Genomic DNA, 72089 nt, shown 5'->3' with positions numbered 1-72089 from the left:
TTTTATTATCACGCTATTTATTTATCAGCAATACAAAGGCAAATCATGATCAAAACACCAGGGGGCCAAGATAACACGTTTACCAACTTTTTTAATCTGGAAAGATTCCAAATGTTTGTGAGGAAGATCAGTTTTAATATTAAGAGGACAATCAAACATAACGTGTTTCAGGAAACCGTTTATCTGGGCGCAATTTTGCAAAATCTTATATCTTATGACACTTTGTAAAATCCACAGATACCGAGCCCGACTCTCACTTCACCAGCTCCGTCCACAAAAATAATTTGACATCTTTTTTATATCGTCAGAAAGCATCGTGTGTGAAAATAAGAACTGTCTGGCTATCACTATTCCTGAGAAACAGCCAGGTGACAGACAGACAAACGGTCACCGGGGCCTCAGTAATATGGTTCTGGTTTACCTCTTTGGTGACAGTACTATAATAATTTTATGATACCTCATAATCACTGTCATAATCCGTCTAGCAATTTCAGGTGTAGGCCGTCCCAAGAAGTGCTCGAAAATCATAACCCACCCAATTAGTAAATGGAAAATTTCGAAAGTAAAACATTTTTAGCAGAAGTGCTAAGACTGAGTTATACCTTCTGTAATTTTTTCCTACTTGCACCCCCCCCTCCCCCATTTTTAAGCGGCTCGATTTGTCGAACATGTCTAAACGAAAACTCGCACATAATTCACGTTTAAATTAAAATAGTTCAATTCGTACGGAAGCTATGATGTCACAGACAGACAGGCAGGCAGATATGTCAAAGTTATAAACCCCTCTTTTTGGGATTAAATAAGAAAAGTCATTAAAACAGCTGTGAAATATTTAGCACCAGGATAGTATCGTAAACGTTGAAATGTGTTATACGACATACGTTATTTAGATTCAAACATTTGATAGTTTTTGGGCGGCTCAAGATTCATTATAATTTAGAAATAAAAAAGGAAGCTTAAAATATAAAAAAAGTGTTTCATTTTCAATATTGCATTACATTTTTGCTATGATCGTTATTATTAAACTTCATAGTTTTTCACATCTTGAGAATCACGCAGACAAAGTCGCGGGCAACAGCTAGTAGAAAATAATTAGAGTAATGTTTGAGTAATTAATAAGTCCGTAGCAATTACCACCTGTTTGCTGGACCCTTGTTTGAAATGCCGAGTGAAAACTTCAGCTATGGAATAATGTTATTTTGTATGTGTAATTTTATATATAAAAAAAAACATATGTATTCTTAAATTCTATAAATAAATAAATAAATGCGGACAACATCACATACATTGTTCTAACCCAAAGTAAGTTGCTATAGCACTTGTGTTATGGAATTCAGAGACAACGAAGGTACCACAAACACCCAGACCCGAGACAATGTAGACATGTGAATTTTTACATTGACCCGGCCGGGGATCGAACCCGGGACCTCAGAGCTAGCGACACCTTGAAACCGGTGCGTGCGCCACTCGACCACGGAGGTTCTGCAATATTATTAAATCCTTATAACACTGTTCCTTAGTTTCAACTATCCCGTTGCCTATCTGTCTGTTAGTCTGTATTCATAGCATATCTTACAACTAGCTGTTGCCCGCGACTTCGTCCCCGTGGGTAAAAGATATAAGTTATGATTTATACCTGCCCTGCTTTTTTCACAGTTTCCATTGTATCTTTGCTCCTATTAGTCGCAGCGTGATGGTTTATAGCCTAAAGCCTTCCTCGATGAATGGACTATTAAAAAAAAATGAAAGTATTTTTTTAAGTTATTCTTAGGTATGAGTGACCGACATGAAGGAAGTAGTGTGAGTCTTAAGACCCGGATTCGGTCGCCGCATGAGAGACAACGAACCACAATTTTTCGTTCTAAGCATTAGTTTTAATGATTAATAATGATGGTCAAATACTCAGTTGTTGAAATATAAAAGAAAATACTAGCTTGAATATCTCGTCTATAAAGCGGTATCTCGCGATTGCTGATGGAACTTACTGAAATCAGATTTAGGCTTTCTATCCAACGGTTCTTGATACAGTCTTATTTTACGACCTCCCACTAGATGGCGCTGTTCTTTGTTATATTAATACCCTTGATGTAGCGGTCGAGGCAAACTGGAACCAACCTTACACATTCATCGTGTAGACTAGATAGCACGACAGATGGCGTTAGTTGTCTGAGAGTGGGCGGAGACCAGAGGCTTAGATTATTAAAAAAAAAAATTGTTAGAGAGTACTTAGAAGTATTAAATAAAATAGAAAAAACATATTACAGTACATAGTAACATAAATCCCACACTACCATCTGGAATCATTTAAAAATATTTATAACTATGTTTAGTTTTTATACTAATTCAGATAGAGAATCTTAAATCAGATTCTATACCTACATTTTCATTTAGCCATTGATATCCCATTATAAATAAAAAATATATTGCTTAAATACTAAAATTATTCAACAAAATGTCAAATTTTTCATCAATGTTTAAAACAATCTATATCAACTATAAGATATGAAACAGTACTAAGAGTATTTCAACTTTGATTAAGTGGCCCAGCCTATTACGTATGCTTGCATAGCGATGGCTCCTGCTAGCCACAATTGGATCCTTGATAGGATTACCGCTTGCTCTTTGCTTAATCAAGTGCTTGGACGCATATGGAGTCTAGTGTGATGCGTCTTACGAGCTCATTGATAATTTAGATCTTGAGACTTGGCGAGTAGTTACCTGTATAAACTAGTATTGAAAACTATTGACGGCATAAAACATCCAAAATGCAATGATAATGTTGAGATTTCAGTTTTTCTTTATTTTGACGTATTTAGTTTTTATCTTTTTATCTATGCATGGAATAACATGGTGTATGGCCAACAATTTATATAATTATACTTTGGTACTAATTTATTCCTACCACTTACCAAATGAATATAAAGGACAGTCAAAACAGAATGGCCGAACACTGACGAACAGTCTGTGTTGCAACATTTTATATTTGTTGTTCCATGTTTATTTATTATAAACTAGCTGTTGCCCGCGACTTCGTTCCCGTGGGTAGAAGATATAAGTTATGATTTTTACCTGCCCTGGTTTTTTCACATTTTCCATTATATCTTCGCTCCTATTAGTCGCAGCGTGATGATTTATAGCCTAAAGCCTTCCTCGATGAATGGTCTATTCAACTCAAAAAGAATTTTTCAATTTGGACCAGTAGTTCCAGAGATTAGCGCGTTCAAACAAACAAACAAACAAACAAACAAACTCTTCAGCTTTATATATTAGTATAGATTATAGCCTAAAGCCTTCCTCGATGAATGGTCTATTCAACTCAAAAAGAATTTTTCAATTTGGACCAGTAGTTCCAGAGATTAGCGCGTTCAAACAAACAAACAAACAAACAAACAAACTCTTCAGCTTTATATATTAGTATAGAAGTATAGATTAGACCAGACCCGACAGGATCCGCTTGTAATTTAACGTGCTTTTTTACCATCCCTATATAACATGGTTTGCAGTAAAAAAAAACTTTAATTTACACATTACAATTAAAAAACGTCTGTAATGACGTACAAAATACGCGATGAAAAGTTTTTTGAACCACATTTGACTTCTCAACTTAAATTCAAACAATGCAACCCCACGTAAATAGTTCGTAGTTTTCTTAATTGAAAAGTACCCGTCGTTTTAATCCGGAATATATTCTACCTTCTATTACGTTATCTCTATCCGATCGGGCATTAAGGGGAGATGCGGGAACAAAGGCCCGAATATCATTTATTTTTAAGTAGATGTTTATATACGTACTTTTAATGCATATACTATATGCTATTAAACGCATGTGAAAAGTAAAATAAATAAAAAAAACATAATTCCTAAATATTCTAACACCACTGACAAACGCTGAAGGAAAAGATCGTGTGGAAATGTGTAAGCTACTAGTATTTTATATAATGAAGAGACATTAGTTGTCCGTGTATATTCAATTAATGCAGTTATTTTTTGTAAATATACTCCTGTTAATAAAATCCTTTTTTACTTTTATTGATTACTTGGCCTAATAAAACTAAAAAAAATCTAGGTGTAGTTTGTATGCAAACACATAACTAATAAAAAAACAAATTATTTTCAAGTTGCTCACTATAATTCTATTCTATCCAATCTATGTTTTATTTTGTTTTTTAATCGAGTTACCTATTTTTTATTATGTTTACCCTCTTTTTAGTATCTAACCAAGAGAAGCATAAGTATTGCCCAATAATACGCTATGCACGTACATTCACCTCATACCAAAAAGATACAAAAAAAAGAAGTCCCTGGAAATTAACCGGAAAAGAAGCTTCATCACAGACTACGTATTTTTCACACCCATAATTTGTATTGAAGCTAAGTTACAGTAACATTGCGGAACACTTGCAGCAAAAAAATTGTATTTTTGTAGCAGTAGATTGTTCTCGAAGTTTCCTTTGCTTATTTTTAGCAGTAAAAACTCTATATCCATAACCACAGCTGGACAGTGAACTACTTCAGCTCCCTAGAGAAGCCAGTGAGGGTCAGGTTCGTTTTAAAAAGCGCTTTGTGAATTTTTACGTACTACTTAATTTTGGAGGATTTTCACTTTGAGCAAGCGAAGACTGAATTTATGAAAAAAGTAGCATTTTAGATGCAGCCTAGAAAATGTTTCTTTAGATAGATTTATTTACATTAGAACTATGTAATTTACGTTTTTTAATGCAATGGCTGTTTATACATTCTACTATTTTGTATCAAAAAAACAAAACGGTTATTTTTTTATCATTTGTTCACCACCTTTTCAATTATAATTTACCTGACACGATTCATGGGGTGTCACGAGTCTGGAGAAAGGCGGATAGACAGTTGAGTCTTAATTCGGCTGTAGTTTATGTATAACATAATCTTCACAGCTATTTAACAAATTTATGTTAATATCTATTTAGATAACAACAATTTACTGTAGTAAAGCCATATTTTGAAAGACTAAGTCTGATTCTTTAAAAACATCATTTCCGTGTACATAAAACTCCTTACACACAAAAATTTGACCGACATTCAAAAAAACCTGAACAACCTTATTTGTTCATCGTCATTATAATGCAAATTCTACGCTAAGCAAAAAAAAAATACAAAACTTAATAAATGGAAGCTGTGCTCAGCCACCGTTTCCTTGGATATTGAGTGCCCCGAGATCTCCCGTTTCCAGTTAATTGGCTCTTAGTAGTTACAATAACAGTAATTGTTATCGGAACAGAACACAAGACAAAGGCTAGCTAGGGAAATATCGTGATTTTCTCTTTTAAGAAAATGTTGTGAAAACTAGTGCAGAATTGAACGGTGCTTAAGCTTAGTATTCATTTTAGGATTCAAAATTAACAGGGGACTTCTTGATAACCATCATCATTATCATTGATAGTTAACTATTTTACTGACCCGCTATTTTTAATCACCCCCGTCACTCCGTTTGTCACCTAGCTGTATATCATAATCCGTGATAGCGTAGTGTTCACTGGAAGATTAAAACAGAAAAAACAGGTAAACTGTATAATAAAACTATACTTCAATAGATCAAGATCATAAAAAAAATGTTTTTTAAATTACAATTCATTGTTATGATTAATACCCATTGTGCGTGCAAACGAATCAAGATAATTTTAATCTAATATTACGGGTGCAGGTAGACGCCCCTAGATACCTATCACATACATTTTAAATAAGTATACTGGCTTGGTAAGCAACCTCAATATAATTACCGTTGACTGGCATTATCAAGTTAAAAATTAAGAGTAAATAATACGATACACCTTTTAACATTCGCGACAAAACATAGATTACTAATTAACGGTTAACTCACCCATATTTTTCGGGACTACCTGACTATAAGTTTTTAATATTGAGCTGACTCAGTGCCGGGGTCGCAATTCATATTATGAATCCGCCTCACGAAAGCTAATACAATGAATAAGCTCTGTTAAAAAAAAAACGGTTATAAAATTTGATTGGGAATTTATTTTGTAATAACCGGCCAGGTGCGAGTCGGACTCGCGACATTGAGGGTCCTGTACCAACTGGCTAAAAAAAAATATGGTTTTGTGATAACTCATCTCTGAAATTTTCCACTGTCTTACCATCACAGCATACGGCCTGTCGGCCGGACAGGCAGCGGGGCCTCAACTGTAGGGTTCCGTTTTTACCCTTTGGCTTCGGTACCTTATAAAGTACCTGAATTCCCCGAATAAAACAGAAAGACTGAAAAGATTATATATATTTATTAGATTCTGATTGGCTGTTGTGAATATTTAGGTAGGTACAACCGTCATAACTTTATGTACCAACATTGTAATATAGTTACCATATTTGTAATAAATCACTCATTCTGGTTTCTACAAGATTCGTTTTATTTACCTACCTCCAAACACTAAAGTGGTTTCTTCTTGACAGCTTCAACATCAATTCTTAATATCTAAGACAAGTTCAACATCAACTTTCAAGTTACGTACACTTTAAGATTTTCATAACTGCTTCTGTATTAAATTTTGGTTTACTGTGTGTAAGCATCGTCTCAGATCCAATGTAAACATGTCCGAACCCTGCCCGAAGGCAAACATAACAATAGGGTACAAGTTGTTATAAAAGATTATTGCTTTATGACTGAGATTATTTTGTAATAAAATAATCAATTAAATAAAAATGTTTTGGTGTTAAAGCATTCGTCCCTGGTAATTATATTCTAACTTAAGGTTTCAGAACTGAAGCCAACGACTTACGGTTAGGTAATTAAAAAATACGAGTATAATAAGCTTAATTGCATAATAAAAATTAAACAAGACTAACTATTATTTTTCTCTATGAATATGCTACAAAATAAGCATTGTAAATGCAGCGTTTAGTAACACTGACAAAGTAGCAAATCATTCTAAAATTCATGCAGGAAAATTCATCACCCAACTTGCCAGACTCAACTGAGAACACAATGTAAACGTTATCGTACACGAACGTTTTGTGTTTCACTTCCCTTAGTAAACGTTAGACGGAGCATTCGAGTATACCAAAACGTAAACCGGTAAGTACACCCGGCTAAACCGAAAATGTGCTCAGGGTCCTACGCAAACACATTGCAATGTATGTAAACATCGGCGATAGTGCCCCGAGCTCGCCATTCCATAACGATTTTCGTCAATCGCCCGAAACAAAGAACCGGGGTGAATATTAAAGGGATGCGACACTTGAGCCGGTTTTTCATCACCGACGAGACACCAGTGTACCTCTTTCAAACCCTCCTTTTGAGATCCCGCGCAAGATTAGGCACTAGTTCTTATGGTGTGACCGTAGGGATGTGAGGTTCAGATTAATGACTTAGGTTTATCGATGTGAGGTATGACCTTATCGGTAATTAGATTTTGTTTTGCCACTATTATTAATGTAGCCCCAATTTAAATTGTAAATACAAAAGTATGTATTTTATTCGAAAAATCACCAACATATCACAAAATAATATTAATCTAAATTCTACCATATCAGTATTACAGCGCATCTTAGACACGATACCTTTTTCCCGCTTTATCATTTTGCACGTATTTTCATTCAAATAATTATAACAAATTTCATTACAATAAACATGTGATGTTAACATTATCTACAAGCTTCACAGCTAGCGATGTATAACATTTCAGTCGTAGTTACATCGATATTATATACCATCCCTACCTCGTTATTGCACGTCATCACTACAGCGGCGCGACGCCCGCCACTCGACACCGCGATGATTCAGCATTCTCAATCCAAAAGCCTTTTACGAATCCACTCTTTCATTTTCACCGAGTGAATTCGACTCCGTTCCCACGCAGTTTGAACGCGATGTCACAGGATATGCCATAGTTGTTCATTTATACAAGGCTTGCTTTTTCGTACCTTTATCATAGTTTGTTTTTTTTTGTCAGATCTATGCAGTTAACCCGACCTCAAGCTTTTACTGTTTCGCCGGTCTATTTTGCCAAAACTATTCCCCAATGCCCCCATCCCCCTTCGATTAAGACCTATCTAGAAGTTAACCATAAACTTTCGATTTTTTTACTTTTTGAGCCTACTCAATATTGTCAAAAAAGATCTACATTTTAAAGTTAAATGAAGCAAGAATTTTATAAACACGAAAAAATTAAAGTATTTCTGTTTAAATTGCAGCGAAACGCCACTAAAAAACTTAGCTCAACAAACTACATAGTTTTAAAAACCATTGTATTTCTCGGAAAACAACAACACCATTGACTACAAAACTATCATAGCAAATCGAGTTGGCAACTCAGATAAAGATAAAACAACAACCAAATATAGAGATAGGTGTAACTAGTTTTATGAAAGAGCATCCGAAACGTGACGAAACATTTCCGTATAAAAGTTAACAACCAAAAGTAGTTTAGCAAAAACTGTGTGCACCCAAAGAATAGCAGCGGTTTTGTTCAAACTAAAGCAAATTGCCTGAATTGGGAGCATTGTGCAGTGTTAACCGAACTTTGTTACATTACCAAAGTTTCACACTGACCGAGCAATTTAAGTTGGTGACTTACTATTGGCCGGATTCTCTCCTTAACTAGAGCATAAAGCGTTTTAACGGCTTATTTAACGTATACTTTGTAATGTTGCAAGCGCAACCACGCAAGGAGAAATTATGGAGAGGCCTACGTCCAGCAGTGGACTGCTATGGGCTGAGATGATGATGATGATGAAGCGCAACCCAAAACATAACAGCGAAGGAAACCTTTTTCCTACTATAAGTTCACTAGTTGCAGAACTGCACGAGTTTACCGATCACAGGTTTAGCTACGCTTGATACTATCGGTCCTTGTATTGATGATCATCTACGTCATAACGAGTTACTCCGTGTTTTGGAAGACACGTTAAATTATAGGTAAGGGCTGTTATTTATACAACTTTGACTGTCGTTACAGGTATTTGGACAGATTGACAATCAAACTTGCTAAGGAATATCATATAAAGTATCCAGTAAAACTAGAACCACTAGCTAACCCCAACTGTGGTGGCCAAAAATGGCTCTTGCTACGAAAGGCTGTATAGTAATAATTGTTTGTGTTTACAATATTAATCAAATAAATAATAAAATACTTTTTAATTGTGCCTCTGCGGCTGTAAACGCGTTGATTTTACTTCTCTAGACAAAGTGTATTTTCTTTTATTGGGATCCAAGCTCACAAATTACCAAACTTATTAAAATCACAACCTTGATTGAGGCAATAATTACAATAAACAGAGAGAAAACCAGCCAACCTGTTCCGATTATATCTTTGTCTTATAATGCCACATCGGAAATAACAATCATAATATAAAAATCTCGGATCAAAAGTATCATTATAATACACTTCATCCAGCTCATGACGTAAATAAATAAATCCCATATCAAAAAAAAATCTTAATAAATATAAACATCAATCAAGGGAGCGTTATGAGGCCAATGAAAAATGGTGATTGCCATTAAAATGTAAACGCACAATGGTAGCACGCGACGCTTCGTAATTACTGAGTTTAACTTGCATCAATCATCTGAAGGATTTCTGTTCGGTTTTTATTACATTCTGTATCCTGGTTTTTGTTTTGATAGAATATTATTCAGTTGATACGTGTTGATTAAGTTTCAATACTTCAATACAACTGGATGCCTGCTAGGATGGTGGGAATGATCGCAAAGGTTACCAGGGCCCCGGTGCGTAAAAGGGCCAAGGAGCCAAGGCGAGGTTGTTAAGTTTATATAATAATATGTATAATTTAAGTTTATTTATAAGTTTATATACTTTTGATCTCGCAGACAAACATTGTGTACTGTTTAGTGAGACACTGTACTATGTCATAAGTATAACGTGTACCTGTAATAATTGAATAAATAAATAAATAAAAAAGGAGCTCGGGAGGATTTTAGTCAGAAAAACTCTGACACAACTTTTCGCTCAAATCGGGAGGAGGATTTGATAAATTCCCATCCGAAATAAAATGTATCACAATGGCATCATATAAGTACATATATGATCAGTTTAACCCTACCTTTAAAGTCAGTACTATTTTAAATTTCGTTTTAATTAAACACTTTAACATTGTTTCGTTTCCATAAAAGAAAAAACAAAACGTAATTTAATCAGACCAATTTAGTTTCTTTTTTTTTATCGTTGTTCTGCTATCCTGCGGCAGCAGTATCGAAACGCCAATCTGTTGGTTGTTCATGTACGCACCAAACCAATCAAATTCGACGGCATGACTCGCGCGAAGTTCGTTAGAGTCGCCAACGCCTCCTAGCGTCAGTTTTCAAAAAAGGAAGCGCGCGCGCGGCACGGTACGATATCGCGGCTCAACTAAAACCGAAAACCGATTACACCTCCTATTAAAACCGTGTGAAATCATCAGCCAGTAGCCTTCATCATCTCAGGATCACCAACGGAGTGGAAGCTCAACGAATAGTGCAGGTCGCAGCCCAGGATTCACAAGGTACGTGCGTGCATTGTATCTTTACTGTAGCCTGTCTAGGATCTCGCAGAACAACAAATAATTAACGTATTTTTTATCGTAAGACCACCTCCTGGTCTCCCCAGAGTGGCATCCGCATCACAATTTCATTTCGGCTGGTGCGAGTTGCTACATCTTTTTGGTGCCGAAACCCGGGAGCTTCCATTTAATTCTTATCGAATCGCCATATTGGTTTTCTGGTTAAAGGTAACTTAAAATAATCTCAATCGATCTATTGTTTTAATCATATCGCATTTTAAGTTGTCCCATCGGAACTATCAAACCATTCCATAATTTCGTAATTATTCATAACTAAACACGTCACGTAAACGAGCTAAGTAGGTACTTATCCTAAATTCGCCATCGAACAAAAAACTATAACAATAAAACTTCCGATTAGCTTGTGAGGGTACCTATGCCGATCTAACTACAAATACCGTCCTGCATGGGTATTCTCGCTTGTTACTTAACAATTATTGTGGTGAAGTCAAATTGTGCAATCACTTTTATCAATTTATCGGTGCACACTTTAACAACCCGCAATAAGTAACTCATCGGCTCATTAAAATGCAAGTGACCTACCAAAACAAATAACGTAATACTAAGTGGATTATCCGTTTTTTATTAAAGTGGTTTTCGTAGTAACATTTTGTTCATTAAATACTTTCATTCGTAAAAAACGTACGTCGTTTAAACGTACCTACGAGTATTATTATTCACTGTAGGTAGGTAGATTGAAATATCGTAAACCGTTTCTATCAAAATAACGTATCAGTTACCTAGGTACCTACAAATAAAACTTCTCGACGAGTCGGTGATTAAATTTACCGTTTATTTTCACGAATTGAACACAGAGGTAATCAGCTGTTGCAGTACATTGTGTCTATAGTTCTATACAGTCATCAATCGACCCTGTCATATTATCTGTGTATGCTTATAATATAATATCCGAGTAGCTAGATTTGCTAGTTGGTAACAATAGAGATACCTACACCGTACACGCGTCTTGTAACGTACCTATTATACGCGCCGAAGTTCGGGGCGCGTTTGGGTAGGATACACTGTCTTAGCGACCACTACCTACTTATTGCGGATGATACTTGCACATAAGTAAGTACATTTATTTAGTGCTTAATTATAATCCGTAAGCTTAACTCTGTATCGAAATTCTTCGCACATTACAAGAAATAATATCTCATAGCTTTGTTTTGTACCTGCTTAATAAACTTTTTTTTTAAATGCCGCTTCTCGGAAAACCTACCCGCAGGGGTACATTAAAGAAATCAAAATGTAATGAAGTCGAATATTCGACTCAAGATTTACCGTCTTTGCGTAGGAAACGAACCATTTCTTATAACCGTTTAAATAAAGCGCTGGAGATAGGTATTTTAGCCGAAAACGATTCTTCTCAACTAAATTTGTTTTTGTCATATTTTCAAGACATTAAGCAACATGCCGCTAGTTTTGAGGATGCGCATTTTACGATCCAGGAGATTCTCGATGACCCTGAAAATGAGGACAATGACCTTCAAGAAAGGTTTGATGCAATGTATTACAGATTGTTGTCAATCCATCGAACGTTATCTAAAACTGAATCAACTCGGTCTTGCGACACTGTTTCGTCGAATATTCGATTACCGAAAATCGTGCTTCCTAACTTTAGCGGCGACATTAAAAAATGGCCTGAGTATTATGATACGTTTAACACCTTAATACATAACTCAACATCGTTAACCGACACTGAGAAGCTTCATTATCTCGTATCGTCTCTGAGCGGCGATGCGCTGCTTGTTATCAAGCCTTTCCCTCTGACACACGAACACTACCGCGACGCATACGAAGCACTCACCGCGCGCTATAAGAATAAGCGGGATCTTGCGTTTACGTGTTGGCGGGATATTTTGAAAATTGAATTTAAGGTTTCCGACGCGCACGCATTTCGAAGGTCACTCGATTTATTCGAGGAAAACTTAAGCATTTTAAGGACTATTAATTTGCCGGTTAACCATTGGGATTTCATTTTAGTGTATCATATCTTATCGAAGGTCGACCAGAGGCTTCGTCGGGATTTTGAGGAAAAACATTCCGATGTAGAACTTCCTACTTATAACCAATTGCGAAATTTCCTGCAATCCAAGTGTGAGGCTTTATTGCGAGACACACATTTCGTTGAATCGGACAAACCTCAACCGAGGTCTAAATCTGCTCACCCGCAGCCCCAACCGCGCAGTTCTGCGTCACACACACTCGTTGCCGCTAAGCCCGCTACTACACAACAACTGAATGAAGGGGTACCAACGAATGTCCCATACACAAAAAAATGCACGTTTTGTTCAGATTTCCATTCCATTGCCGCATGTCCCGAGTTTCTTAAAAAATCGTTTGATGAACGTTTGCAGATCGCTACTGAGAAACACTGGTGCTTTAACTGTTTGAATCCATCTCATCAGTTAAAAGATTGTAAATCTATATTTTCGTGTCGCATATGCAAGAGAAACCACCACACCTTACTCCATCGCGATAAGTCTAGTGAGTCAAATCAGTCTTCATCGACATTAGTGTCAAGGTCGTTAACACACACCACTGTTCTACTGGCCACAGCAATGATTCAGGTCCGTGATGCCTTTGGCTCAATGCAATCGTTCCGAGCTCTTTTTGATACTGGAAGTCAAAGCAATTTTATCACGGAAAAGGCAGTGAAACGTCTAAGCTTACCACTTAGTCCAACTAACGACAACGTCAGCGGTATCGGAGATGCTTCAGCGCCGATTCTTGGTGACATCACGTGTTTGATAGGCACAAAGGATAAAATCTTATTTAAATTGAACTTGCACGTCATATCAACAATATGTGGCGATCAACCGATAGCAAAACTTAATACATCTGGGTGGACCCACATTGAATCGAAACCCTTAGCAGATCCTGGTTTTGATCTCCCGGGACCTATCGACATATTGCTCGGCGCGGAGGTGTTTGCTGACTCGCTTCTAAATCAACATATCAAAGGCAATGCAAATCAACCGATAGCTCTTAACTCTGTTTTCGGTTGGCTTCTTTTGGGCAAAACTCGTCTAGCTTCAAACACCTTAGTGCACGCATCGGGAAAAAACGACATCGACTTGAATTCGTTAGTTCAACGTTTCTGGGAGTTAGACTGCGTACCCAAGGCGTCTCTTCTGACTCCAGAGGAGGTGTTTTGCGAACAAAAGTTCTTATCCGACCATTGCCGCGATACGTTTGGACGATACACAGTACGCTTACCATTCAAAGATGATAGCGAACCGAAGTTTGAAGGTTCTCGTGACGTTGCACTTAGACGATTTCATGCAATGGAACGTAGGCTGTCTCGTGACCCTGACTTACAAAAGGAATACGCGAATTTTATGACAGATTACTTGGACGCCGGTCATATGTCTTTGGTTCCCGGGAATGAACTCAGTCAGGGGAAATATTATATTCCACATCATTGCGTTTTGCGTCCTGACTCTGCTACCACCCGTCTCCGCGTTGTCTTTGACGCGTCGGCCAAGGATGCCCACTCTCGGTCTTTAAACGACACTCAACTAATCGGTCCCAAGTTACAACCGAACATTCTAGAAATTCTATTGCGATTTAGGGTACATAATATTGTTTTTATGGCTGACGTTCGACAAATGTACCGTCAAATTCTTATTTCCCAAGCCGATCGTGACTACCAGCGCATTTTTTGGAGAACCACTCCTACAGAATGTCTTCAAGAATACCGTTTGAATACTGTAACATATGGCGTTTCATCTTCACCCTTTCTTGCGTGTCGTACTCTGCGACAGCTTGCCGAGGACGAGGGCAATCAGTATCCCATAGCAAAGGGAATCATTCTGTCTGACGTATATATCGACGACGTGGCCAGTGGTTCCGACACGCTAGAACACGCCCAACAGGCAAAGGACCAACTAATCGCCTTGTTCAAATTAGGTGGCTTCCATCTTAGGAAGTGGGTGTCTAACAATGCGCAACTTCTGCTTGACCTCCCTATTCAAGATCGTCTCACTGGTTCTGTCTCTCTCGATAACTATGAAACTCAAATTTTAAAAATTCTCGGCCTAAAATGGGATCCTCACACAGATGCATTTCTTTTCGAAATCCAACCTCTCGACCGGCCTTGTACCAAACGATCGATTCTCAGCGAACTAGCTAGAGTGTTCGACCCTCTAGGATTTTTGTCTCCCATTACAATTCAAATCAAAACCTATATCCAGAAACTTTGGATCCTTGGTATCGGATGGGATCAAACACCGCCTGATGAGGTCATTGGTATGTGGAATACTTACAAGGTTCAATTATCACAGTTATCTCAAGTTCGAATTCCTCGCAGGTTAATTTGTTCTGATGTCAAATCGTTCGAGCTTCACGGGTTTTGTGACAGTTCCGAGGTAGCGTATGGTGCGGTAATATATTTTCGGGTTACTAACGGCAGCGGCAAGATCACAACGTATCTGGTCTGTTCTAAGGCTCGTGTAACACCTCTTAAACGAATTTCATTGCCTCGTCTGGAGCTCTGCGCCGCAGTTCTTCTGTCAGAACTTTATAAATTTGTTCGTGACACTTACCTTGATCGCATTACGATTAACGATGTCTATCTGTGGTCAGACTCGACGGTAGTTCTTTCATGGTTGCGAGCCCATTCTTCCCGCTGGGTAACATTCGTCGCCAACAGAGTCAGTCAAATCCAAGATCTTACTGCAACTGCGTGCTGGCGCCATGTACCTTCAGGAGATAACCCTGCGGACGTTTGCTCTCGTGGTCAATTACCCAGTAAGATCGTAAACAACTCCTTATGGTGGGCGGGCCCTGATTGGCTACGTAGGGATCACTGTTCCTGGCCTTCTATCCCTGATACTGCCTCTCACGAGGATGAAGTACTCGTTAAATCCGAAGAACGCAAGTGTGTAGTCTTATTAACCGATCAACTTGATAAAACCTTACCTGACGGATCCATCATCGAGATGTTATTAAATCGTTTCTCTTCATTGTCTAAGTTGGTAAATGTTCTCACGTACGTATATCGCTTTATCGATAATACTCGACATCCCAATCAGGTGAATCGAAAACGATTTCTTAATAACGTTGAACGTCATCACACTCTTATAAAAATAGTTAAACATGTACAACATACCACTTTTCTCGAAGAAATCTTTCATCTGCAATCAAAAAAACCCTTATCAAAACCTTTTCGCAAGTTAAATCCGTTCCTTGATGATCAGGGAGTACTCAGGGTGGGCGGTAGGATTTCGCGATCAGGTCTCGAATATGAGCAAAAGCACCCCGCCTTCTTACCTTCTAACCATCCTTTTACTTACTTGGTCATTGACTTTATTCATCGCAGTTATTTACACCCAGGTATTAACACTACACATTTTCTACTACTTCAACAATTCTGGATCATAGCTGCAAAACGCGTTATTCGTCGCCACTTGTCCAAGTGTATTCAATGTTTTCGAATAAATCCTCAGCCATTACAACCTTTTATGAGCGATCTTCCCTCTTATCGCGTCAATCAAGTTAAACCATTTTCCGTGGTCGGTGTCGATCTAGGCGGGCCGTTCCGTATTAAACTCGGTTCACATAGAGGCGCGAAAATGGATAAGGCGTATTTGTGCTTGTTTGTTTGCCTGGCGACCAAGGCGGTGCATTTAGAAGTCGTATCGACGTTAACAACTGAAGGGTTTATTGCTGCTTTGCGCCGATTTGTAGGAAGACGCGGTCGGTGCAACGTAATTCACGCGGATTGTGGCACTAATTTTGTTGGTGCAAAAAACCAGCTCTCAACTTTAATGGAACAGGCAACGAATGCAGAAAAAATCGAATTTAAGTTCAACCCTCCCGGCGCACCGCATTTTGGCGGCGTCTGGGAGATTCAGATTAAAGCCGCAAAATCTCATTTGCTTCGGGTCGTGGGTGATCAGGTTTTGACTTTTGAGGAACTAACCACTCTTTTTGTTCAAATAGAAGCCATCTTAAACTCAAGGCCACTTTGCCCTATTAGTTCCGATCCAAACGACCTGACGTGTCTCACTCCGGGTCATTTTCTCACTTTAGAACCTTTGACAGCCGTTCCCGATGAAGATCTTTCTAACGTAAACCTAAATCGGCTTCACCGACGGCAGCTGCTCCAATCTTTTCAACAGAGTTTTTGGTCCAGATGGAAATCAGAATACTTAAATTCTTTAACGCAACGAGCCAAATGGACGAAACACTCTAAACCGTTACAGATAGGTTCTATGGTAATCATTAAGGACGATAATCGTGCACCATTGCATTGGACACTTGCACGAGTTGTAAACCTCCAGGTGGGTGCTGATGGGATAGCTCGGAGTGCATTGGTTCAAAATGCTGACAAACAAATTATAAATCGACCTTTAGTTAAACTGTGTCCCTTGCCTATAGAGGACTCTGCTTAGCTGTTCTAATCATATTAACCGAACTTTCAACCCTTATCCAAAACTTTATTTAATTCTTTATTTAATTCTCTTTAGTTTTAGTATTCAACCTTTCGTCAACTAATTTTTTGTCTTTTAACCAGAAAATACCATAGGCATTTTGGTGGGCGGGATGTTTCGTTTCCATAAAAGAAAAAACAAAACGTAATTTAATCAGACCAATTTAGTTTCTTTTTTTTTATCGTTGTTCTGCTATCCTGCGGCAGCAGTATCGAAACGCCAATCTGTTGGTTGTTCATGTACGCACCAAACCAATCAAATTCGACGGCATGACTCGCGCGAAGTTCGTTAGAGTCGCCAACGCCTCCTAGCGTCAGTTTTCAAAAAAGGAAGCGCGCGCGCGGCACGGTACGATATCGCGGCTCAACTAAAACCGAAAACCGATTACACCTCCTATTAAAACCGTGTGAAATCATCAGCCAGTAGCCTTCATCATCTCAGGATCACCAACGGAGTGGAAGCTCAACGAATAGTGCAGGTCGCAGCCCAGGATTCACAAGGTACGTGCGTGCATTGTATCTTTACTGTAGCCTGTCTAGGATCTCGCAGAACAACAAATAATTAACGTATTTTTTATCGTAAGACCACCTCCTGGTCTCCCCAGAGTGGCATCCGCATCACAATTTCATTTCGGCTGGTGCGAGTTGCTACAAACATGAAAATAACAATTCTTAATTTCTCGTTTTTTATTGTTTTCACCGTAGGGCTCGAAGCAACAAACAACTGAACAAAACGCTCCAAATGAAACTTCCAAGAATTTCAACATTTTCAATCAACGCTAACGATAGTAAAGTGTGACTAAGAGCCTGAAGTCACTCATTTCACTTAACACCTCACCTATTCTTCAAACTGCTTAACTAAAATGTAGGTCAAGCGATCCAACTACGAAAGAACTTCACAGGTGTTAGCAAGAGATCCTTTGAGTTATGCGCCGCCACGTCAAACGGTTCGCACTAACAAGTAATACGACCGGGTGCAGTATTACGTATCTTGTTAATGCATCTATGCGCGAATATTGCTGTCAAAATTCTGTCAAAGTCTTGTTGTATCAGCCTATGATTGAGTGGTAGAGAACGCCTAAGACATTTAGTCCACCTTTGAACTTTCTTTATGTATAAGGCGTGTAAATTTAATACATAAATTACATCCATCAAATTTTCAGTTAAATTTATATAATTTCTGTATTAATTGAATATAGAAATAATATAAATTGCTGTGTATTTATTTGATTCTGCAAGATACGTAATATCGGTTTATTTATATTATACGGACTATATTATGAATGTAGCTAGTATTGTAAAGTGGTATGACTTTTATAATGGTATATATGAAATATACTTGGTACAATACTTTTTTTGGAAATGAAAAATAGTAACTATATCAAAAATATTTTTACTATTAAGGAAATTCCTATTATTTTTCCTAATATTTTTACTGTACCATTGAATTGTCATCTGAATCTAGTTTGAGTTTTGTGTATATATTGCCTACAATGTGGTTACGTTACCACCTATGTATCTGTATACATATAGTCACAAGCACCAGGAATGTGAGATGCCTTGACGAACACAACCAAACTACATCGTCATTTAGTTCATTTAGCTGTAACGTCTATGTGGAAGTTGGGTACACAACAAGCCATTGAACAACTGAATTCAAAGTTAAAAAAAGGCTTGTAGATTTTGTCAGTTATTATCGAATTTGATCAGCACGTTCTGCCGACAATGATCTTTAGTGCCAGGTGAGGTCTTAATAAAAAAAATATCACGTCCTGTAAACTCCGACTAAACGACTATTGTTACGAGTAATGCATTTTTTTTTATTAATTCGATTTTTTTTTTTAAATAAACCTAATAATTAAGAACAAAAAGATTTCCATACAAAATAATAAAGGACGCAAATTGCCTCTTTACCTACGCAACACGTTAATCGTGGTAAGAAAATAGGAGGTATTTTATAGCATGCTTGTTAGGTAATGATAGCTGTCGCTTTATCGCTCCATTACTGAACATGCATCAGTAATTAAGCATGCCAGTGTCATTATACGAAATATATAAACAAATCGGTCCAGTGCGAAATTTATATAAAACAAACAATTCTGTTGGGACATTTCTGGGTCATTAACGAGCATTACATACCTAGATATCTATGTATAAGAAATGTTTAACGAGATCTAACAGACAAACTATGTCGATAGTTTTGTTGGACATTGCATTAGATTTAATGTTCTTATCATGTTCCTGTTTAATAAATAAATAATTAATACGTTGCCTTACAATCTCAATTTTGAATTTCTGGTTTATTTTTGTTTCAGCGGCAAAAGGATTTTCTTAGTATATAGGGAAAATATGCGTTTGAAATGAGGAAACCTTTTATTTTGATACACCTCTTTGGTTATTGAAAATTCATATTTTCGTGTTTAGCTAACAATATTCAGGGAAAAGGGCAAGTGAATGAAATGGTTGTAAACAGTTTTGCTCACTTTGCATATTGTATAAAGATAGACAGATAGACCTTCAATATCACTAGAATCACTTATACGTATCACTTACTAGCTATTGCGGGCGACTTCATCGGCGTGGCTTTGGAGAATCGTTGTATATTCTAACAAAGCTTTCGGAGGCGTATTCATAAACATTTTTTTAATCGGTTTAATCGGGATTGCTCATGTAATCGAGTCGAACTAGAGGCGTCGTCAGCTCATGATTCAAAAGTCCTCTTGGTGAGTAAACCATAATTAAATAAAAAAATATCGATTTTGTTTCGGAAGGTACGTTTAATTGTGAATCTCTTACTCGACTTTGAGCGTCGTTACGGGGAATCAGAAGCTAGAAAGTCTGACGAACCAGACTGATTAAAGGATGCCGTGTTTCCAAGGTAACTGGGTTGAGGAGGTCATATGGACAGTCGCTTCTTGTAAAACTGACAAGCACTTGCTAAGCTGCATTCCGTTAGACTGGAAGCCGACCATAACATAAAGAGTTGGTAACAGCCTAGATGATGATATTCAGAAAAACATGTAGATATACATTAGAATACTAGCTATATTGCAGTCCAAGCATATCACGATTCCTGCAACCAAACAAGTTTCATACGTGATATTAATGTACCGTAAAGCAGTGAAACTTAGTTGTAAGTTATTCAGCAGTTGGTTGCGAGACGTGTCTAGAGTTCGACTACTCTAGGGACGAAACGAAACTAGAACTGTTATAGACATGTTGACGTATATACGGTTACAATCTTGTCTGTTAAGTGACAATACGAGTATGTATATTATTATATATCTGAACATTGTTTTTGTTTATCAAATTACAAACATAAATTCAAAATTGAGCCGCTGACAAAAAAACTCATTATTTTTTTTCATTCCCAAACACGAAATGCTTGTAACCGGCTTTGATTCAAGATGTCGTATAAATTGAATATTTTTAAAATTAATTACAAATTAAAAATATTAAAAATTAAGTTGGTAGCAATCCTGAAAACAATCAAGCAGTTAACTTTTAAATCATTTTTTTCAAGAAAATTTTACATTACACATATTCTATTTTGCACTTTACAATATTTTTGAACCCTAACACAAAAAGATGGACGTCATAACTTTGACCGGTATCGTCGAACTTAAACGCGATTAGGATGCTGCTTTTTTGTGCAGTAAATTTAACAGAATATGCTGCTTAAATTCAATAAACATTTCATAAATTCATTTTAGCATCATACCCAATACCACATGACTGCAGTTTCTCTGCGGCTCAAAATAGTTTCCCGAAACAATGTCTAATGTTATGTAAATTCCCTACTGGAATGTATGCAATAATACTCACTCATTTTTGGTCTGAATGTTGCTAAATATGTGTATGTATATAAATACTTGTTTCTCAACTAAATATATAAAATAACATGACATTCATTTAAACTATTTTTTTTTTTTAATACAGCTGTTGTAAACAACATTTAGTCGCCGTTAATTATCATTCTGTCCGTGTCACTTATTGAATTATTGAATAGACAATCCAGCATTTTTTGCTGAGAAAAACCCTCCATTCGCCTCCAAACTAGTCTTCTTCAGCCTAAACCCTTTTGAAATTTAAATAAAGTTCTCAATGTATGACAAATTTAATTTAATAATCACGTGCCATATACCTCTTAATACTTATCATCCTCAATTTTTTACAATACCTTTGGTACAGCAGATTCCGTGCAATTCAGCCTCCTAACTGCATAGATCGTTTTCGAACTCAATCCTCATTGAACATGTCTATGGCATGCAGTATTGGTGCAGAGAGTATTGAAACGTAACGCCTCTGTCAGACGATTTGTTAACAAAGGGACCTGACGGCAACGCGGGCTCTTTTCAAATATTCCTCCATTACACGATACACAGTGGCTTGGAGTTTCAAGAGCTCTTTTTATGGGTATTTTTAATGATAAGACACAGTTTTATTATTGGAAAACGTTGGTCGCTACATCTTTGATAAGAGCATAGATTCAGAGGCAAAGTGTCGGAAACATCATCTTCATACTTAATCAGATTCAAAGCGACTTTTTCTTAATGCTTAATTTTTGCTTTGTGATCGTAGTGCCCGAAGAAACAAAACAGATGATAGATTATTCTTTGTAAGTACTATAGTTATGAGAATTTATTATCTGCCCTAATATTAATAGTTTTAAACCAGTTTTCCGTCTATTAATGTCAAATTGGATTTAACTGGACTGGATAAAAACATCACAGCACCAAACCTTTTTTTTTAACTTTCTATATCTAATCAAAATACAAAATGACGTTTCAAGTTAACACAAACTGAACATAATATCACCAGTAAAACTCTACAAATGCAAATGGATTCCCAGTAATCACCAGCTTAACAGGAAATCAAGGCAACAATTTAATTATTCTTATTATCCGTTAAGCTCTGGGGCTGTATGTGATGCACACTGGCCGAGCGTCCGCTCAAACTTCACCGCCAATTTGTTTGCACCTTACAAAGCAACCTCTTTTAATATTATTCAACAAGGCAGGCCAAGAGCCCTCTCAAATTAAACGCTACAATATAATATTTGTGGCATTATGAAAAGCTTGCAAACTGGATGCTATTTCTGAGTATTCCTCTCGAGTTTTTTGTGAGCTTTTAAGAACGTTGTTACGAAATCTACGTTTGTTTATTCAGTGTACGGTTTCAAATTTTAATATTTTAATAAATTTGGGAAATGTAATATGTTCTCTTGTTTACAAGAAAAAATAACTATTAATTGTGCTTTATATCAATATTGTTAAATCTAAACATATTTCTATATTTAATTGATTTAGCTTACATTTCAGAGGAACTTTTTGACCTGAATAAATTAAATTTTTAATTTTTTAATATTTTTTGAGTTCTATGAAACTGACTTGTCATCCACAACGAAATGTATTTATTTGTTGTTATAGCGAATAGACAACGGACCTCGTTTGGGATAAAGTAATAATAATTACCCATTAAAATAAATTTATGGTATCATATTTATTCAGACTTAATATTGCTAAAAATAGAAATAGAATGAAATGTATCATAAACAATTTTACATAACAGGGTATCGTTTCAATAACGTCCCAAATTAATTGCATACGAAGAACAAAATACTCACGGCAATGGCCAGCCGTAAAATAGCTTTTTATACAGGGTGAGCTGTTAATACAAATAATGATATATTTTTTCGTCACTTATGCTGAGTTTTTTTCGATATTTCTTCTCATCGTAGTCCGATAAGAAATGTTTTTTTGAGAACGTTCTACGTTCTCAAAAAAAGATACGTAAAGTGATGATACATCTACTTGCAGAATAAATAATCACATTTCATTTCATATTTTTTTTAAACGTGAAATTAAATGTGGGAGACTTGGCCCATAAGTAGAATGAAGTATGATGCACAGTAAAAAAATAGAATAATCACACAAACTAGATGACTAGAATTTACTGTTTACTTTTAACTGCATTGATGTAAAAAAAAAAATCCAATTTCACTGTTTCTATTTTTTATTTTTGCCTGTAGATAGCATATGTAAAAAACTAGTAAGCCAATAAACTTCGCATTGCAAAATTCTCCTGATGCGGAAAACATTCAAACAACAAGGGCCTTCAATTATGAACTTCTTGCAAAAAAACTTCCTATGCATTTTCTCTCAAGTTCTCAGGTACAAAAATACATCCTATATTTCTCACCTTTTGTTCGCGTAACAAGTGTCTTCCGAAGTAGCTATTAACTACTCCAGAGACTGAAGAGTCGACGAGTTCTCGTTTCTAGAATCCAAAGGGTCGAGAGTCCGTCTTTTGTGTTTCCCTAAGCTTTCAACATTCATTTTCTCAGAAATTACCCCACTACAAGATGCAGGTATATCGAGGTTGAATAAACGGATTTATATCCAAGGTTCAGCCTTAAATCCTATACAGGCTAAATGACAATGAGACTTTTTTTCGCAACCTCTGGTCTAAAATGGAATCCAAAAACGCTAACCCGCAAGTAAGCAAGATGGTAGCAAATGCTCGTTCTCTCTCCACCCATAACGATCCTTTTAGTCATGACTGTGATTTAGTTTGGTGAAGCATTGAAAGCTCAGTATATATTTGGTATGAAAAACTGGTTTTATATCTTGAGAACCATTTTTAAAACGTTTTGTTTTTATTTCCAGTCATTGGCACGGTAAGTAAAAATATCCATCATTTCTTTAAACACCATGTATATTGTTACAAAAAAACAGCGTGTTTACATATAATGTAATGTAATACTGCAACATCTTGTAAACAACATGATGTAATTAGAGGTGCGAACTGTTCACTCGTGTTGCATTTTGTAAGGCGGCAAAGTTTCCGCAGTTTCCGTAATACAATAGAGGGATGCTAAGTGCGCCGGCCGCTGACAAGCTTTTGCAACGCCGAAGTCATTTTATAAGGCACGCTATCTTATTTCTATTTAAATTTTTGCTGTACTTTAGTTGAATTTATGGGTTGGGAGGAACTTATAATATACTTTTTATACGGCTGTGGTCAGTTGCTAAGTGAATGTCAAGAAGCTCTATAATATTCACGTAACAAAACGGTTGTATACTTCTTTGTTGGCCAGTAGATCAATAAATTGGTTAAGTAATTTGTATGTAATACAATTTAAATGTAGTAGTTGTGTAAGTGGTTTATATGTCTAATATTGATATTCTTAAAACTTTAATAGTCCCTTAAATACGCATTCGCAAATATGAAAGCACAGATTCATGTTTCCAAGAATTTTGACTACTAACACGAAACTACCTAGTTTCACATTAATATGTACTTACAAAATTCCATCAGAAACAGGATAATGAACATAGAGACTCAACTACCATATTAATAATAGCTATCGTCCCACACCTCCCTCGATAGTAATACGTCACAGTTGCGAAACAGCTTCAATTATTTGTCCAGTTAATTATTCAGGTCCAAATTCCGGGCCAATGAGGTCACTGTAAATGACCTAACCGCAACGCCACTCCGGCCTAATGTGTATACAATTCTAAATTTCAGGGTAATATCTGGCTTCAATAACACTTGCACCATTAACTCTAGTGCGGCATAGACATCATGTACGCACCTACTGCTGTGACGAAACAATGCAAACTAAACCCTTATCACTTATCATACAGTCCAATTTTATTGAAACTCGACCTTTTTGGATCAAGTACTCGCTATAATATAAGAGGCATATACGCCTCATCTTCTTCACGGTATTTTGGACTCTAGGTTAACAAAAATAAAGTTTAGAATGGTTTGCATCATACAAGCAATATACAAGACCGATTTATTCTATTTCATGCCGGCACAAATTGCCGACAGTTAGGTTAACTGTTGCTCGCAGTGCTTTCTATCTTTGCTATTGTATTTCCCTCTGATGTATTACAAAGCATATTAAAACCGACTCGTATAATATGTTCTGACTTTTATAAAAAGAACTTGCTTATGATTTATATCTGCAACAGATGAGATAAAGGAATTCTTTTGTAGATTTTCTGTTTATGTTGCAATGTAACAAATAGTAAATGCAGCCGAATAGTATACTCGCGTAATTTTTAAGATACCTCCGTTTTTAAGGTAAACTTAGTTTCGAACAGAAGAATCCTTAATCATGAGTTGACGTGTGGTGGCGGTGAGTTCGTGAGTTGAACTGTGAAAAACTTCTGTTAATCCCGAAATTTCTAAAGAAACGGCACGAGTCTGAATACTTTTAATCATTAAATTATGACTGGCCTTTTTAAAAAGTGGTTAGGGTCCGTGACTACTATACTGGAAGTCGGGGTTCGATTCCCACCCAGAATATATGTTTAAAATATGAGGACGATCAATCGGGCAGTGTGATATTCAGAAATATATAAGTATAATTAGTTGTCTAGATCATAAAAGAAAGTGGTCATATTGACGTAGTTATATTATCGTCTCTCAAATAACTGATAGTCAACTTAACTACTGACCATCAAAAGACATTTGACGACGTCTTCCTATGAACAATATCAATTCAAAAGTATCAATCCACATAAATTTATGAAGCGATATCTCGTTTATTGCATCGCTGGCCGTAGCGGACCAATAAAATTGCCTTGTTTTATGTTTAAAGTTTATGAGCAATATTTTATAAAAATAAATAAAATACACAAGGGAGAAACGATTTTACACTCACATAAATCCTTGGGATACTTTATGTGTTTATAACTTTGGAGTGTAAGCTGTCTTAAATGCCAAGGTGTACCCTTTTAAGAACTAGGTATATAAGTGCTACTATTTTAAATACAGCAAAAAACGCTGTGCAAAAATATGGAAAGCATTTTTCAGTCAAATGTATACTAAATACTAAATACGCTTTTTATTTCCAGTAATGATATATAGGTACAGTATTGACTATTTCATGACCTTAGCTGCCATATACCTGAACAAATAAAATAAAACAATTAAATTGGCGTCATTTTTGAGACACACAACTTCTAGATTCATTTCAAAAAGAGTGAAATCTTTTAATGATAAAAAGTGGGCCCTTTTGTGAAAACGGAACAAAAAAAACATTTCAATCAACTAACCGATAAACACTTACTAGTTTCAATTTTAAACCAATGAGTTATCGGAACTATTTAAAAAGCAGTTTTGTTTGTATAGTTAAAAGTTCGCAGCCTTAATTTCAAAGCAAGAAGGCTGATTTTCGTAAATCACTATTTTCACAGACATGCATTACATTGTATTAGCATAAGCACGTGATATTGCGTTCAATGGGTTAAGTTTAATTGAAGTCTGAGTAGTGCAGAACTACTGAACAGTACTTGTACTAAAAGCTCATAAAATAGAACTATTGCCGTTGTTGAAGCGAGACCAAAATATGCTTTTTAGAGCGCTGTCTCGCTTTCTCAATTCTAACAATCTTGCTTTAAGATCTCATGGTACAAGAATAGATGTAAGTTAAGTATTTGCGAATATATTGTTACTTGGTTTATATGCGAAGGTGCGTTGCTACATTGTATGCACCTTTTTAAAGCTTTGTATCGAAACACATGTTGATGGCGATGGAAAGAAAACACAAAATAAAGAGTAAATTTTATCTTGTTTTCTCTTCGTGATAACTAACACTGTTCAATATATAATTATAGTTATTAGTGCTGACGAAGAAGGTCTTAACCGACTTCAGGTCAGGCATATCACGCTGCAATTAATACTAACGTTGAAATTAAGCACAGAGAGGTACTTATGAAACTCACACATTAACGAGGACTTGCTCACATACATAGAAAAAGTTGCGCAGGTAATGAAGACACTATGCACAATCCGATTATATAGACGCTAGTCAGCTAAATATAAGTTGAAGATATAAATACATTTGTCTCGTTCTACAGCTCGTGTTTCGCGGAGAGAATCGTTCAGTACTTTCCGATAGTTCTCCCCGAAATTCAGGTTAACTATCGTAACAAAACTCTTTAGTCGTTAGAGGTGAACTTATATAACCGAAGTGACTTGTTTCTCACTCTAGGAAACTTAACTTAATCGAAAACACTTACAAAGATTTTGTATACATTTAGATAATTCTCTAGTTCAGTGTAATAATAATAAAAAACGTCGTCCATGTCTATTCTAACATAGAACAAGGGTAAATGGCCCACGGTAGATACCCATTACCCATTTTAGATCAAAGTTCCCAATATGGCCACTACATGTTGGCCGTGTCGCTGTGCAAACTTTTAAAAAGGACTGGGTCTCTTCCCATGAAGTTCTCCCGTACATGAAAGGAGATAAAAAACAAAACACTAAGAGTCTCGTACAAATATGATAACGTTAAACAAATCGGTTATGTGACAAATATTTTTTTGAATAAGCATCTTTAAGCCTATTATTGGTCACCTACCAAATAAGTAGTAACCTTTGCTACTTCGATCTTTATTTTGACTACAGCATCTCAGTGATAGGATTCCGATTTTATCTAAGCTTTAATAAGTTAACAATGTTAATCATAAAATAGTTATCTTACAATAAGTTCAATATACCTAATCGGTCTAGCTATTTGAAGAAAACATAAAAAAAAATAAAAAGATTTGTGCAATAGATAATTTTAACAATAAAGCATTAACAAGTAAAAATAGTATGCCAATTATAAAATCTAACCCTCCAATTAAAAAGAAAACACGTGCTACAAAACGAGCGCCTTATGCCAGCCATTATTATAATGAAAACAAAAACGCTCAACGTATTATTACCACCGGTGCAGCGGTACAAAAATTGCATACAAACAAAGTCAAAAGAAATTCCCGTAAGAAAATTATAAAGGCACCCGTTTATCTAAAGTTTCAATAAAGCTGACTCGTTCTTTGTGTCGTGAACCCGCTACAAAGGAATTCCTTTGGTGGTGTAACAGCTAGGAGGCAGGAGCCATGCCTTTCTAAGTGTTAATATGATCTAGGACATTTCAGGATACTATCCTATCCTGATACTATTTTACACACGTCTATTAGTGAAGCTTGGAGAATGTAGAACGTTATGGCGCCATAAAACTCTTAATTAACGTTCTTCGAGTTTTGCTCTTAAATCTTGAAGACGTCGTTAAAACTAGCATTTCTATGCCGTGAAGTCTGACATAGTCAGAAAGATAGAGTTAATAGGATTCATTTTCTTTTTGAATACGAAAAACTCGTAATAGAAATTACGAGATTTTCGAATTCCATAAAACCAGGGAATTTACAAAAGACACTTCCAAAATTGTCATGAGCAAAAAATTTAGAATATAATATGATGCACTACCAATAATTTCAAGATATATTATATATTATACCAATGCTTTTTAGTTACAACATTAAGCTTTCGCTGATTTAGTTTTACATTTTTCTTTGTTACTTTAAAACGTAATTAAAATGTAGGTATGTAAATGAATTTAAATTGACGAATTATCTAAAATTTATCATTGGCAGACTGTTTACAATTATGATTTCCCAACGAACTCTACTTAATTCTTGCGGGCGACATTTATTACACCAAATAAGATACGTACTTTCGTTAATGTACATTGCTTTCATTTTTTTAGTGTTATCTACCTGTTGCCAGAGAGAAAGCCTACCGGCTACCACCACATCAATCAAGTAATATTACTAAAAATGTGCGAGCGAGCATGCACTACACGGCATAAAGCAGTATCTCTCTTTAACAACCACAGGAATATTACTTTAAGGGGTAGGAGTAGCCCCCAAGACCTACGGTTCGTCCGACAGTTATTACGGAAACACTCTATATGGCCTCCAAACTGTTTCATTCAAATGTAAAATGTACATTCCTTCCGTCTACTTTATCAAAGGTAAAAGTTACATCGTTTCATATTATCTATTGTATTTTATTAATAACAATGGTTCAATAAATGTAGATTATAAATGCAGGTCATTTATTAATAAGAAACCCGTTAAATATTACCGTGAACATTATTTATATTTCAGTTCTTTTTTAATTGATTGAATTGCCATGTCTTCTAGAATTAAGCTAAAAAGGCTTTGTCTGCTTTTTCAGACGACTTAACGACGATTAAAGATTAAGGCAAATTTAAACAGTGCTTATTAAGATTTGAGTTTCAAACTCATTAAATGTACGTCTAAAAGTGAAAGCATCAAAAATTCAATTTAAATACAGCTTTTAAATTACTTTTCTGACATTAATCAACCTTGCCTTGATAACGCACGATTAAAAATTTATAAACCGAATCACGGTATGGTACCGCAGCCCTAACATTTTAATAATGTAAATTGATTAAAACCTTTTTACGTAAACACGTCCAAAAATAACGCGCCATTGGCGAGTTTTGGACGTAAATTAAATCGTGAATATCCCAGAGGCTGCCATATTTGAATGGTGCTATGCAATTTCAGCGACGTATCGCATATTGCATAATAAGCTGTTTACGTAAATCTGGCTTCCGATGAATGTATAATGTAATCAGTGACTAATAACATAAACGTATGCGACCTTTATGATGTCTCGATTGACAATATGCTGGGCTGATTGAAATTCCATTGTGAATGCTGTTTCACTGGTAATTCCTGGCCATTCGTGTAGGATGTGATTGTAATATGAATTTACTTTCGTTGTAGAGTTGTAACTGGTGATATAAACAAACTTACAGCTTGAAGCTAGGCATATGTAAGTTTTATGGTCTTACAATGCAATACCTTTTACGGATTTGTTTTTGATTCAACATGTCTTTGTCTTTGGAACAGATTTTTCAGAATTATGTTTTAAATCGACTCCCGCAGTAAGTAATTTAATCCTCATTTAAGACTATTAGTCTTTTTTTTTTCAACGCAATGCAGCATTTCCAAAATGACGACATTTATTTTACTTCATTTTCAGTATTACGAGGATATTCACCACAACTTGTAATATAAGAGAAAGAGGATTAAAATAACAAAGTCTTCGCCAATTTAAAAGTGCAGGCAGCATTAGTACAGTACGAACTTCAACTTGAATTTATTGGCGCCGAGAATTTCCTTTGAACTCGGTAACGATCTCTGCGGATATATTTTTGCATAATTTTGTTACATTTTATGTCACAGAGAAAATAAATACTATCTTCTTTCTTTGTGTTTCTTTTTACTTGGGTATACCTGCGACTTAATATTACTTAAAGTTTGTTAAGTTTTAGTGGAAAGTAAAACTTAGAGGTTCATATTTTCGTGGAATATCACAACTCTTCAACGTATTTAAAATCGCTACAGTTGAGATATAAATATACAGGTATTTTTTTACAGGACATATTTATTTGTTATTCAACTGACCTGTATAAAGGACTCTATCAACATTTAAATTTGTGAAACATATTTTTTTTATCAGACGCTAAGTATACTTACGGTTGCTAATGTATAAATTAGCCCCATTTGTTAAAATATGCGTAGTATAATTTTGTATCATATTAAGCCGATTGGGAAACGCATGCATAAAAACAAATGATGGTAAAATATGTCAGCCGTTTATATAATTAGCCGCTTGTACAAATCAAATAAATCATAACACATTAACCGCTTATACAAATTAAATATTCATTGTTTTCTATCAAACCCTAATTGGTTTAAATAGGTCAACAATCACAAAACCATACTCATGCTTTTCGTTTAGTGTCGTGTCGCCGCACATCCATTTATTGCTATTAAAGTAATAGATTACTCAACTTTAATTGGCGATTAATTTTAATTACACGTACTACAATGGTAATTCGGCCAAAGCCATTACCGGCCGGAGGCATTTTTAATTATGTTTATCCTACGGTTTATTACCTCGATATTAATGTTTAATTGAATTACGACTGTAATCAGGTTTTTATGATTATTGAAATACTGTAGTGGTATTTCTTTAACGGCTGGTTGGAGTGATTGTTTTTAATAATATCTGATATCTGATTCTTCTCTGTTAATAATAGATATCAAAATTTACTTATGTGAGTTTCTCTACTGCTCTAAGCTGGGTAACTAAAATAGGCATAAACTTTTAGACGATAACTTACAAGTATTTATACATACCCAAATAAAAGCACACATGAAAAAAATGTTTGAGAATAAACTTTTGTTTCAAACTCACGTTATTAAAATATAGTTCTTTGCATCTACCTATACATTAGAGCCATTGTTTCATATTTATGTAACAACAAGTATTGAAGAGACAGATATATGCTACCCAACACACGGAAATACCGTGTCTAACAACAGGGCTGTGGAGATATAAATCTTTAACACACCGTTTATGTTTAATATGAGGTCGTTGAACTACCTAAAACATAGTTTAACTGCACTTAGATGAGACGCATACAAACATCCCATATCTTAGAACTCGACACTTAGTCAACAAAGCGGGTGCCTGCTACTTCTGAAGTAAAACAAGAAGAGCGAGACAGCACTATACACGGTATAGAGCGCCATCTCGTTTCAACAACGGTCTTATTTTACGCAGAGCTAGTGTGTTATACTGACAAGCCCGACTCCGTTCAAATAACTAAAGTTCATATTAATATTGTGTGGAATTCACATATTTCTCATACAATGTCCAAGCTTTGAACTTATTTCAGTTTTATGTTCACAAAGGATAAATTGGACTTTGTAAAATAGTGGACGTAATAAATAAACTAATTCATATACAGACTTTTCAACTCTTCTTGCGCGCAGCGACGTGTTTGCTAGAGACAACTCTATTATTTTTGTATAACAATACGTCAAAAATGATGTATTAGTACACAACACAGAATAACAGCATATTTTACAAGGGTTAAGGCCGCGAGTAAAGATGAGTTTAATTGAAATTTCATTGACATAACTGACAATTCATGAACGGCTTAAGACGCCTGCTGATTAAAATAATATACATAAGTTCGTTCACTTGATATTGGTTCACTGTATTATTTCAGTCAAAATACTTATTTTTTTTATGTAGCCCGGCAAGGATAAGAAAGTTTCCAATCTGCTGAGTATATAAAGTGGATTTAGAATAATATTGGCGTAGAATTAAAAAACTGACTCCTTTGCATACTAAGTCATCAGCGTAAATCGTGCACTTTATATTTAAAACATTTTTAATAGTGCCTTAACTTACGTAGCATCGTGCTCCCGAGTGAGTAGCAGTAAGTAGGTGTGTATACTACAAGTGTTTATTTCCTAATAAACTCTATCTGGCTTCAAGCACCTCATAAAACTAGGAGCGGACACACACTAGCTTAACTAGATCCACTGGATGTAATCAACTCGAACTATTACAATAGAAAAGACGTATAAAAATCATTGATTTTTCTTTTGCACTTCGCAATGGTATATTATAAACGATATCTTCATGAGCAAAAAACAAAAAGGTATTATGTTTAGACACAAAGTTACCAAAACTACAACCGGTAAAGCATCTTGCACGGCCATGTTTAAATAGATGTAGATATTATTACGCTTGTCCTATAAACATAAATTCGTAAACCAAAAAATTTTCTAAAACCAACTTTTGATGTAGAGTTACATTGTATTTTAAATCACAAAAAACATAATATGTGACAGTTAATAAAACTGTAGTGAACCGACATTTACGTCATATCCAGTACGAACTCTTACATATTTTAATAATTATAAAATAATATGCATACATTACAGCTTCATTATAACACTAAAGGTCTGACGAAAATTGTTTTACAGAAAGCACCCCGGCTTAAATTATTTCGTGTGCTACAATCGTAGCTCTACGAGGCGGTCTCGTAGCGCCTCACGCGGCGTAGCAACAGTTGCATTCGGTACGTGCTACAAAACGGGCGCACTCTACGGAATACCAAATATTGCGAGGCTACGAAAGTTGTGAATTACAATGTGACCTACTTTGAAAATCGCTAATTGTTAAATAAGTTTTAATAAATAGATTTTACTTGATAGTTATGAAGGATTTTTCGCTTTGTTTTATTGTGATGATCAAGTGAAAATGGGAAGTTTACCTGTATTTTGGTGTTTTATATTTACATACATAAAAGGTACATTTTCATTCATTACTTAGTCTAATTATTTCAATTACATCTTATTTTTAATTGTATTTGTAGTTAACTAATAAACAGCCGCAAGATAGTGGCCATCAGCATATGCAACTTTTCCTATGTGTCGAGATTAAAAATTTACATGTAATACGGAAAAAATTCTAAGGCAAACTAATTCAACTTTTCCGATTCATAACGCCCGCGCCCCACAACTTTTCCATTCACAAATATTTGCTTCCGAAACAATGAAACTGAAACCTGAACAATTTCATTCAGTAACTCCGTACTGTAGATATATGAATGAACGGTACATTAATTAACTCTGTGGTAATACGCCTAATTAATTAGCTAAGCAATTAGTTATGCAGTAAAAGGAATATAAATGTGTGAGTTATGTAAGCAGAAATAATTAGTCAAGTGATTTGGTAGGTTCGGTTTATTGAATTAATTTATACATACTGTGATTGGTTCTCAGAATATTGAATGTCTGATATTGCCTTAAATTAGCTCCATAATTATCACGTAATATTATATATGATCTTGTTTAGAAATAACAGTTATGTCTTTTTTGTATGGTCTTCAAAGTATTATTGACCGTATTAACTTTACGTTGAGAATGTAGTGCAATTGAATAATATACTATTAAGGAGGACGAGTTGTTGGACAATATTATGCTTAGAATTGCAACCCTCAATAGTGATATTTAATTTTCAAACTTAAGAGCAAATAGTACGAGTAGGAATTCTTTTATTATAATGATTACTAAATTGTAAATACCAGTACCTGCATAACGCTCAATACACAGATATGTATTCTAGAATAGTGAGATGAAATTAAAAGCTGTCCGTCTGTCTGTCAACAGGCTTTTTACCATGAATCATGATAGGTAGAAAGTGTAAATTTTCACAAATAAGGTTTCTTATTTGTGCTTTCACAAAAAATAATAAAATTAACATCGACTTTTAGCAACGATTGTTTTTTTATATATTTGACTGGAAATGACCGATTATTTTTCTGTCACGTTGCAGTAAGCATATGCCTCCGTATAGTCGGCATATCAGTGCCTCCATTGAAGCAGCGCGGTGAGTCAGCGACCTTAACATGTGATTATGACTTGGAGGGCGGAAGGCTGTACTCCGTCAAGTGGTACAGGGATAATGAGGAGTTCTACCGATACATGCCGCGGTTGAGGCCACCACAACACGCGCATAAGCTGGATGGAGTGAGGGTTGATGTGAGTTAAAATATTTTTAATTCAAAAACAGTATTAAATGGATATGTCACAGTTCGTCAAGGTTCTATCACTTGTGAAAAAAAACTATTTTTTTGGTCAGCGGTCACATATTTTTAATTTCGTCTATTTATATAAAATTCTCGTGTCATGGAGTACGTAATAGAACTCCTCCGTTACGCCTCGAAAGATTCTTATTAAATTTTGTGTTCACATTGTGTAGTCTGAGACTTGGACATCTTTTCATCATAGCTTTTTTTATTCCCTGAAACTCAATTGTATCGTATAACAACGTTTGCTGGGTCAGCTTATTAGGTTTATATAAAATACATTTAAAGAATTAGAACACCGGTTCACAACTGTCAGAAAATAATGATGATGACATATGATGAACCTTAAAATAATTTTCTATTTTTTATTGTATTTATATTAGTACGACATTTTGCACCTATATTTTTTTTTTATCTTAGTTGGAGAAATCGACAGCACGTCGTGTTCACATGCGGGAGTTGACCCTTAAATCCCGAGGGCTGTACCGGTGTGAGGTGTCTGAAGAAGCGCCTTCTTTTCATTCAGCACAGTCAGAAGCATTCATGGAAGTCTATTGTAAGTATAAGTCGAAGTTATGTATAGAAACACATGGAGGCTTATCGTCGTGTACAGTTTACATAAAAAAGAAAAAAAGTTACAAGGTCTTAGGGGTTCTTCAATAAGTCTAGGTGATTGAAGAAAAATTCTAGCGAGTTCGTCAGATACAAATTCATAAAATATCGGTTACGCATTGTTTCTTCTATCTCAAACTAATTCTGGTATATCCTCACCAATCAGTACCTTATATCTCATATCATTCCTCTTCCATATGTTTCAGTTTTAGTTGTTATATTTGATGCGTTTTATCGTTAAATTCTGTAGAAATAAGTGTCAAGTATATATTTTTCTTATTTTGTCGGACTAATTCGATTTTAACTCTATCACTACAAAATGAAACCTCACTTGGTAAAAAGCCGGTAGGGAATACGTCTAATAATCGGTAAACTGTTAAAATAGTAGTGTTCTATCAGAGACTGGCCTTTTGGATAATATGAGTATCTAGTATACACGATCTCTAAAGAATTGTTATATTCGCTGGATAACAGTCAGATAAAAATAACGTATCCAAGATACTCTTTTATTCTGTCTACAAAGCAATGCATTTGATAATATCGCTTGAGATAATCGGTGTCGTTTGTTTGCAACGAAACAGGGTGCGCATAAAACGTTAATGGTATTGCTTCCGCAATTTAAAAACCGCAACAAACCGCTGAGATTTCGCTAACACAGAACATATAAAATGGGATCTAATCTATTTTACACACATAATAAACATATTCCATTTAAAACGTCTACTTTTAAGTTTCCAACGAACCAAATTCCATTCTAACATAATTGAAACACAACAATAAAGTAGCGACGTTTCAAATTAGATTGTGTACCTCGCAATAAAGTGTTTCATAAAACGATACTTTATTGGATAAAGCTTTTGCCTACCTTTGAAACGTTTTTACAATTTAACAAAAAACGCTTTGTTGTTATGGGATAATTTCATTTAGTAAACAGAGGGTATTACGTGTTTGTTATGCTTAGGTAGGTAGGTACTGAAAATTCACTCTTAAGGTATAACTGCCGCAGCTGTGGAAGCGACATCTGCGTTCGTCGTGAATAAAGTCATAAAACAAGCGAAATAACTATACATACCTAATACCTAACCTATCAACAAATGCTTTGTAAAGTTTTAAGGTTATTTTGTACATTTACACACAGATTTCCCGCGCGAAACGCCACGCATCACGGGTCATGAACGAGCTTATCAGCTGAAAGAACCTCTTGACGTGAACTGCTCTTCGGCCAAGTCGTTCCCTGCGCCAGACCTTCAGTGGGTTGTGGACGGACAAAAGGTAGGTAATTAGATTATTAACAAAAATAATTTAGATTTAGCTTCATACTTTTTGTTTTAAGTTGATTTCAATGCGGTCTTGACTAGGTACCCAAATTTCACAGCACGGAGGTGGTTATACAAAAAGCTTTAACCAAGGAATGACTTTAGGATCACAAAAAAACTACGAGTATCTTATAATTGACGTACCTAAGTGGGTGTAGGTGGTAACTGGGAACTGTTTTATACCTAGATACACATACCGCCTTTATGTACGAGTCTAGGTATATATTATGTAAAATATATTAATCCATAATTATATAGGTAATCGTACTTATTCAAGTAAAGGGAAGCTAAAAATGCAGAATAAGTAAATTTAAGATCTTACCGCCGTTTGTTTATAATAATTGAAAATCTGGTGTCCGCGATCACTAGTTTTTATCACTTTTATATTAATTTCTTGAAATCTTTCTTAACACCTCATCACTTAACAAGACAAACAAACAATATTAATGGATTTCTAGAATATTCGACAAAAATACACAATTACCATCTCTGAAAAGAATGGTAGGTAAAATTTTCTTTAAATTTTTTTTTATGTGGTGGAGCCCCTTTTTGTCTCTGGCATGTACAAGGAGTAGAATAATAAAAATTATTTGTCAATTTATTTATTTTTTTCATCACAAAAAAGCTACGTAAGTTGTAGGTCACTAGTTTAGATTTCTATCCATATTCTTTTTGATTGTTTACAAAAAAAAAACCAACACTCCACGGCCCGAATACGCCACTAGTATAAATAAAATAGAGCATGCAATTAGGTACATTATTCCCGTAAACCAATCGTAGTCGTAATACACAGGCAGGTCTATTCTATTCAATCTAAAGTAGGTTTTATTTTTCACCTGTTCATTTTTTTTTTCAGATCACTGACAGATCATGGCTAATTGCATTCGGTGCGAAGCCAGCATCGCAAGGGCTGCTTGTGTCCACGCTCGGTTTGAGAGCACCAACTAAACAGCGCATGAAACTAAAATGTGTCGCCACAATAGGAACACATCGGAGGGAAAGAACTGTTATTATAGGTAAAAAATATAATTTAATCAGATAAAGTATTGGACCTACTTACCTACCTATTTCTTGTAAGTGGTTCTGATAGACAATGTTGGCTCGTTTTATTAATCTGCTTTCTTCTTATTATGATACTTTGTCGCAATGAGCAATGTCTTTATTTAATAAAGACCAGAACCCGAAGCGAATCATGGTTTTGCTCATCAAAATAGTTTCCCATATTATTTTCTGCGTATAAAAGTGTTCAACGGAGTTATTTATTGCAGAGCTATACTCGCAATTTACTGAGTGTAAAAATGATTTCAGCTAGTATCTTGTTTAAATTGAATTAGTTATTAAAAAAGTGCTGTCTAAAATGTATTATTCTTTTCTTTCCAGAAGTAAATACATCGTGTTGGAACAAGCCGTTTAGTCTGTTAATAATTATAGCTATTAAAATTATTTGCGTAAAGATATCGTGATAGTTGTATGTAAATATTATAAGTTAATGTAAATAAAGTTTCATTTGTAATACCCCGTTTTATTTCACTTTAGAATATCAGGCAGTAAATAACACTACAATACTATAGAACATTATAATATGTAATCAGTAATCACTTATTTTTATAATATACATAAGAACGAAAAAATTGTTACACTAAGGCCAAAATTAAACAATAGTAATCGAATATAAAGGTAATGTGCAAAATAAAAAATACTTTTAACTTCTATGTGAAACTAACATAACTTGAGACAATATGTACATAATTCGAAAGTATTTCATCAACAAAATGCGAGACTAATACCATAATTTTCAATTTAATTAGAACATTTGCAGAATACAAAACTTTTATTTTTAATATACTCCATTTGATTAAATAGGTACTTTAAAAAAGTTGGTGTCTTTTTGTCTAGAGCAACTCAACTATTTTATAAAACCATTTTATTATTATTACTTACCATTGAATCCAATTTACCACTAAATATTTTGTTCGTTTTTCAAAAAGTTCTTGTCTAAAAAGACACGACATGACTGTTTATCTTTATTAAGGGAGTATACTTTACCTTACTTCATTGAATCGCCAAAGTAACGGAAATTAATCGTTTGTTCATATTACATCTTAAAACTCTAAATATACGTATGTATAATGAAATATGACAAAATTTGGGACTTTAATAATTGCCAAACTGTTAATAATCGTTTTGTATATATTTATTATGTAACAAAATGAATTAATTCTACCTATCTAACACGCTGATGCTTATCTTATTTTAATTGAATAAAATATTCAAATTCGAAGTTTACAAGCACATGTAAAAGCGTGGTACATCAGTGTCTAAGTAATAAACACTGCTTATTCTAGAACATTGTAATATTTCTGTTTACGCCACAACAATATAATCTGAAGGTACATATGTATAACAATTCACAATTTATTTAATCTAATGTGGACCAGTATCTTATAAAATATCCTAAACAATCTATAAGTACTAATTTATTGCGTGAAAAATGCGGATTAGCCGAATCATTTAAACCTAGTTATTATCTGAATTAATTAATATTGAAGCTGTAACATCACATACAATTTTTAATCCATAATACATTGTATGGTGCAGTGGAAAATATTTAGCTAAATATTTGTGATACATTTGAACATCAATTAACAATTGTGAAATATGTATACAATAATACAAGTGGTCTAATCTAGATTGAAAATGTTATAAAAATAAAAAGACCACATTTGCAACACATTAGGCACTGTGATTAAACTCTAATACAATACAGCCAATAAAATCTTGTATTTGTATATGTAAAATGCATCGAACCTATCCTTCCTGACCAAAGTCTTCCATGAACTTGGTTAGTCTAGTCATGTCCTCATCATTAACGGTAGGTTTGGATATTGCTAGGGACCGAAGCATATCAGACATTGTTACTGGAGGCTCGTTAAGTTTGTCGCCTGGTACATCCATCCAAGTCATCTCCATTGCACCTGGGTCCCCAGGAGAGCATGGGGTTAAGAGATCATTTACAGTAATATTAGGATCTGTAGGACTAGGTCCAGAAACCCTCTTGAAGTGTGTAGCAGACTGCACCTTACGTACAGGCTGCATCAAGGCATCCCGCACCACAATACATATATCAGCACCTGAGTATCCCTCAGTTTTAGCAGCAAGTACCTTCAAATCCTGCTCAGTCAGTTGGTGTCGCGTATTACCCAGATGCAATTTAAACATATCCAATCTTGCATGTTCTTCTGGTAGAGCTATATAAATACGCTTCTCGAAACGTCTTCTGATGGCGGCGTCGAGTACCCACGGGATATTCGTAGCCCCAAGAACTAAAATACCATCCATGTCATTACCCACACCTTGCATTTGAACCAGAAACTCGGTCTTGATTCGACGAGCCGATTCCGACTCATTGTCTGAACGAGATGAGCAAAGAGAATCTACTTCATCAATAAATATGATACTTGGCTTGTGTTGACGAGCTAACTCAAACAAATTCTTTACTAACTTCTCAGACTCACCAAGCCACTTTGAAACAAGATCAGATGATGAGACTGAGAAAAATGTGGAGTTATTTGCTTCAGTGGCAACTGCTTTAGCTAGGTAAGATTTACCAGTACCAGGTGGTCCAAACAAAAGGATTCCCTTCCAGGGTATCCTTTTACCTGTGAATAGGTGAGGGAATTTGATTGGGAGGATGACTGCTTCCTTCAGAGCTTCTTTGGCAGCCTCCAAACCGGCAACATCGCTCCACTTGACATGAGGTTTCTCAACAACAATAGCTCCCTCAAGCTTGCCTTGCAGTTTCTTCTTCTCTGGGTTATCAGAGTCACTGTCACTGTCACTCTTTTTGTCTTCACTCTTGGAGTTTGACTCTCCATCTTTCACAGGTTTCTTCTTGCTGTCTTTTTTGAGATACTCTTTAAGTTTTTCTGCTCTGTCTAGGTACTGCAAACATTTAGCTCTTATACTTTCCTTGGCTCGTTCACCCTGAGCTTCATATTTGACAGCATGAAGGAAGTATTCTACTCCATGCTCATAGAGACGTAGAGCTTCTTCATAGTTCTTGTTCTTGTCCTCTTCTGTTGCTTTCGTTACGAGGTCTATAGCCTTTTGCAAAGTGTTAGATGATGTCATTTTTCTTTATTGATATTTTACCTGGAAATGAATTACATTGAGGAGTTAGAGATTTGAAAAATTACTTTTGATAGGCTGCAGTAAGGATATTAATCCTTGTGTTGCTGGGGTAGTGGGTTTGGTGTGAAGACCTCAACCACTCGGCTATCTGTGCCGTCAGAACTCAGAAGACTCAATCAGTACTCAGAACAACAACACAACTTGCATTCTTTATCCTTTTACAAGTAGTTCTAGCTAAAAGGGAAACCATAAGATAACAAAAAAAGTGAGGGTGAAGATCAGTTTTGTTATTTTATTTATAAATTAGCCTATGCAGCTTCACAAGGTTCTGAACTTTACGGCATTGGTTAAGGTACTTAAAAAGGTAGACAATCTTATATGCCTTGTTGTTTAAAAAGAAACAGTTACAAAAAATACAATCAAAACCAGTTTAAATAAACAACTAAGTATGTGTGTTATGTGTTTGTTTGTAAAGACAATAAGATTGTTAACCTTTTTTTAAGCAACTAAACCAGTAGTTGCAATAATGTTTTTAAGGCAGATCTAACAAATAATGTCTACATCAATTGACTACACACCAGTTTCACGAACATATTCAATTGCATTATATGGATATAGTAGATGTGAGGTCAACAAAATGTATCAACAATTTGATATCTGCCTTAAGGCCATTATATGGTCAACTTAAAAAGCAGGTTTGGGCATGACCTAAAAACGATATAGGTATGATGCAGCTCAAAAGTTGCTTCATATAAACATTTTTTTAATTGCCCTTTTATCACATTTGTGATTTATCTACACACTCAGGTGTTCTACAATCAGTAGCGAATGATGAGTGGTCATGAACCAAATCCACAAGCAATTTGCATACTCATAATAATTAACAATACTTTCTTTAATAAGCAGTAATAATAAGCATATATCACCAAAAACTACTAATAACACACTTATACATGTGTATTTGAGCATTCTATTGTTAGGAACGGCTTCGCCTTATGTGTAAGAATGCAACGACAACAAGAAGGAAAAAAGTTAAAAAAATAATATTTGTACACAATGTTAGGAGTGTTGCCCAACATTACCATATCATTTGAATTGACGATTGTATCTTCACTTTACAGAGTTCACTAGGCATTAATTAAACTGGCTAGCAGAAAACTAATTGGGTTCCACATTAAGTTGTTTGGCTTTGCCCAATGACGAATTTTAGTTCAATGAGATCACTTACAAAAGTACCACGAAAATCAGGTGAAATACCAAACTTGAATACGTTAAAACGGGTACTTACCATCCACAGAAGTTTAATCTCGCTTAGAATTAAGAAATACTTTATAATTATCCACCCTTAATGACAAAATTGCGACGAAACTTTTAATACCAGGAGTAAAGACAAATCCTTGTTAGTCACTCACAAATTGACATCTTGGTAAGTATTGCCACGCTGAAAATTAAAATCAACCTCATAATATTTTATCTCATCAAAGAGTAATAATTTAAAGATTTACTTTTATTGCTATTCATTACATGTTTTGTTTCGAATTATAATAGTTTTATTCAAATTTTAATAACACTATTTTACAAGTACATTGTTTGCAGAATAGTTCCATGGATGCTACAGATAATAATGATCGGACTTCGCTTGAACTATAGACTTTAAAATTAGTAATTTTTGCCAAACGATATTTAGATTTTGAAAGCATTAAAATAAGGCATTTTCAAAATAACTTATTTGAAGAAAAATATTAATCGCGCTTTTTTGGGCTGGATGGATAGATAAAGGCAAGGTACAATAAAAAACGATTTTGTGAAACACAGTTTCTCATTTTAATAACATAGGTAATTAAAGTTTTCATGTACATACATACAGAGCATTTGTGTAAACTTCTTAAGTAATTATTGTTTTTTACAGATTTGATTGTACAATAATCTCTTACGTATTTAACACCTTTTAACATAGAAAAGCTATTTTATATTTATTTAGGTAGGTTGTTGTAGCCTTATGAAAATCTTACCTTATTTTGCATCCACTTATTTCTAGCTGAGTACTTCAGTTCCTTAAACTTAGCAATACTATGTGACAAAATGACTTACGCCTGATATGTTTCCGAACCCTCAGTATAAAATAACAATTTTAATAAATAATAAGCAATTAGCTAGCTAGTTACTCAAAATCATTTAGTACTCTCCAAAACTTCAAACGTAAAATCATCATGCATTAACCTATCAACAATATCGGTTCTAAAGAAAGCAGCGCCAGGTGTTAATACTCCACCTCTGAAACAAATGAAAAAAAAATCTTTTTAAACCTAATGAACTATTATTATTAAACTAAAAGTATTTTTTAAGCAGGTTTATACCTACGCACTATTACGCTATATTAAAAATATATAATTGGATGTTGCTTCAAGGTTGTAAGATAAAATTAAACGTTGCCATTCCAGTTTGCGGAATGGTCGAAATTTAAAAATCTACATTCGACCAGTAGTTTTGACTTTCGAATTAAATAAACTGGGCACATGCAAGTCGCATACGTTCTCCAGTACCTGAACCTTATACCGAAATTATAGTACATATATTATTTGCCCTCACATCAACAAGTTGTTTCTCACAAGCGGTCCTCTCGTTTAGTTAGGGTTTAAAAATTATCGACTTGGACGTAGGTAAGCATGAAAAAGGTCAAAGGGTTATTACCCTTTGAGGATTTTCAAGGTTCCTTCAAAGTCATAATGGCAAGCAAAGTCCTCAACTCACGATTTCGAATTAACGAAACATACGAAGATTAGTTATTATTCTTTACAATAGCATGTGGGTTGTTATCGTAACAGCAGGATTGACTTTTTAATAAGCTTTTAAAAGTCTGTCATATAACCCTGACTGTAGCATTCAAAACGTTAAAAACTTATAAATAAAGATAGAATCTCACTTCGGCATGTTGGAACTCTCTTTCAAAACTGTAATGGCACTCATAACTATTGCTATTGCAGTTGTCTCATATCCCGGATCACTGCCAGAGATCTGTAAACATAAAAACGCAGTTAACAATGTAATTTATCTAATTGAAGTTAAGCTTGAGAAAATATTATAATTATTAAGGCATAATAAACACAATGCCATTGAAGTTTGCTGTGTTAAAGGCCATTAGGTACTAAGGTCAACTAGTTATATCTAGTTGTAAATGGGTGGTAGAAAAAAATAGTACGGTGCACAAAAAAAAACAATAATCATAGTGATTGTTTTTTTTTAAAGCAAACATGTTATTTGCAATTACCTGCTTACACGCTGGTAATCAGGTTTATGGATACATAATTTCTTTGTTTAAGAATGGTATTTTAAATGTTATATAAGCGTCATGCAGACGAATTTATACGCACATTTTGAATCAAAATGATGTACCTAATTTCACCCTTAACTCAGTACCTAAAATCTGGCGGATGACTTTAATAATAAATTTGGTCACACATTAAATATGGGACATTCAATATTTAATTGATAGGCTGTCGTTGACGGTATTTATTGCTATAAATAAGAACTGTAAAAACTAACACGCTAATTTGAGTGTAAAAAGGCCTAACCAGTTTTGTTTTCGTAATACGTGCGTCACGTAAACTTTTTGCGGCCTCTCTCATTAACTAACTATTGGTGATTAAAAAAAATGCACATCGACATTCTTACCTTAACAGATAAAGACTTCGTCGGTTTTGATGTCAAATCTGCATCCAAATCCCATCCCTTCCCGTTGAACTGGAAGTAGTATTTCGTGTCTTTTCTCATTTGCTCCGTAGGTCCTTTTTCTGACGCATAACCAAGTGTAAATACCCTGGGATAGTTGATCAAGAGTTTTCTGAACCATCCGAAGGAACTCAACAAATAGTATAAGAACATAAACGGAATGACTATGAACATATGGAAGGGTAGCGTTGTGTAAACCTTGTAGTGAGCTGGTTTCTTTTGAGTTTTCTCGAGTAAATATCTTTGGGACATCTCGGCTACATTTGATTCGCAGCCTGGATATGGAAACCAGGTTTTCCCGTTGAACCGATGAAAGAATGACCTGCAATAAATTTAACAGTCGTTAATACAATAATGGTGGCTGGAAAGCCACGTCGTTTCCATGCTGCTAAATAATAGATCCCTACTGGTTCCCAAACTTGATCGGTGTTGTTTGGTCTTCGAGAAATACTTTGTTAGTCGGAAAAATCATAAAAAAATCTACTAAATACTTTCAACTTTATACGTATAAATTTTCAATTAATTTAAACAGTACCTTTTCATTTCTGCGGGCTCTGGCTCCAAGGGTGGATACATCTCGCGGAACAGAGCCTCATGTTCCTTAAAAGTGTCCAAAACGTGAACAAGTGATGTCCACGTTCCGCTATGCAGTAAAGCTCGACCGGGAATGTAAGATCGCTTGGGCATTAATATTGCAACGTGGCATTCGACTGTGTGTAGCGTACCTGGAAAATGAGAAAAGTTTGAAAACTGGTCTTTAGCAATCAATTCAGCTCTAAAAACAAATAAAAAATGCGCAAAATCCAATAATGAACTAAATAGACTAGGAAAAACTCATTTTCGGCTACTTAGTGTTTTGGTGAGTCAGTATAACAGGCAACAATAGCAATACGATACAAACTGATTACCTATTGATTATATTTGGCATTACGCCACTCATTGTTCAATACATAGAGTTGTTCCCGTCTAACATTATGTCCTCAGGCGGCAGGCCTTGTATCAAAGTATTCGAAAAGTACAATATTACTAAAATATTTTACCTTTAAATAGTCTATGTAGATATATCATGCCAATTTCCGAAGGTAGAGCTGTAAGTCCACAAGCCGGGATAACTAACACACCCGCGTCCTCAGCCGCCTTGTGGTAGTCTTGAGTCAGTTTCAGTATATGCTGTTGAATAATAATTCTGTGTTAGAAACATGAGGAATTTCGTTTAAGACTCTCACTTTTTTTAAAGAGTGATTTAGGTATTACTTGGTCGCTAATTGTGGCTATATGCCTATAATGCTTTTGTTCAACGTGTGCGAAAAAAACTAGGCAAATACTTATTTAAAAAAATGTGTAAATTACATGTGTTATGTTGCGAATTCTTCGTTGAAAGCATATGCCTACTAGTATTTTGCAATATTTTTTAGAAGGCCTCAGCGAATTCCAGTGTAAAGTTTAAATTTTAAACTGACTCAAGCTAATTTTATATTCGATTCATTTACGTTAAGTGAGTACATGTATAAAAGTTATTGCTCAAATATTTTTTTTAATAAGTAGGCATACGATTTATCTTGGTATCATCATTTGTCAGTAATGAGTTCTTCTATTAGTCAAAAACCTAGTAGGTATTAACCTACTAGTTACTGGGTTAATGGATGGCAGAAACTATACTTAGCCCAAATTCAAATTTCGAGTATAATTACAGTTTCGTTACATTTTGGTAGATAGGTCATGACCCATTCAGACATACTTGATCATCATAGGTCATAAGGTAACTGTACACACGATTTTTTATTACTAACTTTTCTTCCACTCATCTTTCTCGTGAGCCGCGAGTGACCAGTTCGGTAAGAACACATACATGAATACTTACGAAAATTTCTGCTGATAAATCAAGATAGTGTGTTCCCGCTTCGATACAATTCCTCACGATTGGTGGACTCATGGTACAATGAGGGCCAGTACAATTGATGACTACTTTGGCAGCTTGCAGAACTTTCTTTAAAGACTCTTCATTTTCAACGTCGCACTCCATTATAGGAATGTTTTTCAAATCTAAGCCTGAAATTGAAAATACTGGCTAAATATACAGATTACAAAATCAAAAACTTTATCACTAGCTAAATCTTCAGAGTGGAACCAAAACGTCTCATAAACGCTTAGTATATCCCGACGCAAAAAGAGGGGTGTTATAAGTTTGAAATGTCTGTCTGTGGAATCAGAGTTCCCGAACGGATTGAGCAATTACAATTCAGGTTGTTTTGTTTTAAACCAAATTATATGCATGTGCTCTTAGACATGTTTAAAAAGGATCGGTCTAGCCATTAACAAGTTGTGTTGTCGATTGAGGGTGTTAATTTTTTTGTATGTTTTGTTCAGTACATTTTTAAGGTGTAACCAAAGATTTGGTAACATCCTTGTTACCAGTGAGCCTGTTACAAGCGCGGTAACCAGCAGCTAGTCCTTTAATGAACCAATTACTGTTATACAAAATTAAAAGATTTGATAATAGAATACCTTGATTTACATTTTAGAAAGGGTTTTAAATGAAGAGGTACCTTACGAATAAAATGAAGGTGTTATGAACTTATGAAGCAAGTGTTATCATGAATATCTTGCTTTGCTTTGATTGACAGTCTGACAGACACGCAACAGTCGACATTGGGCTGTTTAATTAATCTTAAATATAACCGTCAAATTTTATGGGAACTTTTACGCCCTTCAAATAGACAAAAAATAATTAGAATTAGGCAATGTATGTACCGTGCCTGTAAATTTTAAAACATGTTTTTTTAATCGTAGGTACGTCAGGTAGTAACAGCAAAAAGAGCTTGTAGAATTAGATTAGGTAAACATTTACGTAACTTTTGTTGCTGACTGTACCTCGCTTTATTAATTACGGCCCGAGCTGATATTAATATAAGGAAAACCTTTAGCCGAGCAGCAGGATCTAAGTATTCATGATAGATAAATAAAGTAATAAATCTCGAGTGTCTATTAACAACAAGGTGTTATATTGTCACCTAACGAAATTTAAATATACTAAATATTAAAAAGGCCTATGTTCTTTTTTGGTAAATACAAGTCAGACTAAACGCCTTTGTATGATTTCGATGACTACAATCGTGGGTGCGATTCTAATTGCGGATTTTTTCAAGAAACCAAATACCTATACTTATGTTGAGATCAATGCCCTGGCGCAGGATGTTGGACTGGTAGATTTATTTTTCAAGAAGTTTTTTGTGTGTAGATACATTTGCAAAGCTTTCTGGCGATTTTGGGCATTATTAGAAAGATATTGAGAATATTTTTTATTGCACACCACACCACATGAGTAACGTTAAACAGACAAATTTCAGGGTGCCAAAATAGGAGCTCTGCACGCTAAGATCGATCTTTTGCATACAACCTTTGGACGGACTTCACACAAAAGAAGCAATATTTGATAGGTACTAGTTTACCTAGCTAACTTCGACCTGCCAGAATAAGCTAAACTATCCAGCATGTCACCCAGAGGCGTAAAACAAAACATTCAAATCAGTCAAGCCGTTTGAGAGGTTAGACAGGTAGTTAGACACATAATATATGTATAGTAGCAGTTAAATATAAATATGTGGTTAATAGGAGTTAATTAAAAATACAGATATTTTAACCTCAGCTCATTGTAACAGTTTCAGACTTAACCCAAATAAATGAGGGCCACGCAGTACGCAGCGGCCCGACAAGTAATAATATTGATAAGTTAATACACATACTGCATGTTATCGGATGGACTTAATTATTATTTGCGTAACTCATAAATAAATATTATTTCCAGTAAGATTTTTTTATATGTGTCTAATACAATATTAAATACATTGATTGTAAAAATACATATAGATATTGTGACCTACCAACAATCGAACTGATTACACCCTGGATTATATAAGTGGGCCAAACATACAGACTCATAAAAGTCATAAGTTACTAGCGAAACCATCAAATCAAGTACTTAATTATAAGTCAACCTTACACTGAGTAAGTCGAACCCTAAAAGTATAATATTTTACATTCACCTCGACCTTAAAATATTTGACACGTTCTGAATATTAATAGCAGCGGATTTTGTTTCCTCATTTTAATATTCAAGGATGAAAAGTATCTGCCTAATCAAAAACATCTTATGATTTGTTTTAATAGTTTTTTTTTGTGTTAATATTGTTTTTTTTTGCGGTCATAAAAAAACATACAAAAATTCTTACCAGTATTGTTGAGCTCTGCAAGTAATTTTTCAATTTTTTGCTTAGAGCGACCCGATATGCCCCATGTCACATCCCAATATTTTTCTTTTGTTAAATTCGCCAGATATTTCACTACAAATTTTCCCGTATAACCAGTCGCTCCCAACACCACGATATCCAAACTTCTGTTCGTCATTATTTAAAAAATAACACTCAATGTTTTTTTTTTTCTGCCACTATATCGTGTTTTGGGTCTTCCTTAGTTCGTTTTCACTGCCCGGTCACAATTTTATTTTATTTATTTATTGTTGTAGTGTAGCGGACGCTCAGTTTCAATGACTTGCTTCCAAATAATGCGCGTTCGTATGCTGCCGGCTTCTGGCCTTACATACATTTTAGTACTATGTGGAACAGGTTTTTGGGTGATGTTAATGATGTTTGCGTTTTGAGTTATTTCAATTTTAAAATCTTAATAAGACAACGCGTGTCTCTCTTATAAGTTTATTATGTAAAGTAGGGACAGTTAGTGTTACAGCTAAATTACGACGGAGGAGGGGTGCGTGTTGAGCAGTTGATCCGATAGAAAGGTTCTTTCTTTAAATCCTGTTTGCTTTGAATAAACTCGAGTCGAGCTGCTGTAAAAATTGTTTTATGTTTCTTTAAATAATATTGAGTGGAAAAGAGATTGGATTGGATTGGAGATTACGAGACATTGGATTTTTTTACTGAAAACAAGTCCTTTTTTAAGTTCTAAGGCAACGCCGATAGGTAATGTAGGTAGGCTTTTCCTATTTCTGTGACAGTTTAAATTCAATTTGAATTTATCTTATTAAATTATCTAATACAAATCATAACTGCCTAATGTAAGGAATTCGGTTCCATATTGTTAATACCTACATAAATTAAGGTTTATTAGAATTGTCTCCTTTTTAGATTTTGCAATAAAACTATTGCAGGTGACGGTAAATTAGGCCAGGTATGATAAGCGGGCTCGGTAATTACGAACAATTACCGTACCATGATATAATTACAAAATTGGGCACCTTGAATTGTTATTATGTTAAAAACAATTGCATGTAATATTTATTATGATTGTTGATGCCGCAAGAATTTGTAAGGTAACGTACCTACTTAGTAACCGAAGCGACGCGATGCGGCATAGTTTGTGCCTAGAATTTAGTATTAATGTAGCATGTCTGACACCTCATTACGTTGTACCTACTTACCTTACTGTCGCTTCACGTCGTTAACAATAGATTCCTGTCTTAGAATGATTTTATTTCGGGTGAAACAAAAACGGATCCCGAAAATATTTGTGTGTAGGTACCTATAATGTAGGTATTCTTATTTTTTTCTCTCTGGCCTATTTCCAGAGTGTTGCGAGTCGCTTGACCGATTTTCATAGCTTATTCCAAAGCGAAAAAGCGCAAACTCAGAGAATTTTTTTTATAAAAAAAAATACTTTACCAATATGTAGGAACGCCATTTACAGACACGAACACTGTTACACTTCTACAATTTTTTTTGCTTGCATAACAATTAATTAAATGAAAGAGAGCGTTATTAATGTGTTGCACCTGTAATTCACGCTTATGTTGTAATTACGAAAGTAATTTTGAATTATTTAGAGAAGTCTACTGCAGCAAAATTCTTAATTTATGCATAAAAACATCACCTTCACTTTTTACTAACATTCATTTGTCTTATGTTGTTGCACTTAGACAGATTTATTTACTTTTCCTTTCAAGGCAGTCATCCTTATTAATTAACATTTATTTCTTAATATCAATAATATTACAAACTTTGGGTGTAATCAACATCAAATTCTGAAAGGCTGATTAACGGTTTAATATGGTAATCACCTTGTAGGAGGCCCCATGTTAAGAGTACCTGCTGTGGCAGCTGTTTTTTAGTTTACTACTATGCTCAAGTTGAAAAATAGTAGTTTTCACATACACCGTGGTTTTTTAGTCGTCTTACAAAAGCAGCCCAGTTCATGTATCCAATGACTAGACCACGTTCATGAAAAAAAATAGTTATTTATGAGATTTGAAAAAAAATTAAATGCAATTTTTATTCAATATTATGATGCAATTCTTAGTTTTTTAGAAACAGAGCTGTGTGAGCTGTGTTGCGAGCGCGGTCCGAGCCTTGTAACAATGGTGAGGGGCCCGGGCGGCGGCAATTTTATCATTTTTAAGAGTATATTTCAGATTTCTCTTGTTTAATTTTCTTCGTACTTATTATCTTAGTTGATGATAAAAAAAAAAAATCGCGCCTAGGGGTATTTTACGTCGGATACATGCACTGGGCTGCTTTTGTAAGACTACTAAAAAATCACCGTGTATACTTTTAAACAGAGTAGCTACTAGCACATCTGTCTTGTCTTGTAGTCATATACAATTTAACCAAAGCTTAATTATAAAAGTAGTAAAATATAAATGACAAAAATGACTTGTGATGTGTTATTAGATTTTGATTAAACAATCATACAAGATTAAATAAAAAGCTATTCCGTACCTAGGGTAAGGTAAAAAGGACAATTTTAAACAATAGATATTTATAATTTACTTTACACACTTTTACAGAAACATTCAAGAATTGATTTGCAGTTTCAACAATTAAATTTTCCCACAAACTTTTTGACCTCATCTTTTGGATAAGGCTTCATTGCTAAACATGTGGGAATATTTTCTGGTTGTTCTATCCATAATTTATGTGATATTGAATTCTCTTTTAATTTTTCAGCTACTTTCTTCAATGATTCCTCATTTGGTACCTGAAAACACAAAATTATCAAATTACAATAATCATTTGTTTTATTGTCATTGAGGCTGAAAAAAATTGATGTACATCAAAATATTAGATTGACTGAAGGGGTTCCTTACTTAGAAAATAAAGAAAGTTGACTGAAGTCAATTGTAAATAAATAAATCCATTCTTAAAATCTTGCAACTATCAAGAACCATATTTTCTAACCTTTATCTACTCCTTACCTCTAAAACAACTTTGTGCATATTATCCATATCACTCAAGTATTGTATAGTGTGTTCATCATCTTTGTATAAATGTAGAACAGCTGTTGATGCATGGCAAGCCTGAGCTACCACTGAGCCTATCGACCATCCTAGCTCCTTTAACAAATCCGTTCTCAACAAAATGTATTGAACTATTGTGTTAGACATTTATAACGCTATATTTTATAGTTAGCTCTCGGTTAGGTTAAGTTCCAATATGGAATTATTATATAGATATTGTTTATATAGGTACTGTTGCATTAAATGTCTAAAGTTAACTGTATCCTTGGAACTAAGTATATTTAAGGCTTAACTATTGATGTCATAGTAAATTAATTAACACAATAAATCATTTATTTAAATTTGACCGACTCAAAAGTCAACACTAAAAACAGTAATTGTGACATTTATGACACTGATTGACAAATACATAATACGATACTGCCAAAAGTGCTGTCAGTGTCAATGGACTATATTTTTAATTTAATTTATTTATTAAGATAACATAATCCACTTGTTAGTAATACATGAATAATATGGTTAGTAAGTCACAATCACAATATAAACATATAAAAATACAGCAACATACAGAATAGATTAGACATGAAGTCTTATAACATTATTCATGTACGGGGAATCTACCCTATAAGCTATCATGTTCAGGATGCTGTTGGTGCTGGCGCGTACTCTGCTGACCATTGAAGCGATGCGTTTTCGCATTATCGCGCTAAAACCGTCAACATGCGCGTCCGCGAACATGCCGGAGGCACTACAATAACGCGGCAACCCCAACAGCATCCTGAACGCATTATTATACTGGATCCGAAGGGATTCGTACGATCTTCGAGTATATGTAATCCATAGGCTGCACGTGTAGAATGTTGTGCAATACGCTCTAAACAAGGTTGTTTTAGCACCAGTGGAGCAACGTACAAACCTACGAGATACCATATTAGCTCTTACCGATAAAGCCCTTCGTTCCCGTTCCATGTCCATGTCGTCACGTAAATCTGAGGCAACCACATGACCTAGGTATTTAAAACTATCTACTCTTTCTAAGGAGGTTCCATTTATTTTTAGCGGGGGAATATTGGTGGGATATTTAGTTCCGGATTTAAAGACCATAACCTGGCTCTTTTTTTCATTATATTTAAGTCCATGGGTTTGTGCATACCCCTCACATAAACAAAGCAGCCTCCTTAGACCACAGACTGAGGCGCTCAACAGCACCATATCGTCAGCATAGCTGAGATTATTGACGCATACGTCATCAATATGGCATCCGACATGTTCGTTGCTGAGCGTGACAATCAGTGCATTAATATATAAATTAAAGAGTACAGGAGAGGTCAACCCTCCCTGCCTCACACCACACTCCATTTTATACGAATCAGACAGTTGCCCTGCCCACCTTACATTGTTGACCTGGTTTCCATACCAATACCTAAAGATATTTATGACTTCTGGAGGCGTATTCTCCTCTTTTAACTTTTTCCAGAGTATGTCGTAGGAAACCAGGTCAAAAGCCTTAGAAAGGTCTAAAAAAACACGCATATATTGGCGTTCCCCGATCTGTATAATATCTGACAGTTTGCTTGAGACACATAATTGCACATTCGGTTGAGAGTTTGGGCCTAAACCCAAACTGATTGTCATGTATTTGAAGATGTTTATTTAACTGTATCTCAAGCAATCTATCAAGTACTTTAGCTATAATGGTGGCCAAGGATATCGGCCTATAGTTGCCCAGATCCGACATGTCCCCAGATTTATTTTTAACAACTGGTATCACTATGGTTTTTATTAAATCGGGTGGTAAATAACTATGACTCATACATAGGTTACAGAATAGTGATAACACTCGCGAAATATGAGCACCACCGTACTGAAGGTGCTCAATGCTCAGACCATCATGGCCAGGGGACTTACCTCGCGACATGTGTCTGATCACGTTCTCCACGTCCTTGGCCCTAAAACGTAAGCCCACCTTTCCTTCAGGTTTCTCAGCATTGAGCATCTCCCCCGATGGTCCCAACTGTGAACGCACATAGAAGTGATCCTTGAATAAATTAGCAATATCTCTCGTATCACTGCAGCCATTGACACTCACAGGCAGACCAGGCCCACTATTCAATTTACTTGTGGATTTCCAGAAGCCACGAAAATCTTTCGATGCATGTTTATCGGCAATGATATCCATTTTTATTTGGTGCTGATTATTTTGGCACCATTTTAAACGGGATTTGAATATCTTCCTACTAGCACACATTTTTTCATATTCACGACCACAATACGGTTTTCCACTTAAGACCCAGCACTGAAAGTTTAACCTGGCCTCCCTGTGAGCATCTCTGACATGCCTATTCCACCCTATTAATACACATTTTTTTGTTTCCTACTTTGTTTACTTAATATTGCCGCATCTGTGAGGGCCGTTACAATATTACGATATAATCGGTCAATGACCGGTTTATGAGAAATATTGTTACAAAAACTATCACAACAATGTCTAAACTCCGATGGAAAATCAATTAAACGCAAGTTTTCATGACAGACACTGCGATAGGAATCAATCTGCTCCGGACTTCTCTCTCCCCATACTGCATTATTTACTGTTACTGACTTATGACATACCTTTGGTGTTAAAAGGTTAAAATTACATTCTAGTATGAGGGGAAAGTGGTCAGACCATAGCACATCATATTTCACGTATACATTATTAATAGTCGGCACAGTAGCCTGTGTAATCAAACAATGATCCAACCATCTCCTGGATCCATGCGCCTCACTCACAAATGTATAAGTATCACTATTTATACCCAACCTTTCAACATCAATACATAACAAATTTTGTTCACTAGTAAAAGCAGAGAGTTCTCTAAAAAACAATTCATTAGGGTGGGCATTAAAATCACCCATCACATATACAGATTCTATCATACAGTCATCCGTTAAAGCACTCACCGTACCCAGACAGTCCGTAAAGTCCGACAGGTTATCCGGCGAGTCTGTGGGCATGTAGACACTAATTACCACAATAGGTCTGTCGTTTGTAACGATTTTAATGGCACACACGCGCGGATTATTACACTGTATAACAGATACGTTTTGAAACACGTCACTGCGCCATAACAGCGCAACACCTCCGTACGGGCGGCCACGCAGCAAGCCAGCTGCTGTGTCAACGGCAGAAGTACCAGTTGAACTAAATTTTCTGTCAATAGTGCTCAGGTACTGGATCTCATCCGGTAACAGCCACGTCTCCTGAAGCGCAATGATATCAGAAAAACGGCACATTTCTCGTATGTTATCGACGGAACGTTTAACGTTTTTACAGTTAAAACTAGTTAAATATACTAAAAAAAATATACTAAATATACTAATCCATCATTATATTAAGACACCTTTCGTTCCCATTCTATAAACACGTACAATCATTAAATATTTTCTAAAGGTCGGAAGGAAAGCGTCACCTTAATATAAAATTCTCAAAGTCACGTCTGTCGTGGTTTATGCTGTGCCTTTACTTAGCTTTATAAAAGAGTCTAATTTCCCTCAAGCTAAGTATTCAATATAAGGCTAAACAATGAGTCATTTTATATACTTTTTGCTAAGGCTTCGTCTCCTATAAACGCTACAGACTGCTTACCAGCGTTACGCCCTATAAAGCGTCAAGATATTGAAAAGTTTATATTTAAACGACTACCGCTGTAAGAAATTTAATCCTTGGGTCGCGGAAATTTCACAAATATTTATTATTATTATTTATTTAACAGTTTACATTACATAATATTTACTTTAACATAATAAGCCACATGCTTAAAGACACTTAGACTTAAAAGACGAGTTCGTGGATTACACGAATGCTTGTCCGTTATTGAACAGAATATTCACAATAAGGACACAGTTAACAAAAAAATCCCATTAACACTTTTTATATATCTATTGATTTGGCAATTGGTATTTATATATACCTATATTTTGGTGTGGAAAGCAACATATCTTAAACACAAGAATTCATATGTATATAGTTTTTGGAAGCTCGTAAATTTTTATTTAGTAGCTAATCGTACATCTGTATTATATATCTCGTTGAATGACGTGACGCTGTGCGCGGCCTATGACTTTTATTAGAGACGTCGTCCTTATATTCTATATATTATGTATATTCTTTGCTTACTTCGGCGTTCAGGTACCGTCAGTGTAAAAAGTATTTTCTCGAAAGTTTAGAAGCTAATTTAGGCGCTACGGTTTGTTTAGGCATTTTAAATTACTTTCAGGTTTTTATATTGTTTGTTTTGAGTGGGTTGTGATAAATACAGGAATAGGGATGACGACAATTTTCTTTTCGTTATCAGTCTATTTATTATTTTTTGTTTTGTCTAACATAAATTGATAAAGTTAGTATTTATTTGCGTAGTCATTAAGTCACTATCCCTACTCTTGGAAAAAGTTATCTTTGTAGTTTTTTTTACATTAAGCCAAAAATCCTTCCTTCCTTGTCGTTACACTCTTGCCAGAGTGGTCGTGGTCGTCACGTCAGGGGTGGTGGCAAGCTTTACAATCCGCCGCCATTCCTCCCGCACTGCGGTTCGCCTTGTGCATTCATGTAGAGGGCCATTGAGGGCAGTTTTGATTTGGTCTGTCCAACGCATTGGTGACCTGCCTCGTGCTCTTGTGAAAAATACATGTCTAATATTTTTATACTATCAATCTGACGAACTAAATATATTTTTGCTTTTTTACCTAGTCGTAATCCCTATTGTATTTGATGTTCATTCTGAAACAATATTCTTAGACGACATACCTAACGAATACATTTATTTAAACCTTACTTTGTATTAATTTGTGTGAAACAAAATATATTGATTTATTTATATTTATATATTTAAAAGTCATTTAGGTGTTCTTTCTATATTTACCCGCGGGCCCGCCACAATAAACCGAAATTGATCCCAAGGGAACATAAATCGAGATAAATATGTAGTCCGAAGTATTTCGATTAAAGTTTTTGTCATTATTTCAACAAAGAAATGAACCTGAAGTTCTACTATCTCCTGGAGTAATCCTGCGTAGTTGTGAAAGCAAGATGGTACTTCACATGGTTTGGAGCAAGTAAAACAATTGCAGTTCGCTTCCAGAACTACAATTGTTTTACTTGGTTTGTGACCGTTCTCCAGTTAGATATGCAGTCTACTTTGCATCACATTGTAACTTAAATGGAGAACCGGTCTAGTGCGAGTCTTACTTGCGACACAGAGTGTTCCGTAGAAGTAGGCTTAGAAAAAAAATACCAAAAATACGTCACCCAAAAAAATTATGACGTAGCAATCTTTATCTTTGCTGAGTTGTTATTGAGGCAACGAAAACAGATCTTTGAACTGTCTAGCTATCACGGTTCATGGGAAACAGTCTTGTGACAGAAGGACGGACAAACAGCAGAGCTTTATTAATAATGTTTCATTTTTCGCTTACTTGACCAAAACATGCAAACAAGCATGCTTTTATTGTTGTTACCTAAACCAATATTGGCAGACAAGGTTCGAAATAACCAACAACATTGTTTTGTGTGCTTTTGACGCTGCCTTCCACAAAGTTTTTCCCTGTATGGTACGTGTTTCAGTCGACTGCGTTTGCAGTCATAAATTTAACATGCATACGCCCAAACATGAAACTAATGTGTGGATGTGAGAAAAGTGCTTGGCTTTTAACGGAAAAAACTGGTCGATATCGCCAATGTTTGACCAAAAATTGGCCATGTGTTCAGCAATTGAACCTTTGAATTGTGGTGGCAGCTTTTGCTCAGTGAATTCTGTTCGAAACTGAAATGAAACTATTTTTAACGCAACTAAAGGGTAAAATCGGAATACTATAACTAAGGCTCCGCTGTCTATCAGTCTGTCCGTCCGTCTGTCACCAGGTTAGTTGAAATTTACACAAATGATGTACTGCTATAACAAAAAAGAATCTAAATCTAAATAGAGCATTTGTAACAGTCATCAATACATTGGGTGAACATATTCTTTTGGAAATTTATTATTATTGGCCTATTTGTACGACATCCTCAATATCCTGAGGTCTTCCTCAATTGACCAGCTTTTGATCTACATTTCAGTTGTCAACGACTTTATAGATGTCATGATCTAGTCAGACTGCACTAAATCAAAAGTTCAATCTCATTCGTCAAATAATGACCAAATATTGGCTATTTGGTAATGATATGGCATCATTCATTATTGGTAGTGTATAATGTCCATCGTACACATCGATTCATCATTGGAATTAAGCTGTAACCATTATAAAGCCGTTGGTTTCAGTCAGGATTTTCGATCAAATTAAAATTAACTTTTCCATGATTTTGTATTACAATAAACCTACTTGCTTTTGTATTTATCCATCTATAATCGACTAGCTGTTGTTACTGTACGTTACTAATAGAAAATGATCACACATGTACATAAAATCAGGATAAAAACTATCCTGTGTATGTGTATCCAGGTTATAAAATAAATGTGCATATTTTTTTTCTAAATCCGTCCATTGGTTTTTGCGCTTTTATATTATTGGAACTAGAACTAGTGGTTGCGTACAAATCTGTCTTCGTGGGATATCGCTGTTAATACAGAATACTCAACTCTTTGTACTTTCTTATCCCTCCAAGAACATGAGTATAATAGGGATGATGACAATTTTTTTTGCAGTGTCCGTCTTGTAGTTTTTTGTATAATAATGGATACGTATTTTTTTATTTGTCCCGCAAACATAAATTAAAGTGAATGAAACTTACGCGTGACGTCACGATACAGTATAAATTTTACCATATCGTTACGTCACAAGCCCCCTCTCCTAAACTTTAAAGCAGCTAATCTTTGTCAATTCTAGTTTTTTTGAAAAAGGAAAAAATACGTGTTTCATACTTTTCTATTATCTTACTGAGGGACTAATGAGATTTTTTCTTTTTATAGCCAGTCATCATCCCTATTGGTCACAATGATCGATTAAGTATTGCGTAACAAACAAACTTACATTCACATTTTTAATAGAAGTAAGTATTAGTAGAATAGCTAGCTGCTTTATAATTAAAGTCGTACGATACTAGTGTGTTCAAAAAACTTCGTGAAATACAAAAGGTTTCCCTAACAAGGGCCTATTTTTACGATAGCAAATATTATTTACTTGAGCAACAAAACCGCAAAAGTGCTCTTCCAGTTTTAATTACTTTAAATTACGAGAAGTAATTTGATGCTATTTGTTTATTCTGTAGATAGATTTAATAAGTAACAAAGACTGATGAAGACAATCAGATTGATAAAAAATTGCTTTTAGTTCTTATTTATCGCTAGGAATGTCTTTAGAGATAGAGATATTATTCAATGGGCTTAAAATACTATTCTTGGTTCTTCGCTACGCTAATTTTTCAACTGACTATGTTTATTACCTCAGAACTGCGGACTGGATGGACCGATCCGTAAATTCTTTATTAATCTAACGTAAAATAGCTGTCAATTGGTCCCCCCCCCATATAGGTATTATCATCTGGACCTTGAACACTATTCTCTGATCTCCGAACTTTTGCCGTTTTGTGAGACAGCGCTACGCATAGTGTATTTCCCCATCTCACTTTTGCAATATCAATAGTATCAATAGCAGACTACTCATAGTACAATTTAATAGACACTTTGGTACGATGATATACCACCTCCTTTTACCGTCAGACCTTTGCTGTGAAAACGAGAAAGAACAGTACAAGGCTCATATCAGCGTCTCTCTTTCACAATAGTCTTAGCTCGGGAAACAGCAGGTCTTTCCGATTGTTACAAAAATTATATGTAAATAGTCGATAAATAACTATTTATTTTCACAAATAGCACTGTTTATGATACAAATTTGTCCTTTATCTATACATATAATAAAATTGTAGAAAAGTGAAAACTGTACATTGAATATTTTAAAAAAAGAATAATTGCAGGGTGGTCTATGAACGATTCCGATGCCGAAAATATGATTTTTAGAATTTTTGTCTGTTTGTCTGTTTGTCTGTATGTATGTCCGGAAAGATCTCGGAAAGTACTGGATAGATTTGATTCGAATTTTCAGAGAATATCAACAAGAGGTCCGGTCAACATACTTTTTACTTATTATCTCGCTTTTCCTTACAGGGGGTGAGCAGGAGCCTTTTATATCTATCAACAAATATCAAATTATCTCATAAACTACTTAACAGATTTCATTCAAATTTGGCATGAACATTGTCGGACGCTTGATTCAACATATATATAAAAACCATAACGCTACTATGCGGGGGGCATGAGCAGTAAAGTTTTAAATTTTTGGTCCCACCCGTAACATTGTGTAATATAATTATGAGGTGTATTTTCACCCGATTTGGTAGTGGGTAGTACGGTCATCAATTTACACAAAAAAACATCACGCTATTTATCTAAGACTTTTGGCAGAGCAATAATATATTTTTTCGAAAATTAATCATTTTCACAAAATTAGTCATTTTATTCTCTTTCAAGTCTATTATAGGCCTAGCGCGACTAAATCACAAGTAAAATAAAAGAAACATAAACTATTCATACTTTTTTTATGCAATTGTTACTTTGAAATACATTCTTGAAACATTGGAACTTAAATTATTTTTATTTTTATTGATGTACTAAAATTACTCAAGTTCAAACGTGAAATGCTGTAATACTGATTTTGTATTTATTTACGATAGGTATACTTTTAACTTTAACTTTTACCTATATGTTTAACTCAGTGATGTTGGCGATGCTACTTCAAGATCAAAACATTCGTATTCACGCTCAACCCAAACTCGCATGTAGGTCACATTGATCTCATCTATACCTGTGCATAACAATAAATTAATGAACAACATAGTTATTACCTTGGTTCATCTGTAACAACTAGGAACAAAAAAACTCATTGCCTTTCAAAAAATGAAATCATGTTTTCTTAAATTTGCAACATTACATGTGCCAAAAGAATTCGGGATAAAAAAAACCTACAAAATAAAAATTTGGAAAAAATTCTGCATATGGAATATCAAAGATATAGATCTATAAGACTAAAGCTATCATTGAATAAGACGGTACGCTAGACGGTTTTTGACATATGTATCTATTTAATTTCGTAAGTTATATCAAAAACACACAGACATCAATAGAACAATGTCTACTGATAGGTATCTGGGTTTTTTCAATGTCTTGGGGAGTTTATCAGTTTACTATATCCGCCATTATAGAGACCGTACACATGGTTCTTCCAAATATTCATTCCTATTCGTCATACACTGTCTGGAAAATACTTTTGGCTGTCGGTATCGGCAGTCTTCGTGCGGTCAGCGTAACTTCATCGCCAACCTCATGGAATAAACCAGACAAGTGAGGGGCTAAATAAGCTGAAAAGTTGAAGCTTGGTTAGTGTTTAGCAATTCCAACAATTTTTTATATAATTTGTGAAACTCATTTTTACAGATCGTTCGAAAGACAACAACCTCTCAATATCTAGAAAGGCTAGGAATATTATACTTGCATAAACTGCTAACCTTCTTTTTCCGTATACTTAGATCTTTATTTTAATTCCATTTATGCAAAAGAGATGTCGGTAATGCACATCAATGATCGTCGGGTAGGTTAACGAATAAAATACGTAATTTCTCTTCGTAAATCGGTACAGTAAATGGAACTCATGCATGAAGTCACTTTTATGTTTATATTTTGCTTAGTCCTAACATTCCACATCTCCTATTCTTCAGAATTTTGTCCCTGTCAATTTCAAAAAATGCGTGACTGATATTTTTATATTATAACGCTATTTATTTATCATTCTATTTAAAGGCAAGTCATGATCAGAACACCAGGGGGCCAAGATAACACGTGTAACAACTTTTCTATTTTGTAAATATTCCTCATGTTTGTTTGGAAGATCAGTAGAAATTACAACGGTCTGACTATCGCCGTTCCTGAGATGCAGCCAGGTGACAGACGAATAGACAACGGGGCCTCAGTAATATGGTTCCGGTTTACCTCTTTGGTTACAGAACATAAAAATTGAATGATACCTCAACTGTCATAATCCGTCCAGCCATTTGTGGTGCAGGGCGGGCCAAAGTACAGACGTGCTCGAAAATCATAACCCACCCTTCTACAGCTGTTGGGTAAATAAGATAAAATTAAGAAATGGAAATTCCTCGAAAGTAACAAATTTTTAGCAGAAGCGCTAAGACTGATTTATAATCTAGCTTGACAATCTGACTTCCAAATCCATTTTTTCTACCACCAATGTTATCATCGAACGAAACTAAGAACTCACTTGATTAAGTCTTCAATATTCTATTTCTGTTATTCTTTCCTACTTACACCCTCATTTTTTTAAAACTCGATTATTTCAAACATGTCTGAGAAAACTCGCATATAATTCACTTTTAAAACAAAATAAACTAAATTATAATTGCTCAATACGTTCGAAAGCAAAGTTATAAACCCCTCTTTTTGATAAATAAGAAAAAATCATTAAAAACGCAGTGAAATATTTGACACCAGGATAGTATCGTAAACGATGAAACGTGTTTGATTCAAACATCTGATATTAAATAGTGTTTGGGGCTCTAGACTCATACAAATTTAGAAATAAAAAAGCAAGCTTAAAATGTAAAAAAATATAGGTTTTGAAATGAAACGACTTTTACGGATTTTATCGCGGTTTAATTTTTGGTTTTAGTTCCCGACGTTTCGACACCTTTGCAGGTATCATGGTCACGGGCAGACTGAGATGGTGTTCGTCTTGACAGAAGATGTTGCTCGTTCTACCTTCATATTTTTAATTAATTATTTATGGTCCGACCTACGCAGTATGAGCTCACTGTGTCGTGATGTCTTGCAGCGCTGCTCTTGGGTTTAGCTTTGAGTTTTTGTATTATTGGGTCCCAAGTAGGTGATATCTTCCAGCCATCTTCTCTATTGAAATTAGGGTGTTTTTTAATCTCAATAGCCTCGCGAAACATCCTTGGTAGGAATTTGGATTCTTTAGCGAGGATCTGTGGTTGATCAAATCTAATATAATGGCTGGAGCCTTCAGCATGTTCGGCGACTGCAGACTTCGTTGAGCGGCGGTGTTTGACGTCAGCTATGTGTTCTTTTACGCGGGTCCCTATGCTTCGTTTAGTTTGACCGATATAAGAGAGGCCGCAGTCACAATCTAGTTTGTATACTCCTGCATCTTGTAGAGGTATGTGACACTTGACAGATGGTAGGGACTGGCTAATCTTCTTGGGCGGCTTGAAGTATGTTTTAATTGAAGCTCGCTTCAGGATGTAACCAATCTTGTCAGTGACTCCTCGGACGTATGGTAGTACAGCAGGCAAACGATCAACTGTGGCTGGCTTCACTCGGTTTCTGTGACGGGGCCGTGGAACTTGGAGCTTGTTGTCTCGCAGTACTTGCTTGACGTGTTGAAGCTCAGCGGCAAGGTGTCTGTCATCACAGAGTCCGTGTGCTCTCTGAAACAAAGATTTTCCCACGGTAGCTAACTGTTTAGGGTGGTGGTGAGATTCACCGTTTAAGTACCTATCTGTATGGGTCTTTTTGCGATACACGGTGTGACTTATGGTCTGATTAGGATTCCGTTTAACTAATATGTCTAGGAAGGCAAGAGATTTGTTATCCTCCAACTCCATAGTGAATTGAATTTTGTTATTTATGGAGTTGAGATGTTTTAAAAATGCATTTACTTGGTTAGATGGTAAAATTGTGAAAGTGTCATCTACGTACCGTTTATAAAACCTGGGAGTGAAAGGAGCTGTTTTTAAGGCTGTCTCCTCGAAGTCTTCCATGAATATATCAGCGACTACAGGGGATACAGGCGAGCCCATCGCTACACCATCTACTTGTACATAGAAATGATTGTTCCACAGCAGGTAGCCAGATGTGAGGCAGTGTTCTAAGAGTTCTGCATATGCTAGAGGTAAGTTGTTCTCTGCTAGCTTCTTGGAGACAATTTCAATGCAATCCTTAACTGGTAGGCATGTAAACAGGGACTGTACATCGAAACTAACCATTACTTCATTGTCATGAAGATGTAGATTTTTAATCTCATTGACAAAGTGGTATGAATCCTTCACAAACGCTGTCGTGTTGCCTCTGAGTGGTGAGAGTGTTTTCGCGACGTGTTGAGCCAATCTGTAGGTTGGTGTGTCGATTTGGCTTACAATAGGACGAAGCGGGGCGTTTGGTTTGTGTATCTTAGGCAACCCATACAGTTTAGGTGGTTTCGCGCATGTAGGTATTAAGTATGTGACATCTAGACTTAATGCTTCGGAGTGTTTCTTAACCAAGGCGGTGGTGGTTGTTAACACCTTCTTGGTAGGATCAGTTTTCACTGCTTTATATGTACTTGAGTCCGACAATAGATCTTCTATTTTTGCATTGTAGTCTGATGTATCCATGACGACCGTAGCGTTTCCTTTATCTGCACGGAGTATAGTTACATCTTGTCTGTTCTTGAGGTTCTTTAAAGCGAGATGTTCGGCTTTAGGGAGGTTTGGTTTGGGCACTACACTTCGACGTAGAACAGATGATATATCTTGGCGTATCGCCTCCAAATCTTCCTTCCTCACGTTATTGTTGAACAGGCAAGTCTCAACATTGCAAATAATGTCCTCGTACGGTATTCTACGCGGTGTTACAGCGAAATTTAAACCTTTTTGTAGTACTTGCACGGTCGGTGTATCTAACGTTTGTTTTGACAGATTTATAACTGCGCGTGATTGGTTGACGTTTGGCGGGCGCGTTCCGTTTTCGTTTATTTTGTTTGACGCGTTCGATTTTGATTTTAATTTTTCATATTTATTTATTAAGTTTAGTTTGCTCTCGAGATATTTGGTGTTTTCGCGCTTGTTTAGTTTTTCTAAGCATGTATCAAAATCGAAAGTTGATAAAACTGTTTTCAAATCATTAGTCACGATCTCAACGGTTTTGTTTAAATTTTGTAGGTCGGAACGAGTTTCGTGAATTTTTAGTACGAGTAACTTTTTGCTTGCCTGATGGAGGATCTTGGCGCTCCCTCGTATGTCTTTCTTAGGTGATATCTTGAGACACGTTGGGATGAGATTGTGGTCACGGCATCTCTTCAAGAATGCTAAAGATGTTGTGTATCTTGCGCGCTTAGTTTTGAGATCTTCCAACCGGCGTATTTTATTTGCTATGTCCAGTCCGTACTGGGTTACATAGTGGTTTCTTAGGTTTACGCGAATGTTAGACATTGAAATGAAACGACTTTTACGGATTTTATCGCGGTTTAATTTTTGGTTTTAGTTCCCGACGTTTCGACACCTTTTTTAAAGGTACCTAGCCGAATATAAAGTGTTACCGTTTTAAAGACATTTTTCTAGCTCAGAATATATTATTCAGGCTTATGGGGCGACGCAAATGAACCTGTAGAAGATTAATCTGAACGTATTTTTTAAGGAACTCGGGAGTTTTATTTTTGTTTTTTGATGTTAGGTAGAATACTGTACTGTACTGTTTTTGTGTGACTTACAGTTTTCATTTGATTTTAAAGGAATGGAAAATAACTAATCATGGTACTAGGTACTAATATCGAATGAAATATGAAACAAAATTCATCTGCATCGCTTTTTAGCGAACGAAATAAAACAAGAATAATCCATAAGTAACGCAAATGGACGAATGCAAAATAAACGAAATTCCAAAATGGAATACCGAATATATTCCATTTTGAAATCCATATTCGAACTCTCAGTATTGGTAGCCAGCATTAAAAATAAATGTTTGAATAAAGAAAATGTTCAAATATGAATGTATTCAATTTTAAAAACGTACAAATTTTGACTATTTAAAACCTACCTACTTTTTTTTTGAAAACAGTAAACTATCTTGATGTAACTTTTTGTAGAAAGAAAATGAACGACTGATAAATTCCAGTGGCATATTATTTGGTTTACAATCTTAAATAATGTTTTACATTGGTTTTTAGTCGCATTTTATTTTTAAGCCGACTTTTTGGATAAAAAGATAAACCATGTTATTTACCTTTAAGTACCTTTACAATTAGTAAACTACTATACATAGACTTGTAGTCCAGTTTCATTTCCAAAAACGCTAACGCTGACCCTCAAATGAACTGAACTGAAAAGTCAAAGTGACGTCACTTGTCACAACGAAATGCCATTCTCATACATCAGAATTGCACAGATGGCCTAGTGTTTGTACTCACTACGCCAAACTCAACGTGCGCAACGTGTCGTGGTTTCGATCGACGCGTAGGGCAAGAGTTCGTGAGATCCACGAACGCTTATTCTGAGTCCAACTATTTAAGTCACGTGCATAAAGTCGTCTTTGTGCATGCATAAGTAGTAACCCCTGCGGTACGAGGATTAAATTCCTTAGTGCGGGAGTTTCTTTTTAATTCCTTTTTTTGCAATGTAACATGGTTTGTTGTTTGGGCCCTCGGTGCTTGAACAAGAACCAAAGATATCGAAATATTCAATAAATGGGGCCAAATCAATGCTCTTAATTAGTCTCTTTGTAGGGATAGTTGCATAATGCATGCGATGTTTGCGTTTGACAGATTGCAGATTAGAAAATGGCTTATTGTGGCGATCCTAAATTGGTCGCCTTATTCACCGTGTGACCGCACTGTTCGTGTTATAATTTAGGTGGAAAATGTAAAGAGAAAAAATCTTAAATTTTAGTAAACGATAGAAAAAAACAAAAGTAACATCACGCATCTTGTACCACAGATATTGTATTCAATACAATCACAGTACAACTCAAATATTACTTATAATGCTCACAGTTCAGATCAACTTTCATTATTAACAAAATCATTACCAAATATAAAAAAAATACAATATTTAAAACAACCTCTATAACAAAAACTCACACCCCACAGCTTTAAAACAGATAGACAGCCAACTTCAAACTTATAAAACTTCAAACCCCGTCCTTTCGTGTCGGAGGTTAAACAACATCGCTTCATCACACCTTTGAAAAAAAGAATTGCCAGAAAGACAGTCGAAAACGATTCAAAATTTGAATTTGAATTTAGTGCTACAGATTCGTAGCGAATGGAACATAATATCTTTCACTTGTAGAGCCCAATGATAAAACGTTGGCAAACGACGATTGATTATCGGAATGTAGGTATCCGATGTAGTGTGGAAGCGAGATGGCACTATACACGGTATATATCTATGTCTCTTTTCCACAATCACTCATACTTTAAGTGATATTTTAGGGCGCCTCTTACTAATGTATTTCAGACTTGAATATGAATCAGTTTAAATTTAATTTTGATAACGTTGTATCGATACCATTGTTCTAGCATTAGTGTAATTAATTATGTATATTCGATAGGAAACCTAATTAGTAAATTGTAGTGTAATCCCCATTTGTAGATTATACGCCGTTTAGATACGTTTGTATATGACGTAATTAGTAGCTACGTAAGCATCATATATTTAAGTATTTATCATGGAAAATAAAAATCTTAGTGAAAAGAATTCATATAAAATTATTTGTTTTTTTTTTGTGAAATAACTGAATCCGAGTGTTTTAGGTCACCACGCTTAGGCCAAGTATTCGTTTGTTTCACAAATTGATCTGTGTTTGTGATAAGTCTGGATGTCTCTGTGCATGTGACTTGAATGTTTTTGAAACCCGACGCAACACAAGTATAAAATTCCTTTTTAAACCTTATTTTTCAAAACCTCATTGATGCGTTACCTATTTCCGAGCAATTTTAGAGTCCGATTTCATTATTTACTGAATTCAGTTGAATGCAATATTTTTCATGAAGCGACTATCTCTGAAACTCATTTTATTCAATTACTACTAAATTACTTATTGAGAATGGTTACATAGCCTTCAAACACATACAAGCACACACGCGCACATTAAACAAATAATATATAAATATAAAAATCACACATTAAATAAATAAATCGCATAAATTCAAAAAAATGTTTGCTTTATTTTGTTAAAATTTTAAATCATACCCTGTACAACATATCTGTAAACAAAACCTCATGCATGTTATACACGAACACACAACAATGTCGAAACACCTATAAAATAATACGGAATCAGGTATTCAGCCCTAAATATCCAATTTTCAAGTGTAGTGTGGGCTGCGTCATAATTAACAAAGGTTTGGGACCACTCCATGCATAACTAATGTTGACCCCTGGCAAGACCTATCTAAACTATGGACCCCCAATGATACATTGATATAGATTTTTGAACAGGTTGCGTAGTTTTTATAGTTTTAGGGGAGTGCAAAAGAGTTTAGGTAATTTGAGCGGTCTTTTTGGTAGGGTCGTACTGGTAAACTAGATTTTTAATATTATATCATTTGTAAGAACTACATCACGATTTGAAAAACGAACACAATTATTTGTTTATGTTTTTCTTTTTTTTTTGTGAAATTTGTAATCTGCTTCGAGTTACATTAACAAAAAAAAAACAATTATAATTAAAAGATTAAAAAAATCGTAAATCACGTTTTTTAAATATAACTACACCATTCAAATTTTATCAAAATCGGTCCGGTCGTTGTTATTGCTGCATTGTCATCGAGTTTGTAGCTACCCTGAAAATTTCAGCCCGCTAGCTTACCGGGAAGTGCCTCAAAATTGAGTTGCAAAAATCCAACCGGAACGACAAACAAGAAAAGTGAGTGTTTAAAAACGTGGGCAAAAATAAAAATAGCCACAAAAAAAAAACAATTCCAATGTAGTAGTAGTTATTTTTTTAATCATCCAAAGTTATCGATTTAATTGTCCATTTCGAAGTATCAGACAGCCTTTGTAAGTTGCCAGTGACACATCGATAGCAGTCTGTTTCTGGAAATAGGCTAGCAACATAAATATGTCAATACCAACCAGCGTTCCGTACTTTACTGAAGGTAGCATATGTCTGTCGTTTTGTTTTAAGAAAATTGGCGGCTGTGAGGCAAAGGAATTACAACATACGGCTTTTAGTGAGGTTTCGAGTTAATGTTTATGTTTTTGCTCTATAATGTGAAAGAGCGGTAAATCGTTTATATTCAAGGTTGTTAGAATAATTGTGGTGGGTGATAAATGGAAAAGTTGTTGGTAAAAGATGATGTGTTCAAAGAAAAATATTCATAAAAGTACTTCGTGTATTTCGTGGTCTATATTGACGTGGAAAACAAAAGGATACTATTCAACCGTTAAAACTAAATACGTACATTTCCATTTGACTTAAATTTAAATTATTTTGAGTCATAAAGGAGCAGGGATTACCAATAATAGTTCAATTAAATCGATCACTGATTAAACCTGCAAGAACCTGCCTCATAAACATAACAAAAATGAAAATGTAAGGCAACAATAGGTGGAAGTAGCACCGCTTAAGTTCCTTCGGCATTTTCAATTGTGAAAGAGAGGTTTTTTTTTAAATTCCAACTGTTTCTGAGTTATTAAATCATTAGTACAGTTTATTTGACTTTGCTTAACACACTCGCCAATAATAGGTTAACTGTTCACAAGCACATAAAATAATGATGCGCAGTTTTAAAAACCAAATTATATTCACCTCAACAGAAGAAAAAAAACAAAAGAGATACCACTATACACTGTGTAGCATACCGTCCCGTTCACAAACCAGCAACGGTCTTACTTTCATATGGACACAGAATATAAAATAGCACCGAACATTGGGTAGAGTTCGGAGCGCCGCAAGCAAAAAGCTCCGAAATTAAACAGCGCTAATCAAGTTGTTTCGTGAACAACGGTTAAGTTCATTGTGAGCATAATGTTAATGTAAACTTTACTTTCCAAATATCATTGATATTTAGAAGTTATTGTTTGATCGCGGAGTAAGATTGGCAAGTATTATGAACAATGATGCATGGGGTAGATTTCTAGAAATGCTCGAAGTTTGACACGTGGCTTAAAATAATAGCGAGAGCTTTCTAGTTCGATGGAATGTTCATCTTTCATTTTAAGCCATTTTTTTAGTTAAGTGTTCCCGTTTTTAGTCAGGTCACAAACATTTTATACTTTTTGCTTTCAAACCAAGAAATAAATCCAAGTGAGAAAACTATTATCGAAACGATCTGACGTATTTCCAATACAGCTGATATGAGAGGGATTTCCAGACACCATTGAATGGGGAGATGCAAATATACCTACCTACTATATACCTAGTACATAAGCACCTATAACAGTGTTACATAAAGCACGTCTTACATTTCATTCAGATACTTTTAAGTCTCATTTCTTTGAGGAATTGGCGTTCCAAGAAATTCTGGAAGCTTCCAGTGGAGAATTTAAACAGATGCAGAAAATAGAATAATGGAATGAACTGTTAGCATTTTTGAATGGTAACGAGAACGTCATCTTGCAAGAAAACGTCGTGTATGTTAAATTTTAATAAGGAATATTTTTATTTTAGTCAGCCATTGATATTTTACTAAAAGATGAAAGAGTTCTCAGCCAAACCAGCCAGTAAGAATTCTGAGTAAATGCGAAAACTGAAATTAATGCTCCAGGTTTTCATTTATCTACTTCAAATCATAAGAAGGATGACATCTACTATTGGTTCAAAAACCTAAGCCTTAGGCTTTTTGACAAAGATATAAATCTCGAACAAATTTATCTTACACATAAGCTAAGAGATAAAACGAAAACAGTAATAAATACTTCGGACCACAACAAGGTCACGACAAATACAAACGAAACTTACTAGCTTTTGTCAAGAAACTGACTAGATATGTCTAGAAATAGTGCCAATTTGGAAATAGGCATTCTGAATGAAGACTGAAAACACTTAACAACAACTTGTTATCCTTTATGTATTGATCTACATATATCATTAACACATTGTCTTTACATTGATAAAAATATTCCCAAAAATTTAAATCAACGAATTGATCTCCTTATTTCTCAAGTCCATTAAAAACAGAGTCATCTTCACGTAAAACCAAAATAAATATACAGAAACGCTGATCTATCATAATCAGTTATTCTAGTGGTCCACACAATACCTCACAAACAGATACAATACACACAATAGGTGATTAATTAACAAATCATTAACGAGGCGACCTGATTCCAACGGATAGGGATGCATTTGATAATGAGAACGATTTAATTGAAATTTATTTAAACTTCGAAGATAGGTATTGGAATTCTTTTATTTATCAATTGTTATTTCCAGCTAGTTCATTATTCACAAAGTATTCGTGATGTGAATTTTTGAATTAATATGGAATATTTTGAACTGAATCCGAATATTAATGTTAAGTATGAGGCGACCGACGATCGAACATTTATTTCGATAGTCAACGTTGCTTTAATCAGATGCTTTGACTGTCGAAACTATTAAACAGATTGTGCTCTTATAAAAAAATGTTAATCCAAGTTGTGGAGTAGACTCAACAAAATATAATGATGGTGAATGATTCATAATTATTTATATAATAACGTTTTACCCACGCGTATTTATTATGAAAGCACGACCCATAGTTTCAGACCCAACCGGAGTTTTTTATCAAGAGCCTAACCCTGCAGCACTAATTTAAAAATTAAATAGCGGTATCAATGAAATTCAACAAAACATTATCTTATTGAAAGCGTGGAATGCAATAGTCACTTGTTTCCAAGCCAACCCTTCCAGCGAAGTAGATAATATTGTTGCCATGTCTTTGACACAAATGCACGGAGCAAAGGGGAGGATGCCCGAGAACAAAGCTTCACAGTTCCATAGAACTAGCAAATATTTTGTATACCGCTGTGCTCTGAATTGTGTTCCAATACCTTATATTGTGAGAATTTATCTACGCGGATGGAGTAAAGCGGGCTATATGGATCGATTTGTCTCGAGGCGAAGAAAACCATTAGATTTAAGTAGCTTACACACGGTGCCATATATTTTCCTGTGTGGTTCACTATAAATCTTGATTTTAAATGGTTTTCAAGAAAATAAAGTTTTATGATTTTTGACGTTTATGTTGCAATTGAACCTTTTACAATTGATTTTCTAATTTTCATTCTTTACAGGCAATTTATAAAATTATAATCAAAATTATGGTTATACTAATAGGAGATTACCAAAGTTGTCTTTCGATTGACCCTCTAGTCGTTATTATTTCACAAGCTTATATAGTGACATTTTTAAATAAATTTACAATCAACTTTAATGGAACCAAACAATTAAATCATAATACATACAATTTAAATGCAACGATTTAGAATATACATTACATAAACCAACAACCTAAACCATTAAAATCCAGTGCAACAATAAAGTCATAGATTTTTTCCATCCTATGCATAGCAACCAGTAATTACTTGCAATATCTTAATCGAGAATCGCAATTTCTATTGATACAGCGACGCCAGTGCATGGGGATTGTATTGCTCCAGGCATAGCAGTAATTTATTAGGTTACTGAAGATTAATAGTGCGTACCAGGTAACAAATTGCATCCTGATCGCGTTCGAACACCGCAACTCGTTTCCATCGATTGAAAGTGTGTCTAACCAGCCATATTCGCTGATTTGTTGCAGATGATTTCGTGCTTGGAGTAAAAGAAGGTTTTATTTCCTATCTGAATTTTGAAACTTAGAAGTTTAAATCTGAAGATTGTCTGTAACAGTTCAAAAGCGAAATCAGTTTGGAATCCGATTAAGTTGAGAGTCGATCAAGCTAAAAGCATTGCGAAGGACAGGCATTTAAAAATTCAGATTGAATATCTTGACTTTTACCAAGATTTCTATAAGTCATTTTAATGTTGAGCCCCATTATACTGCGGTTAA

The 72089-nt window shown here is 35.1% G+C and overlaps 6 protein-coding genes and 1 long non-coding RNA gene across 7 annotated transcripts; 2 read left to right on the top strand and 5 right to left on the bottom strand.

Moving 5' to 3' along the window:
* Nucleotides 1–12053: 12053 nt before the first annotated feature.
* Nucleotides 12054–17458, top strand: LOC113496749. Its single transcript, XM_026876071.1, has 3 exons — nucleotides 12054–15527; nucleotides 15999–16622; nucleotides 17405–17458. Exons 1-3 carry the CDS (start codon nucleotides 12054–12056, stop codon nucleotides 17456–17458), a joined length of 4152 nt encoding a protein of 1383 aa, XP_026731872.1.
* Nucleotides 17459–32435: 14977 nt separating this feature from the next.
* On the top strand, nucleotides 32436–37698 carry LOC113496396. The gene is made up of 6 exons (XM_026875585.1): nucleotides 32436–32981; nucleotides 34010–34215; nucleotides 34683–34818; nucleotides 36013–36146; nucleotides 37047–37206; nucleotides 37571–37698. The coding sequence occupies exons 1-6, from the start codon at nucleotides 32933–32935 to the stop codon at nucleotides 37651–37653; spliced, it is 768 nt and encodes a 255-aa protein (XP_026731386.1). The 5' UTR covers nucleotides 32436–32932; the 3' UTR covers nucleotides 37654–37698.
* A 60-nt stretch (nucleotides 37699–37758) lies between these two features.
* LOC113496395 (vacuolar protein sorting-associated protein 4A-like) lies at nucleotides 37759–41748 on the bottom strand. The gene is made up of 2 exons (XM_026875584.1): nucleotides 41610–41748; nucleotides 37759–40342 (listed from the first exon to the last, which is right to left on the bottom strand). Exon 2 carries the CDS (start codon nucleotides 40319–40321, stop codon nucleotides 38999–39001), a length of 1323 nt encoding a protein of 440 aa, XP_026731385.1. The 5' UTR covers nucleotides 40322–40342; nucleotides 41610–41748; the 3' UTR covers nucleotides 37759–38998.
* A 334-nt stretch (nucleotides 41749–42082) lies between these two features.
* LOC113496723 (saccharopine dehydrogenase-like oxidoreductase) lies at nucleotides 42083–50275 on the bottom strand. Its single transcript, XM_026876040.1, has 7 exons — nucleotides 48280–50275; nucleotides 45912–46099; nucleotides 45091–45220; nucleotides 44586–44775; nucleotides 43994–44372; nucleotides 43245–43336; nucleotides 42083–42595 (listed from the first exon to the last, which is right to left on the bottom strand). The coding sequence occupies exons 1-7, from the start codon at nucleotides 48452–48454 to the stop codon at nucleotides 42493–42495; spliced, it is 1257 nt and encodes a 418-aa protein (XP_026731841.1). The 5' UTR covers nucleotides 48455–50275; the 3' UTR covers nucleotides 42083–42492.
* Nucleotides 50276–50548: 273 nt separating this feature from the next.
* Nucleotides 50549–51443, bottom strand: LOC113496724 (putative peptidyl-tRNA hydrolase PTRHD1). The gene is made up of 2 exons (XM_026876041.1): nucleotides 51255–51443; nucleotides 50549–51037 (listed from the first exon to the last, which is right to left on the bottom strand). Exons 1-2 carry the CDS (start codon nucleotides 51441–51443, stop codon nucleotides 50873–50875), a joined length of 354 nt encoding a protein of 117 aa, XP_026731842.1. The 3' UTR covers nucleotides 50549–50872.
* A 947-nt stretch (nucleotides 51444–52390) lies between these two features.
* Nucleotides 52391–54620, bottom strand: LOC113496603. The gene is made up of 2 exons (XM_026875875.1): nucleotides 54240–54620; nucleotides 52391–53310 (listed from the first exon to the last, which is right to left on the bottom strand). Exons 1-2 carry the CDS (start codon nucleotides 54570–54572, stop codon nucleotides 52804–52806), a joined length of 840 nt encoding a protein of 279 aa, XP_026731676.1. The 5' UTR covers nucleotides 54573–54620; the 3' UTR covers nucleotides 52391–52803.
* Nucleotides 54621–60019: 5399 nt separating this feature from the next.
* On the bottom strand, nucleotides 60020–61329 carry LOC113496604. Its single transcript, XR_003400835.1, has 2 exons — nucleotides 60538–61329; nucleotides 60020–60131 (listed from the first exon to the last, which is right to left on the bottom strand). It is a non-coding gene; the product is annotated as an uncharacterized LOC113496604 (long non-coding RNA).
* Nucleotides 61330–72089: the final 10760 nt, after the last annotated feature.

Source organism: Trichoplusia ni, chromosome 8 (assembly GCF_003590095.1).
Source record: "Trichoplusia ni isolate ovarian cell line Hi5 chromosome 8, tn1, whole genome shotgun sequence".
NCBI classification, from domain to species: Eukaryota; Metazoa; Arthropoda; class Insecta; order Lepidoptera; family Noctuidae; genus Trichoplusia; species Trichoplusia ni.
This window is presented reverse-complemented; position numbering and strand designations above follow the sequence as displayed.

Excerpts from the sequence above, each read along its gene's own strand:
- LOC113496396 (XM_026875585.1), top strand. The coding sequence starts at position 32,933 with ATGGGAAGTTTACCTGTATTTTGGTGTTTTATATTTACATACATAAAA. Across the intron at positions 34,216-34,682 it reads TGGATGGAGTGAGGGTTGAT|TTGGAGAAATCGACAGCACG; the intron begins GTGAGTTAAAAT and ends TTTTTATCTTAG. Across the intron at positions 36,147-37,046 it reads GGGTTGTGGACGGACAAAAG|ATCACTGACAGATCATGGCT; the intron begins GTAGGTAATTAG and ends TTTTTTTTTCAG.
- LOC113496395 (XM_026875584.1), bottom strand. The coding sequence starts at position 40,321 with ATGACATCATCTAACACTTTGCAAAAGGCTATAGACCTCGTAACGAAA.
- LOC113496603 (XM_026875875.1), bottom strand. The coding sequence starts at position 54,572 with ATGTGCCGTTTTTCTGATATCATTGCGCTTCAGGAGACGTGGCTGTTA. Across the intron at positions 53,311-54,239 it reads TTACGGACTGTCTGGGTACG|TTGGGACCATCGGGGGAGAT; the intron begins GTGAGTGCTTTA and ends GTGCGTTCACAG.
- LOC113496724 (XM_026876041.1), bottom strand. The coding sequence starts at position 51,443 with ATGTCTAACACAATAGTTCAATACATTTTGTTGAGAACGGATTTGTTA. Across the intron at positions 51,038-51,254 it reads TGCACAAAGTTGTTTTAGAG|GTACCAAATGAGGAATCATT; the intron begins GTAAGGAGTAGA and ends TTGTGTTTTCAG.
- LOC113496723 (XM_026876040.1), bottom strand. The coding sequence starts at position 48,454 with ATGACGAACAGAAGTTTGGATATCGTGGTGTTGGGAGCGACTGGTTAT. Across the intron at positions 46,100-48,279 it reads TGCAGAGCTCAACAATACTG|GCTTAGATTTGAAAAACATT; the intron begins GTAAGAATTTTT and ends TTTCAATTTCAG. Across the intron at positions 43,337-43,993 it reads CGAAGTCTTTATCTGTTAAG|ATCTCTGGCAGTGATCCGGG; the intron begins GTAAGAATGTCG and ends TTATGTTTACAG.
- LOC113496749 (XM_026876071.1), top strand. The coding sequence starts at position 12,054 with ATGTATTACAGATTGTTGTCAATCCATCGAACGTTATCTAAAACTGAA. Across the intron at positions 15,528-15,998 it reads TCTCTTCATTGTCTAAGTTG|CCATTACAACCTTTTATGAG; the intron begins GTAAATGTTCTC and ends ATAAATCCTCAG. Across the intron at positions 16,623-17,404 it reads CCGATGAAGATCTTTCTAAC|CCAGTAGCCTTCATCATCTC; the intron begins GTAAACCTAAAT and ends TGAAATCATCAG.